The 72,089-nt window shown below is 36.8% G+C and overlaps 2 protein-coding genes and 1 pseudogene across 4 annotated transcripts; 2 read left to right on the top strand and 1 right to left on the bottom strand.

The window, feature by feature from the left end:
• Nucleotides 1-36,175: 36,175 nt before the first annotated feature.
• LOC107770416 (putative 5-epi-aristolochene synthase 4) lies at nt 36,176-51,069 on the top strand. Of its 2 annotated transcripts, XM_075224917.1 has the most exons (5): nt 36,176-36,374; nt 41,087-41,151; nt 50,279-50,417; nt 50,568-50,819; nt 50,916-51,069. In XM_075224917.1, the coding sequence occupies exons 1-4, from the start codon at nt 36,246-36,248 to the stop codon at nt 50,817-50,819; spliced, it is 585 nt and encodes a 194-aa protein (XP_075081018.1). In that variant the 5' UTR covers nt 36,176-36,245; the 3' UTR covers nt 50,916-51,069. The 2 variants fall into 2 exon arrangements, with proteins under 2 accessions (XP_075081018.1, XP_075081017.1); XM_075224916.1 differs by having other exon boundaries at nt 50,568-51,069.
• Nucleotides 51,070-54,837: 3,768 nt separating this feature from the next.
• LOC107770409 (5-epiaristolochene 1,3-dihydroxylase-like) lies at nt 54,838-56,482 on the bottom strand (annotated as a pseudogene).
• An 8,685-nt stretch (nt 56,483-65,167) lies between these two features.
• On the top strand, nt 65,168-67,793 carry LOC107783716 (5-epi-aristolochene synthase-like). 2 transcript variants are annotated; one of them, XM_016604733.2, is made up of 7 exons: nt 65,169-65,399; nt 65,504-65,762; nt 65,860-66,235; nt 66,312-66,530; nt 66,661-66,799; nt 66,953-67,198; nt 67,305-67,793. In XM_016604733.2, exons 1-7 carry the CDS (start codon nt 65,289-65,291, stop codon nt 67,599-67,601), a joined length of 1,647 nt encoding a protein of 548 aa, XP_016460219.2. In that variant the 5' UTR covers nt 65,169-65,288; the 3' UTR covers nt 67,602-67,793. The 2 variants fall into 2 exon arrangements, with proteins under 2 accessions (XP_075081016.1, XP_016460219.2); XM_075224915.1 differs by lacking the exon at nt 66,953-67,198 and having other exon boundaries at nt 65,168-65,399.
• Nucleotides 67,794-72,089: the final 4,296 nt, after the last annotated feature.

The raw sequence follows: 72,089 nt of genomic DNA, 5'->3' as shown, positions 1-72,089 counted from the left end.
TGTTTGTTAGATTCAAATTGAAATTTAATTAATTGTTTCTTCAATTTGTTTCATGTGTTTATGTATTGTTAGAAATTGTTAATATTGTTAAGTTCAAGCTTAAGTTCATAATTGTTTCTTCGTCGATCTTGTTATTTGTTTAAAGAATTTAGTTGTGTTAGAGAAATATGTTGGTTTAATCGTTTAAATCCATCATGCTTGTGTTAAAATAGATTCATTCATGTTCATACTTTGTTTGGATGATCTTGAATCCGAATTTTGTATAGTTTGATTTCTTGTTTACCATTTATGATTATTGCTTCAATTGTTCTCATAATCTTGTTTAAAGTTTAATATAAGAATTGTTTGTTGTAATGTTGTTAGAGTTGATGTTAAGTTCAATATGATTGAATTTAGAAATCTTCATGCTTTGTTTGTTGTTGTTGTTGAATCCGAAAATAGGATTGTTTGTTGCTAAAATATTGTTCAATCAAATTTTAGTTGTTCTTTGTTGTTCAATTCGTGTTCATGTGATTTGTTATTGAAATGTTGTTAAAATCGTGTTCATGTGATATTGTTGTTATGATGTTCATCCATGTTCATATTGTTGTTTGAACATTGTTAGAAATTGATCATATTGTCTATATTTTGGTTAAGTTTGATTAATTGATGTGTTATAGCTGATGGGTAGTTTGGTAAATTCGTAGTACGTTCAGGGGTAGTTTGGTAATTTCAGTAAGGTCAGAGGGGGTAGTTTAGGAATTGTACATTTTGAAATTGTTTATTTGAAGCATGGGGGACAAAATGAAATGGGGTGGGTTGTGATATGATTATTTAATATAAAGGGGGGACAAGATTTAATTTAAAGGGGAATCTTGCATTATTTTAAATAAAGCATGGGGGACAAAATATAATGGGGTGGTGTGATATGTTTATTTAATGTAATGGGGATGAGTGGAAAGATAATGGGTTGGGTAGAGAAAAAGTATGGATTTTAATTAATTAAAAGGTTTATGGGATGAGTTATATATGTGAAGTCTTGAACACAAGACAAAGGGAGAGAAACAAGAAATAGAAAGAGATACGAGAGAAAAAATCACGCGTACGTATATTCGTGTTATAAATTATATTTTTTAAAACATGCGGAGTTGTGTCACGCGCACGTGTACACAATAATATAGATAATATTTTTATTAAAATAATTATTTTCGAAATTATGCTTTAAATAAAATCAAGAACATTCGCCCTTTTGATATAATTAAGTAGTGAACCTCACATCTCGGGTTTTTATGAAATTAATAATGATATTCTCCGAGAAATCCCTTTTATTAAATATTCGATCGAAGTTGCGCGAACGCATAATCCGAATTGCCTTTAGAAATATAATTAGGTTACGCGAACGTATCCCTAATCACAAAAATATTCTTGATGGTAGTATAAATTTGTTTACAAATTGTTTATTATATCCACGTATTTTTATGTGAACAGAAGCTCCCATCACCGCTGCTCGTCACGACCAAGCTCGCACGCTGCCATCGGGAGCAGTCCATTCCGCCATGGACGTCGTCGACAGTTGCTGCTGCTCGCTGCTTCGGACTGCTGCTGCTTCTTGGCGTCGTGTTGCTGCTCGCCGCTTCGTACTGTTGTTGACGACACAAGGCAGTCCGGTTAAAGTCCGGCAAAGGTCGAGGGTTTTTCGTCAAGTGAAGATCGGTTTTGTTTCAGTTGATTAATATAGTAGTATGTTTGTCGTGATGAATATAAGATAATTGTTACCTCTTAAAGTTCGTATAAGTGTTGTAATAATATCACCTATTTCGGAATTTTCATTAAGTGAAGTCATGATTGAATTATCAAGGTAGGGAACATGACATAAAATGGGCCATTAATTACATCCCGTAATATTGTTAGCTAAATGTAAAGTAGAATGGAAGTATCAAGAAATTACATTATTAGTATATCTTGTAAAAAATCTGATTTTGGTTTAGATTGATATAAGTTGTATGTTCATATATGGCATGATGATGAGTATATATATAATCATATATGGAAGGTGATTTGATATAGCTCGTTACGATGTTAGAGTGTTATGAATGTTTTAGACGGACAATTGTGTTGCATGTAAGGCAATTTTATTCAATCGATTTGTATAATAATTCCCTTTCTTATCAACTTGATGCCTATCTACCATCATAAACAAATTAATCAAACGATTATAACTTTGGATTAAAAACAATTAATGTAGAAGGTGATTAGGTTTATATATTATAACATTTCTTTAGCATTCGCTTCAAATAGAACAATGAAAATTCTTCAAAAATATCACTTCCTTACATCCATTCTTTCCCAATTTTTATACGTAATTTGCATGTTGTCTATTTGGGTAGGTAAATATTGTATTCACTAAATGGTAGTATTAATCACACATTTATTTTTACTCCACAAATTCGAATGGTTTGAGGAATATAATTCATACGCGAAAAACATAAATTGCGACCAACGTCCAATAAATTGTAAATTCTTTTTAAGGAATTTAGAGACTAAAAGAATATTTATTTCTCATGATGTTCACATAAAAATACGTGGATATAATAAACAATTTGTAAACAAATTTATACTACCATCAAGAATATTTTTGTGATTAGGGATACGTTCGCGTAACCTAATTATATTTCTAAAGGCAATTCGGATTATGCGTTCGCGCAACTTCGATCGAATATTTAATAAAAGGGATTTCTCGGAGAATATCATTATTAATTTCATAAAAACCCGAGATGTGAGGTTCACTACTTAATTATACCAAAAGGGCGAATGTTCTTGATTTTATTTAAAGCATAATTTCGAAAATAATTATTTTAATAAAAATATTATCTATATTATTGTGTACACGTGCGCGTGACACAACTCCGCATGTTTTAAAAAATATAATTTATAACACGAATATACGTACGCGTGATTCGATTCAAAGAAGGGACTTTAAATCTAAATAGAAGCGGTAACAATAAAATCATGCAATAAAAAATGTATTTAGCAAATCAAAATCCCCAGCAGAGTCGCCAGAGCTGTCACACCTCCTTTTTCCAGGAGTTTTTTCCAATTAAAGGACAGTCGAAACGGGATTTATTTCTTTATTTCAGAGTCGCCACTTGGGAGATTTAGGGTGTCCCAAGTCACCTATTTTAATCCCGAATCGAGGAAAAGAATATGACTCTGTCTATTTAACAGTCTGTGCACCAGAAATCCGGATAAGGAATTCTGTTAACCCGGGAGAAGGTGTTAGGCATTCCCGAGTTCCGTGGTTCTAGCACGGTCGCTCAACTGTTATATTCGGCTTGATTATTTTGATTTGTTAAATACATTTTTATTGCATGATTTTATTGTTACCGCTTCTATTTAGATTTAAAGACCCTTCTTTGAATCGAATCACGCGTACGTATATTCGTGTTATAAATTATATTTTTTAAACATGCGGAGTTGTGTCACGCGCACGTGTACACAATGATATTGATAATATAATTATTATTATTTTCGAATTTTTTTTATTATAAAAATAGACTTAAGTTCGAAATTGTGCTTAAATAAAATTAAGAACGTCTTTCGCTCTTGTATGATTAAATAGTGAACTGCACATCTCGGGTTATATGAAATTAATATTGATGATCTCCGAAGAACCCCTTTTTATTAAAAATTTGCTCGAAGTTGTGCGAACGCATAATCCGAATCGCCTTTAGAAGTATAATCAAGTCACGCGAACGCATCCTCAATTATGCAAATATTCTTGACAGTAATATAAATTCTCTACAAATGTTTATTGCATCCATATATTTTTAAATGTAAGAGTCATGAGAAATCACTATTTGAGATGCCTCTAAATTCCTTGAAAAGAATTCACAATTCATTAAGTGTTGACCGCAAATTATATTTTTTACGTGTGAATTATATTCCTCAAAAACCATGAGTTTAAAGAGTAAAATAAAAATAAAATAAAAATAAACAACGTGTGATTAATACTACCATTTTTATGGTAAATACAATATTTATCTACCCAAAAAGCGAATTGCGTATAAAACTTAGGAAAACAATTGATTTAATAAATGAAGTAATATTTTTTGAAGAATTTTCATTGTTATATTTGGAGCAAACGCTATTTACACATTTTTTGACTTAAAAAGTTACAATCTATAAATCTCATCCTTCTTTTACACCACTTGTTTTTAGTCCGAGGTTATAATTGTTTGGTTAATTTTGCTTACGAAGATTGGGTTTGAGATAAATAAACCAATTCTTATATTCTGCCTATGCGAATATTTGCAAACACTAACTCTATATTTTGTAAAAAAATCATTGACATTATTTCATATATTAAAAGAAATGAGTTGATCGCGTTCCTAAAATAACTAAGCCATTTGTTATTAAGAAAGAGAACTAATCTACCAATTGATTTAATACTATATTAACCAACTAAAACAAAACTGAAACTTAAACTAATAAAATTTAAATGAGTAGAAAACATCCTTATAATCAAACTTCATTTACTTGCCATGTTGAAGCTTTTCATGACATGAATTTTCAGATATGTACCTGATATTGGAAGCAAAAGAAAATGATGATGAGAATCAGCAGCAATAATAACAGTACAATAGCAACAACTGCCCAGCAACAGTAACAACCCAGTAACAGACCGGTGGAGTAGTAATCCCAAAAACAAAAGCTTTAAGCTTTAAATGAAACAACAATCATTAATACTAATTTCAAACAAAGAAAGAAAGCAGTAGATTTTTTAGCTTTTATTTTTATTTTGAAAGCTTAAATATTTTTTCGGAATTTTTCTCTCTTCTATTTTCTGTCCGTTTTTTCTCTCTATCTGTGTTTCTATTTTTTTTCTCTCGTATCTCTTTCTATTTCTTGTTTCTCTCCCTTTGTCTTGTGTTCAAGACTTCACATATATAACTCATCCCATAAACCTTTTAATTAATTAAAATCCATACTTTTTCTCTACCCAACCCATTATCTTTCCACTCATCCCCATTACATTAAATAAACATATCACACCACCCCATTATATTTTGTCCCCCATGCTTTATTTAAAATAATGCAAGATTCCCCTTTAAATTAAATCTTGTCCCCCCTTTATATTAAATAATCATATCACAACCCACCCCATTTCATTTTATCCCCCATGCTTCAAATAAACAATTTCAAAATGTACAATTCCTAAACTACCCCCTCTGACCTTACTGAAATTACCAAACTACCCCTGAACGTACTACGAATTTACCAAACTACCCATCAGCTATAACACATCAATTAATCAAACTTAACCAAAATATAGACAATATGATCAATTTCTAACAATGTTCAAACAACAATATGAACATGGATGAACATCATAACAACAATATCACATGAACACGATTATAACAACATTTCAACAACAAATCACATGAACACGAATTGAACAACAAAGAACAACTAAAATTTGATTGAACAATATTTTAGCAACAAACAATCCTATTTTCGGATTCAACAACAACAACAAACAAAGCATGAAGATTTCTAAATTCAATCATATTGAACTTAACATCAACTCTAACAACATTACAACAAACAATTCTTATATTAAACTTTAAACAAGATTATGAGAACAATTGAAGCAATAATCATAAATGGTAAACAAGAAATCAAACTATACAAAATTCGGATTCAAGATCATCCAAACAAAGTATGAACATGAATGAATCTATTTTAACACAAGCATGATGGATTTAAACGATTAAACCAACATATTTCTCTAACACAACTAAATTCTTTAAACAAATAACAAGATCGACGAAGAAACAATTATGAACTTAAACTTGAACTTAACAATATTAACAATTTCTAACAATACATAAACACATGAAACAAATTGAAGAAACAATTAATTAAATTTCAATTTGAATCTAACAAACATCAAACTAACAAATTCTTACTTAAACAATACAACAAACATGAAATAAACATGAAAACAACTAATTAAACTTCCATTTTAAAATCTGAAAATTGATTTAACAAATAACACATGAACATGAACTAAAAATTAATTCAAACGATAAACAAAAAAAACATTTGTTGATTTTAGATTCGAAAATATCAAAACAAAATATGGACAAAATAAAACTCAAAAACTACTAACCGGATCGAAAGACGAACAACGACCAAACAAACAACGAACTTGACGATGAACTCACGACGTACAGGATCTTCACTTGACGAAAAACCCTCGACCTTTGCCGGACTTTAACCGGACTGCCTTGTGTCGTCAACAACAGTACGAAGCGGCGAGCAGCAACACGACGCCAAGAAGCAGCAGCAGTCCGAAGCAGCGAGCAGCAGCAACTGTCGACGGCGTCCATGGCGGAATGGACTGCTCCCGATGGCAGCGTGCGAGCTTGGTCGTGACGAGCAGCGGCGATGGGAGCTTCGAACAACAGCTGACTCATCGAGGCTATGTTCGTTTGGTTGTTTGGTTGAGACAGAAGCAACAACGACATAGACGTCGAGCTCAACGAGCTTGAGCTCGACGAGCTTCATCAATGGCGGATAGGGTTGGGGTCGCGAAAGAGGTTGTGTCATTTGGTGGTGTTTGGACGGTGCTTGGGTGGTGTTCGACGAAGGGGGGTGGCTTCTGGGTAGCCATGGAAGCTCACTATTTTGGAGATGGAGAAGAAGAAGACAAGGGGAGGGGGGCGGATGGCTTTCCTTAGTTTTTAGGGTTTTTTCTTCTTTTTTCTTTTGTTTTGTGTTGTAAAATGTAAGACAAAGGGGTTTGGGTCTTTTGGATTATGACTGGGTCGACCCAGTTCGAAATGGACTGGGTCGTAGGGAAGATTGGGCCATTTTTTGGGCCTATAGCTTGAAATTGAAGAAGAGGCCCAATTCCGACTTTCTTTATATTTTCGCTCTCTTTTCTTCTTTTATTTTTCTAAAACTAAATTATAAAAATACTTAAACTATTATTAAGAAATAAATTAAGTTATAAAAGTGCAAATTAACTCCAAATAACAATTAACGCACAATTAAGTAATAATTAAGCATAAAATTGTATATTTGGACATTAAATGCTAAAAATGCAAAAGATGCCTATTTTTGTAATTTTCATTTTTTTGTAAACAAATTTAATTAGTAACAATTATAGAATTAAATCCTATATGCAAAATGCGACATATTTTTGTATTTTTTTTTATTAATTTAACAAATAAACAAACACAGACAAATACAAATAATTATCTAAAATATCACAAAATCTCACAAAATTTCACACCAAGGAAAATCATTTTATTTTGAATTTTTTGGGAGTAATTCTCATATAGGGCAAAAATCACGTACTTACAGCTGCCCCTCTTTGCCCGGAGACACGAAGGGTTTTCGTGCAAAGATAAAGCGAGCGATTTTTGCCCATCCGAGTACTCCGTTGAAGCATTTTTTGAAAAAGATTTGACCGAACCTTTGCTTCAAAGGTTTCCTACATATCGTGGGCTAAACAGGAATCAGGTCAATGTAGTTCGAGAAATTTTGGTAGCTGGGACTACCGTTGGACTGCAATGTTACTGTTGTTGCATGCTATTACTACTGCTTACCGATCTCCTTGTTACACCGTGCTTAAAAAAACAAGAAGCTAGGCTAGAGTACAATTTGTTTTTGTTGCCTTGCTTCCTTGTCTGCTTGCATTTCTTCCGGTACTTTTCTTCTTTTGACACATGCACTTGAGTTTGTGCTGTGACCTCTTGTTGCAACCTTCTGCTTCCCGGTGCCGGGGAATTTTATTGTTTCCTGCTGGGGATTCCTATTGTAACCCTCTGTTTTATTGTTCTCTGACTTGATCTTGAAATGTATGCCTCTGTTATCTGGGCGGGCTCCCAACTTCAATACTTGAAAATTAAAGACTTGAAATGTATGCCTCTATTATCTGGGCGGGCTCCCAAGTTCAATGCTTGAAAATTAAAGACTGAAATGTATGCCTCTGTTCTATGGGCGGACTCCCAACTTCAACAACAACTTTGAAAATAATTCACCATTCCTCTCTTCAGGCGGGCTCCTGACTTCAACAAATACATCGCCATTCCTTTCTTTAGGTTGACGAGATTTCAACAACTTTTAAAAATGCCTTTCCTCTCTTCAGGCGGGCTCCTGACTTCAACAACTTTTAAAAATAAAATCCTATTCGAGGGCGGATGAACCCAAAATATCCTATTCGAGGGCGGATGAACCCAAATATCCTATTCGAGGGCGGATGAACCCAAAAATATCCTATTCGAGGGCGGATGAACCCAAAAGATCCTATTCGAGGGCGGATGAACCCAAAAGATCCTATTCGAGGGCGGATGAACCCAAAATATCTTGGAGGGCGGATGAACCTATAATATCCTATTCGAGGGCGGATGAACCCAAAAGATCCTATTCGAGGGCGGATGAACCCAAAAGATCCTATTCGAGGGCGGATGAACCCAAAATATCCTATTCGAGGGCGGATGAACCCATAATATCCTATTCGAGGGCGGATGAACCCAAAAGATCCTATTCGAGGGCGGATGAACCCAAAATATCCTATTCGAGGGCGGATGAACCCATAATATCCTGTTCGAGGGCGGATGATCCCATTTTCAAAATCTTGGAATTGTCTTACCTCCGACTGTTTTTCTTCGAATCGTGTCGTTTTGCTATCTCTTAAAACTTGAATTGATTTCCTCGTTGTTCCGAGAAAATTTTAGACCATGGCAGAAAATCTTCTGCCCCAGTTTTGGTGCTTTTCCTTGTTCTCCAGGTGGACGCCTGACTTCTGATATTTCAACTCTTCTTCCTTGTTCTCCAGGTGGATTCCTGATTGCTATTTCAACTGTCCTTCCTTGTTCTCCAGGTGGACGCCTGATTTCTGATAATTCAACTATTTCCCCTTGTTCTCCAGGTGGGCGCCTGATTTCTTCTTCGATTTTTCATCCTCATTCTCCAGGTGGACGCCTGACTTCTTTTTCAATTTTTTCATTTTTTTTTAATTATTATCCTAGGAGAAAATTCATCATACTAGGATTTGATATCTTATCTTAGGAGAAAGATTCATCTGACTAAGATTTTATCTTGGGAGAAAAATTTCATCGGACCAAGATTGTGACTCTAGGAGATAAATCGTCAGACTAGGTCCATTTTGTTGTGATCTTAGGAGAAAGATTCATCCGACTAAGATTTTATATTGGGAGAAAAATTTCATCAGACCAAGATTTTGACTCTAGGAGATAAATCGTCAGACTAGGTCCATTTGTTGTGATCTTAGGAGAAAGATTCATCCGACTAAGATTTTATCTTGGGAGAATAATTTCATCAGACCAAGATTTTGACTCTAGGAGATAAATCGTCAGACTAGGTCCATTTTGTTGTGATCTTAGGAGAAAGATTCATCCGACTAAGATTTTATCTTGGGAGAAAAATTTCATCAGACCAAGATTTTGACTCTAGGAGATAAATCGTCAGACTAGGTCCATTTTGTTGTGATCTTAGGAGAAAGATTCATCCGACTAAGATTTTATCTTGGGAGAACAATTTCATCAGACCAAGATTTTGACTCTAGGAGATAAATCGTCAGACTAGGTCCATTTTGTTGTGATCTTAGGAGAAAGATTCATCCGACTAAGATTTTATCTTGGGAGAAAAATTTCATCAGACCAAGATTTTGACTCTAGGAGATAAATCGTCAGACTAGGTCCATTTTGTTGTGATCTTAGGAGAAAGATTCATCCGACTAAGATTTTATCTTGGGAGAAAAATTTCATCAGACCAAGATTTTGACTCTAGGAGATAAATCGTCAGACTAGGTCCATTTTGTTGTGATCTTAGGAGAAAGATTCATCCGACTAAGATTTTATCTTGGGAGAACAATTTCATCAGACCAAGATTTTGACTCTAGGAGATAAATCGTCAGACTAGGTCCATTTTGTTGTGATCTTAGGAGAAAGATTCATCCGACTAAGATTTTATCTTGGGAGAAAAATTTCATCAGACCAAGATTTTGACTCTAGGAGATAAATCGTCAGACTAGGTCCATTTTGTTGTGATCTTAGGAGAAAGATTCATCCGACTAAGATTTTATCTTGGGAGAAAAATTTCATCAGACCAAGATTTGATATCTTATCTTGGGAGAAAAATTTCATTGGACCAAGATTGTATCGGGAAAGAAATTCATCAAATTAGGACTTTTATCCTAAGAGGAAAATGTAAAGATCAATGATTTGAGAAACTTACCTTCGTAATTCCTTCTTTTCTTTTCTCCTTCCTTCGCGCTGCTTTGTTCTTGCTTGCTGGGGATAATACCACTGCGGTAGTTTTCTTTCTTTCCCTCCTTCAAATTCAATTTTTTTTTCAGAATTTGTTTTCTCTCAACACTGCTGGGGATAAAAGTGTTATCTTCTTGGGATAACGTCGTTGAGGATAACGTTGCTGGGGAATTTTATCCCTTCAAATCGATGCTTCATTCTTCTGGAAGCTCCTAGGGATGATAATGGCTTTTGTTTTTCTGAGCACAAATGTCATCCCTTCGTTCTGTCTGCTGGGGATCAATTTCCTCCATTGGAAACTTATTATGTTGGGGGCAACCCTGGTTCAAAGACCACTTCCTTGGTGCTATTTTTATTCTTCCCCAAATGGGTACCTGATTTTCCAGAAAATTTTCTAACTGAAAAGAAACTTTTCTGCCCAAGTTTGACAATCTTTCTTGTGGCATGCATTTCCGACATCAATGCCATTTCCTTTACCCGTTTTAAACAAAATTTGTTAGTTTAAAATGCGGTGGTTGGTTGTGATACTCCTACTTGGGATGGCTTTCCCCTTTCTCCTTCCTTGCTCTGCATTCCACAAGGGACGATATTATTTGCTGAGGATAATCCTTTTCTGCTAGGGATATCCCTCTTCTTTCGTGGCATGGCTCGGAGACTTGCATTTTTCCGACCTTTTAGTCTCGCATGAATTTTCCAAGTCATGCTTATTGCTCTCCTTGTTTGTCCACGGGCCTTGGCCTTGAGGTTTTAATAACCTCTGATTTTGGCAAGGATATCCCTCTTGACACTCGTCAATCCTTTTGTCAATTCCCTTTTGCTGGGGATATCTTTCTTGACACTGGCCTTGTGCTCGTTCCTTGCTGACTATACCACTTGGATGTACTAGCCATATCTCATCTTGCATAATTGGAAAGTTGATGGCCTATTTTGAAGTCATTTCCCACTGGTTCTGACCAAACAGACTCTACTGGAGAATTTTCTATGAAAGGAGAAAGATAAAAAGGAACAGAATAAAAGACAAAGGAAAAAGATGACTCTTTAACAAAAGAAATTATAAATAAAAACCTATCAAACGCAGACACCGACTCTAATGGTCATGACATGCATATGTGGCCTATCCTCCGTCGTCAATCGTCTTTCAAGATCTTCCCTTGACTATCCTCCATCTGATTCCCAATCTTATTCGACTTGTAGTGCCCAAAAGGTTTTCACCATCAAGTCTCTTTCATTTTGGTTTTTCTCTCATCTTTCATCGCCTTATGGTGTCCGTGAAGATTTTCACCGATAAGACTCTCTCATTTATATCACTTTCCAGCTGGGGATTTGGAGTGTTGCCGGTATGACTCTCTCTGCTGGAGATTAGAGTCCTTTCTGTTGTGGAACAGAGTGTTATGTTCACCGGTAAGACTCTCATTTGTCTGACTTGGCATCTTTTGCAGACTGATCAGAAGGTCTTTCTTTGGACCGTAATGTGGGTTTTTTGGATAGGCTTAGAAAGAAAGGGTATTAAAGGCTAAAAAACAAATCAATTTGGGGTTCAAAATTACAACCTTCGAAATCATATTTGTTTATAACAAGCGCAACCCTTGCCCCAATTTCTTGCTTGGGGATTAAATTTTTTTTTTTCACCATGCATACCATGCACATTATGCACACTATGCACCCTATGACCGAGCCGTGAAGCGCCTACGTATCCTCTTTGAGGAATCAGGTCAAACGTAGTTCCCAATTCCTCTTTTTCATTTGACTTTTTTTTCACTTTTCTTTTTCGTTTTTTTTTTAATTTTTTCTTTACCTTCGAGGCTCGTATTTCCTAGTCATTGCTATTGATTCCGAACGAGGGGTATGAAAGAAAATAAATAAGGCTCAAAAGGAGTAACGAAGGATAAAGTGTTTAGGTAGCAGAACAAAATGCCTTCGTCATTCCAGTCTTCAAAACATGCCAAGTGCAAACAACACAATTGAACATAGATTTATAGTCTCTTTCGATGGTGCTGGACTTGACAATTATGTTAAATACTTGCTTTTTCATTTGTCATTTCTAATGCACTGTTGGGCGACACTCTCACTCTCATTCTCATGAACGACCCTCATGCCAATTCGGCGAATCTTGCATTTAGCGGTTTTCTTTGTGTTTTACTTGCCCTAATTCCACATGACTCGGGCTTCAAATAATCTCAAACCGTTCTTATTTCCTTTAAATGCTTTGATCACCTTCCCAGTGTTTTATGATTAACTTTTAAGATTAGGTCCAATATGTGCGCATGTCATGTCACGAGAATCGGCGCTGAACAAAATGATAAAAGGACTAAACAAAAAGATGACTGGAAACAATAAAGGACCGAATTTGCTTTTAGACTACCGGCGAGATGGTTTGAATAATAAAACAACAAAACAACCAGAATAAAATCCTAACACAGCCTCGACAAAACAAATTGATATGACAAACTGGAAAAATAAGAAGGTTTGACACATGACAATATTCGGTACAACCCTAAGAATAATCCGGACAATAGAAATGACAACAAAATAAACCACCAACAGCTTCTCTTTTGCTAACCAAGGAACGGAGCGTCCTCCCACTTTATCAAAATTGGCATCTTTAGCCACTGAGCTTTGCATCAGTATTGTCTAGACCATTTCCAACTTCGATATCATCAACCTTAGTCAACAAGTCCCAATAGGATTCGAGTGCTTCTGCTATCAGGCCTGATCCCCGCAAAGTGTGTTTCTGGGTCTTGTATTTCCGGCTTACCACAAACCAACCACCTTCTTTCTTTGCGATTCAAAACAGGTTAGAATGGACTCAGTCGGTCCTCATTATTAACAACATCTCTTTTTTCATTTTTTTTTTCGATTTTTTTTTCATTTGGTTCTTATTACTAGCAACATCTTTTTCCCTTTTTTTTTCATTTTCTTTTTCATTTTTTGTTGTGGTCGAATCTTATGGAGATTGCCTACGTATCATGACCCCGCATGAATCAGACCTTGCGTAGTTCGGACCAATAAAAGATAAACAATACTAATCATTTTTTTTCAATTTTCATATTAAAATAAATTGGGTTTCAAAGGTTTGAAGAAGACCTACAAACTCGAATATCAAACAACCCACATATTTTAATCAAAAGATTTACAAACTCCAAAAACAAATGGCCAGCTTCCTTTCTCCGTTTGACAAATGCAACCAAACGGTTATTTTTGCAAATGTGGCCCCTTCCAAATCTCACATGAATTTTGAGGCTGGGGAGGATTATTTTGACACTTTACGAACTTGTCCATTCTTTTACGAAAATAACCTTGCGACAACTGAAAGATACTCTGAGGCTATTTCGGCAAGAACGGTTTAAGACGCGGCCGAAGCTGGCTCGGCTTATTTTGACCAAAAATCTAAACGGTATTCACCTGACCGTTGACTCTTTGTTTTTTTTTCAAATTACAATAAAAACCAGGTGTTGCAACACGGCCCTTCAGCGCCTCGGGGACGAAGATTTTTAAGGCTGTGTGGGTCAACTGGACCAAATCTTAAAAAACGACCCAAAGGTGGCTGTTTATGCAAAGTCAGCCTTCCGGCGTCCCTTTCGGGAACATTCGGCTGTGTCTTGACAAAACAGTGTCACCCGACTTCTTTATGTCAAAATTAAAATTTGACATAATATATTTTTTTGGCTATTATTTTTTAGCAAAAGGGGAAGTTGGACACCGCCCGACTTATTTATGACAAAATTAAAATTTTGACACGTTTTTTTTTTTTTTTTTTTTGGTTTTTGGCTATTTTAGCAAAAAAGGGGGTTGGACCCGATGAGGGTTGCCTACGTATCTCACATCCGGTGAGAATCAAACCTGCGTAGTTCGGGCATCGTGAATAAGTAAATGAACTAATATTTTTTTTATTGGAACTGTGAAAGAATTGCTCAAAGGAAGTATATATATTTTTTTTTGATTGATTTCTTTTTGAAAGAAAAACTCATAAAAATTCCTTTTCTTTTGATTTGAACTTTGAGAATTTCAAAAGTAAAAGAAAGTTTTTTTTTTCGAATTTCCATTTGTCTTTTTTTTTATTCTAAAAAAAATATTTTTGGAATTTTACTTTTGATAAAAGAAATGCTTCTAAAAAATATTTTTTGAATTTTGAATTTTCTTTTCAATTTTGAAAGAGGAATCAAAATATTTTCGGATTTTTTTTTCTTAAAAGAAAACATTTTTATTATTTTTGTTTTATCAACAATGGAAAATAAAGATATTTATATTATTTTTTGCAAGACATATTTTTTGGAATTTTATTTTGAATTTTCTTGGCAAGACAAATACTCTTTGCAACAAATAAAGATATATATATCTTTTGGAAATAAAAAAAAACTTTTCGGATATATATATATTTGCGACAAATAATGAAAGACCTTTTTTATTTTATTTTTATTTTATTTTTTTTTTATTTTTTGCATTTTCATAAGCAAATAAAATAAAAAAAACCATTTTAAAAATAAGACTCTTTTTTGTTTTTTTCATTTTCTATTTTTCCTTTGCTTTTAATAAAACAAACTAATAAAACATTTTTTTTTCATTTTCTCAAAATTTCGGCAGAGTTTTGACAGTTATTTGGGCATTGGTTTTTTTTTCAAAAATAAACAGTCAATTCCCTAACCGCTATTTTTTTTCAATTTTAAAATATTATTCATGATATTCAAAAGTCAGTCAACACACAAATCCGGATCAAATAAATGCGCAAGTAGCAGCAAGTAAGATGCATCAGGATGGTCATTTTTTTGGTACACCTGTCCTAGACAGACCCAACCCCTGTGTTGAGTCTCCAAAGTCAAATGCACGTGATGCAAACAATCGCTCCTACTAGGGATCCGGCATGAAGCTGAGTTATTCTAAGTGAAAAAAACCTGAGGCATATTGATCTAGCCCTGGCTTACCCAAACGGACAGTTTGAGCCGAAGCGGGGGCAACGTACCGGGAGCACGAAAGTCTACCCGGCCTAGTTACTTGTCCCAACTTCGTCTTATTTGGTATGACTTTAACAGAAAGGTGGGCCACGCGCACGTGTGCACCATAAATTTAGAAGACTCAGAAAGAAGGGGGTTTCGTAGCAGTTGTATATATTCATAATTCAAATAATATTAAAGCGGTAAAAGTGTCATTTAGCACATTGGGCATATATCATGTAAAAAAATCAGATAATAAATAAAGCCAACTATAACAATTATTTTAAGCTCGAATTCTTGAACCCTGAACCAGTGGTTCTGGCTTTTTTTCCCCAGCAGAGACGCCAGAGTTGTCGCACCTCCTTTTTCCGCCCCCACGAGAGTGCAAGGGAGTTTTTCCAATTAAAGGACAGTCAAAACGGGATTTATTTGTTTTGTTTCAGAGTCGCCACCTGGGAATTTTAAGGCGTCCCAAGTCACCAATTTTTAATCCCTGAATCGAGGAGAATATGACTCTGTTTGTTATTCTGCGAACCAGAAATCCTGAATAAGGAATTCTGTTAATCCGGAAGAAGGTGTTAGGCATTTCCGAATTCCGTGGTTCTAGCACGGTCGCTTAACTGTTATTATATTTGACTTTGATTTATTAAATGCATATTTATTGCCCAATTTTATTGTTACCGCTTCTATTTAGACTGCTTGTAATTAAGGACCCTTCTTCGAATCGAATCACGCATACGTGTATCCGTTTTATATATTATATATTTTTTAAAGTGAAAAATCGTGTTACGCGTACGTATACACAATGATATTGATAATATAATTTATTTATTTTTTTCGAAATTTTTATTTATTTATAAAAATAGACTTAAGTTCGAAATTGTGCTTAAAATAAAATTAAGAACGTCTGTCGCTCTTGTATGATTAAATAGTGAACTGCACATCTCAGGTTATATGAAATTAATTTGATATTCTCCGAAGAACCCCTTTTTAATAAAAATTTGCTTGAAGTTGCGCGAACGCATAATCCGAAATGCCTTTAGAAGTATAATCAAGTCACGCGAACGCATCCCTAATTATGCAAATTAGTTTGGGTCGCATAAATGCGTACCCATGTTTAAGAATGGAATTATTATTATACCGCGCCTAAAGCAATTAGCGTTTTATTTACTTTGGGGAAGGCCGTGAAATTTGTTAAACGGCCCATCCGAAGTCTAAGTAATCAATTAAACAGTTATTGAGGGCCCCGCAATTAGTGTGTTTTATTGGGCGAGGCTCATATCATTTTATTAAAAAAATAGTCCTAAAATGCCTACATTTTCTGTTGAAATTTTTCTTTACAAAATAAAGAGAAAATGTCTTAATTTATTTACATGTTATTACCTAGTTACATTATACTAGGCATGTTCTCAATTTGTCAAATTAAAAAATAGCAATCCAATTTTAATCCTAGACCATTTACATGCTGAACTTAACCAATATTATTTAACTAAACAATATTTCTACCAAATTCTTACTAGATGGCCTATTCGTTTGATTTTTACTTGACGAAGTTACTACACCATTTATTTATTTTTGGCAATATATAGGTAGTTCAATCGTTAAGCTATCGTCGGATATTCCACTATATGTATTAAATAGCTACACGATTCTGATTTTTTTGCAAACTAAATAAATTATACATACAAATAAAATTCAGAATATAATTAAAACTAATTCAAAATTTCAACTATTTATTTTTTCGTATTCATGCTTCATATTCGGATTACAATAACCAGCTTTCAGTTGTGTACCTGATATCGGAAGCAAAAGAAAATGATGATGAGAATCAGCGACAGTAATAACAATACAGCAACAACAGTCCAGCAGCAGTAACAACCCAGTAACAGACCGGTGGAGTAGTAATCCCAAAAACAAAAGCTTTAAGCTTTAAATGAAACAACAACCATTAATACTAATTTCAAACAAAGAAAGAAAGCAGTAGATTTTTTAGCTTTTATTTTTATTTTGAAAGCTTAAATATTTTTTCGGAATTTTTCTCTCTTCTATTCTCTGTCCGTTTTTTCTCTCTATCTGTGTTTCTATTTTTTTTTCTCTCGTATCTCTTTCTATTTCTTGTTTCTCTCCCTTTGTCTTGTGTTCAAGACTTCACATATATAACTCATCCCATAAACCTTTTAATTAATTAAAATCCATACTTTTTCTCTACCCAACCCATTATCTTTCCACTCATCCCCATTACATTAAATAAACATATCACACCACCCCATTATATTTTGTCCCCCATGCTTTATTTAAAATAATGCAAGATTCCCCTTTAAATTAAATCTTGTCCCCCCTTTATATTAAATAATCATATCACAACCCACCCCATTTCATTTTGTCCCCCATGCTTCAAATAAACAATTTCAAAATGTACAATTCCTAAACTACCCCCTCCGACCTTACTGAAATTACCAAACTACCCCTGAACGTACTACGAATTTACCAAACTACCCATCAGCTATAACACATCAATTAATCAAACTTAACCAAAATATAGACAATATGATCAATTTCTAACAATCTTCAAACAACAATATGAACATGGATGAACATCATAACAACAATATCACATGAACACGATTTTAACAACATTTCAACAACAAATCACATGAACACGAATTGAACAACAAAGAACAACTAAAATTTGATTGAACAATATTTTAGCAACAAACAATCCTATTTTCGGATTCAACAACAACAACAAACAAAGCATGAAGATTTCTAAATTCAATCATATTGAACTTAACATCAACTCTAACAACATTACAACAAACAATTCTTATATTAAACTTTAAACAAGATTATGAGAACAATTGAAGCAATAATCATAAATGGTAAACAAGAAATCAAACTATACAAAATTCGGATTCAAGATCATCCAAACAAAGTATGAACATGAATGAATCTATTTTAACACAAGCATGATGGATTTAAACGATTAAACCAACATATTTCTCTAACACAACTAAATTCTTTAAACAAATAACAAGATCGACGAAGAAACAATTATGAACTTAAACTTGAACTTAACAATATTAACAATTTCTAACAATACATAAACACATGAAACAAATTGAAGAAACAATTAATTAAATTTCAATTTAAATCTAACAAACATCAAACTAACAAATTCTTACTTAAACAATACAACAAACATGAAATAAACATGAAAACAACTAATTAAACTTCCATTTTAAAATCTGAAAATTGATTTAACAAATAACACATGAACATGAACTAAAAATTAATTCAAACGATAAACAAAACAAACATTTGTTGATTTTAGATTCGAAAATATCAAAACAAAATATGGACAAAATAAAACTCAAAAACTACTAACCGGATCGAAAGACGAACAACGACCAAACAAACAACGAACTTGACGATGAACTCACGACGTACAGGATCTTCACTTGACGAAAAACCCTCGACCTTTGCCGGACTTTAACCGGACTGCCTTGTGTCGTCAACAACAGTACGAAGCGGCGAGCAGCAACACGACGCCAAGAAGCAGCAGCAGTCCGAAGCAGCGAGCAGCAGCAACTGTCGACGACGTCCATGGCGGAATGGACTGCTCCCGATGGCAGCGTGCGAGCTTGGTCGTGACGAGCAGCGGCGATGGGAGCTTCGAACAACAGCTGACTCATCGAGGCTATGTTCGTTTGGTTGTTTGGTTGAGACAGAAGCAACAACGACATAGACGTCGAGCTCAACGAGCTTGAGCTCGACGAGCTTCATCAATGGCGGATAGGGTTGGGGTCGCGAAAGAGGTTGTGTCATTTGGTGGTGTTTGGACGGTGCTTGGGTGGTGTTCGACGAAGGGGGGTGGCTGCTGGGTAGCCATGGCAGCTCACTATTTTGGAGATGGAGAAGAAGAAGACAAGGGGAGGGGGCGGATGGCTTTCCTTAGTTTTTAGGGTTTTTTCTTCTTTTTTCTTTTGTTTTGTGTTGTAAAATGTAAGACAAAGGGGTTTGGGTCTTTTGGGTTATGGACTGGGTCGACCCAGTTCGAAATGGACTGGGTCGTAGGGAAGATAGGGCCATTTTTTGGGCCTATAGCTTGAAATTGAAGAAGAGGCCCAATTCCGACTTTCTTTATATTTTCGCTCTCTTTTCTTCTTTTATTTTTCTAAAACTAAATTATAAAAATATTTAAACTATTATTAAGAACTAAATTAAGTTATAAAAGTGCAAATTAACTCCAAATAACAATTAACGCACAATTAAGTAATAATTAAGCATAAAATTGTATATTTGGACATTAAATGCTAAAAATGCAAAAGATGCCTATTTTTGTAATTTTCATTTTTTTTGTAAACAAATTTAATTAGTAACAATTATAGAATTAAATCCTATATGCAAAATGCGACATATTTTTGTATTTTTTTTATTAATTTAACAAATAAACAAACACAGACAAATACAAATAATTATCCAAAATCTCACAAAATTTCACACCAAGGAAAATCATTTTATTTTGAATTTTTTGGGAGTAATTCTCATATAGGGCAAAAATCACGTGCTTACAGTGAGGTTGGTTGCTATCACTGCGTACCGGAGACCCAAGGTAGTCCTGCAGGCGTCTGCAGGTCCTGGCGTCCCCTTATATCCCATTTCATTTTCTGTTTTATCTACTTTCAAGACAGATGTAAACTTTTTGTTCAGTCCTTTATTTGTAGTAATCTTAGACGATTCATGAGTTGTGACACCAGTTTTGGGTGGATGTTATTTCGATTTTCGTTATTGCATAAATTTAAGCTTTTAAACTGTTTTTTTCCGCATTTATTTCCGTCGTTTTATTTTGTTAAGTCTTAATATTTGAAAGATAAAGGAAAAAGGTAGGATATTCCGAAACATTGGCTTGCCTAGAGGGTACAATGTTAGGCGCTATCACAGTCCCGACGGTGGGAAATTCGGGTCGTGACAAGTTGGTATTAGAGCTCTAGGTTGCTTAGGTCTCACAATTCACGGACAAACTTGGTAGAGTCTGAGGGATCGGTACGAAGACGTATGTGCTTATCCCCAGAGGCTACAGAGTCAGGAACAATTTCACTTCTATTCATCTCTGTCGTGCGGTTTGATCTCTCGATGCTAATTTAACACTCTACTCTATTCTTTCGCATATGGCGAGAATGTGTACTGCATCATCAGTTGGTCAGCAGCCCGAGCCCCTAGTAGCAGCTCCTACGAGGGGCAGAAGCCGAGGCCGAGGCCGAGGCAGGGCTCAGCCTAGAGCTCGAGCAGTAGCACCAGCGGTGGAACCTCAGGTAGAGTTTAGAGATGAGGTTCTGGCCCAGACATTTCCAGCAGGGCCAGCTCAGGTCCCAAAGGGGTTCATCGCCACCCGGAACTCCAGGATGCTCTGGTCCGTCTAGTGGGCCTTATGGAGAGTGTTACTCAGGCATGCATACTTCTAGTAGCACCAGCTATCTTTCAGGTTGGGGGAGGAGCACAGACTCCCGCTACTCACACTCCAGAGCAGATGGCTCCCCAGTTTCAGACTCCAACGGCTCAGCCAGTTGGGGTAGTTTTGTCGGGTGTTGTAGCACAGACCGGTGATGGATTAGCTATGTCTTCAGATGCTTTGTGGAGGTTAGACAGGTTCACCAAACTTTTCACTACTACCTATGGCGGTACATCTTCAGAGGATCCCCAGGACTATTTGGACAGTTGCCATGAGGTTCTACGGAACATGGGGATAGTGGAGACCAATGGGGTCGACTTCGCTGCTTTTCGCTTATCAGGTTCCGCCAAGAAATGGTGAAGGGATTTTTGTTTGTCTCGACCAGTTGGGTCGCCTGCTTTGACTTGGGATTAGTTTTCTCAGCTATTTCTGGAGAAGTTTCTCCCTATCACTCAGAGAGAGGACTATTGGAGATAGTTTGAGCGCCTTCAGTAGGGTTCTATGACCGTTACTTAGTACGAGACCAGATTTGTCGACTTGGCCCGTCATGCTCTTCTTATACTTCCCACCGAGAGAGAGAGGGTGAGGAGGTTTATTGAGGGACTCGCTCAGCCCATCAGATTGTAGATGGCTAAGGAGATAGGGAACGAGATTTCTTTCCAAGATGCGACAAATGTAGCCCGGCGAGTAGAGGCAGTTCTATCTCAGGGGAGTGGCCAGGGGTCTGACAAGAGGCCTCATTATTTAGGTAGGTTCAGTGGTGCCTCGTCTAGTGGAAGGGATTTTTTTCGTAGGGTCCACCATCCCAGGCCATTCCACTCATCACTTCAGGCATCTTATGGAGCTTCAGGGGATCGTGGTCCTTATGTACCTCCTTCAGGACAGCCAGCTCACACCGCCAGCTCCTATCAAAGCACCTCCTCTTCAGAGTTATTATCATGGTCAGCTGGCCCACTAGGGCCAGTCTCAATTTCCTCAACTATAGTATTCAGGTGGATGTTTTGAGTGCGGTAAGTATGGTCATATCTGGAGGGCTTGTTCGAGATAAGTGGGTGTTCAGTCGTAGTAGTAGAGTTCTCGTGCCATGATTCCAGCACCGCCTGCCCAACCAGCTAGAGGTAGGGGTCAGCCCACTAGAGGTGGAGATCAGGCCATTAGAGGTGGAGGCCAGGCTGCTAGAGGTGGAGGCCGGCCAGCAGGAGGCCATCCTAGGGATATAGTTCATGGTGGTAGGGCCTGGTCCCAATGTTATGCTTTCCTAGACAGGCCTGAGGCTGAGTCCTCTGATGTTGTTATCACAGGTACTGTTTCGGTTTGTAGTAGAGATGCTTCAGTTCTGTTTGATCCAGGGTCCATACTCTTATGTGTCTTCTTATTTTCCTTCATATTTGGTTGTGTCACGTGATTCTTTGAGTGCTCCCGTATATGTGTCCACACCGGTGGGTGATTCTATTATAGTAGATCATATCTATCATTCGTGTGTGATTGTTATTGGGGGCCTTGAGACTATTGTAGACCTTCTACTACTCGATATGGTTGATTTCGATGTTATTTTGGGGATGGAATGGTTTTTGCCTTATCATGCCATATTGGATTGTCACGCCAAGATCCTGACCTTAGCTTTACCAGGGTTGCCTCGATTGGAGTGGAGAGGGACTCCTGGTCATTTTACCAGCAGTGTTATCTCTTATATAAAGGCTCGGCGTATGGTCGAGAAGAGGTGTTTGGCTTATTTGACTTATGTTCGCAATTCCAGTGTTGAGGTTCCTTCTATGGATTCTATATCAGTTGTTCAGGAGTTTCTAGAGGTATTTCCTACAGACTTGTCTGGAATGCCACCCGACAGGGATATTGACTTTTGCATTGATTTGGCTCTGAGCACTCAGCCCATTTCTATTCTGTCGTATCGTATGGCCCCGCAAGAGTTGAAATAATTGAAGGAGCACATGCATGATTTGCTTGATAAGGGCTTTATTAGACCTAGTGTCTCTCCTTGGGGTGCCGCGGTGTTGTTTGCTAAGAAGAAGGATGGGTCAATGAGGATGTGTATAGATTATCGGCAGTTGAACAAACTCACCATCAAGAATAAGTATCCATTGCCGAGAATTGATGATTTGTTTGATCAGCTTCAGGGTGCCAAGGCATTTTCGAAGATTGATTTGAGATCTGGCTACCATAAGTTGAGGATTAGGGCATCCGATGTCCCTAAGAAACCTTTTCGGACTCTATATGGGCATTATGAATTCTTAGTAATGTCATTTGGGTTGACAAATGCCCCAGCAACATTCATGGATTTGATGAACCGAGTGTTCAAGCCTTATTTGGATTCCTTTGTGATTGTCTTCATTGATGACATTTTGATCTACTCCCACAGCCGAGAGGAGTGTGAGCAGCATCTTTGAGTTGTTCTTCGGACTTTGATAGACAGTCAGTTGTATGCTAAGTTTTCGAAGTGTGAGGTTTGGTTGAGTTCAGTTGCCTTCTTAGGTCATGTTGTATCAGCAGAGGGTATTCAGGTGGATCCGAAGAAGATAGAGGCAATCAAGGACTGGCCTAGACCCACATCAGCTATTGAGATCTGGAGTTTCTTGGGTTTGGCAGGTTATTACCATCAGTTTGTGGAGGGGTTTCATTTATTGCAGCTCCGATGACCAGGTTGACCCAGAAGGGTGCCAGTTCAGGTGGTCGGACGAGTGTGAAGCGAGCTTTCAGAAGCTCAAGTCAGCTTTGACTACAGCATCGATGTTGGTGTTGCCCACAAGTTCAGGGCTATATACGGTATATTGTGACGCATCTCGTATTGAACTTGGTGCGGTGTTGATGCAGAATGGCAAGGTTATTGCATATGCTTCGCGACAGTTAAAGATTCACGAGAAGAATTATCCAGTTCATGATTTGGAGCTAGCAACCATTGTTCACGCGCTGAAGATTTGGAGGCATTATTTATATGGCGTGTCATGTGAAGTATTCACGGATCATAAGAGTTTGCAGTATTTGTTCAAGCAAAAGGAGCTCAATTTGAGGCAGAGAAGGTGGTTGGAGCTATTGAAAGACTATGATATCACTATCTTGTATCATCCCAGGAAGGCCAAAGTTGTGGCCGATGCTTTGACTAGGAAGTCAGCTAGTATGGGCAGCCTTGCGTATATTCCGGTCGGTGAGAGACCGCTTGCTTTGGATGTTCAGGCTTTAGCCAATCAGTTCGTGAGGTTGGATGTTTTTGAACCCAGTCGTGTTTTAGCTTGCACAATTGCTCGGTCTTCATTATTTCAGCGTATCAAAGATCTATAGTATGACGACCCTCATTTGCTTGTCCTTAGGGACACATTGTGGAACAATGGTGCCAAGCAGGTTACAATCGGAGATGATGGAGTTTTGAGGATGCAGGGTCGTGTTTGTATGCCTAATGTTGATGGACTTTGTGAGTTGATTCTAGAGGAGGCCCATAGTTCCCGGTATTTTATTCATCCGGCACCGCTAAAATGTATCAGTATTTGCGGCAGCATAATTGGTGGAGGATGATGAAGAAGGATATTGTTGCATATGTAGCTCGGTGTTTGAATTGTCAGTAGGTAAAGTACGAGTATCAGAGACCTAGTGGTTTGCTTCAGAAGATTGAGATCCCTGAGTGGAAGTGGGAACGTATCACTATGGACTTCGTTATTGGACTCCCACGGACTCAAAGGAAGTTCGATGCAGTGTGGGTTATTGTTTATAGGTTTACCAAGTCAGCGTATTTCATTCATATGGCAGTCTCCTATTCTTTTGAGAGGTTAGCTGAGATCTATATTTGGGAGATTGTTCGTCTTCATGGCGTGCCCGTGTCTATTATTTCTGACTGAGGTACGTAGTTTACCTCGCATTTCTGGAGGGCAGTTTAGTGTGAGTTAGGTACATGGGTCGAGTTAAGCACAACATTTCATCCTCAAATAGACAAGCAGTCCGAGCGCACTATTCAGATTTTGGAGGATATGCTCCGAGCATGTGTTATTGACTTTGGAGGTTCGTAGGATCAGTTCTTGCCATTAGCGAAGTTTGCCTACAACAACAGCTATCAGTCGAGCATCCGGATGGCTCCATATGAGGCATTATATGGTAGACGGTGTCGATCGCCAGTTGGGTGGTTTGAGCCGGGAGAGGCACGGTTGTTGGGTATAGATCTAGTACAGGATGCCTTAGACAAGGTTAAGATCATTCAGGATAGGCTTCGTACAGCTCAGTCCAGGCAAAAGAGTTATACCGACCGTAAGGTTCGTGATGTGGCATTCATGGTTGGAGAGCAAGTGTTGCTTCGAGTGTCGCCCATAAAGGACGTGATGAGATTTGGGAAGAGGGGCAAGCTAAGCCCTAGGTTCATCAGTCCTTTTGAGATTCTTGATCGAGTGGGAGAGGTGTCATACAGACTTGCATTGCCGTGGGGTTTATTTGTTGTGCATCCAGTATTTCATATGTCCATGCTTCGGAAGTATCACGACGATCCATCCCACGTGTTAGACTAGCACTGTCCAGTTGGACAGAGATTTGACCTATGAGGAGGAGCCGGTAGCTATTCTAGAATGCCAGGTTCGTTAGTTGAGAACAAAGAGTTATCCTTCGGTTCGTGTGCAGTGAAGAGGTCAGCCTATTGATGCAGCTACTTGAGAGTCCGAGTTCGATATGCGGAGCCGATATCCCCATCTTTTCACCGACTCAGGTACTTTTCTTTGTCCGTTCGAGGGCGAACGATTGTTTTAGAGGTGGAGAATGTGATGACCCAAAAGGTCATCTTTTGTTTTAGAATCCGTTTCCGTGTTCTGAGGCCTTGAAAACCTCCTTTTATCTCTCCTCAATTTGTGTGCGCAGTCCGGGCGCGATACCGGAAAGCTTTTGTATGAAAAATTTGAGAAATAATGATTTTTGGGTAAAAAAGATGATTATAGTTGACTTCGTCAACATTTTGGGTAAACGGACCCAGACCCTCTGACGGTCCCGGAGGGTCTGTAATAAAATATGGGATTTGGACGTATACCCGGAATCGAATTTCGAGGTCCCTAGCCCGAGAAATGAATTTTTGAAGAAACTTGTTTAACTGAAAATGTAATGGTTTTTGGAAACCTAAATAGATTTGATCTTGTTGGTATCGAGCCCGTATTTTGGTTCCACAACTCGATACAAGTTCGTTATAGTATTTAGACCCTATCTGTGAAATTTGGTGGAAAACGGAGGTAATTTGACGTGATTTGGACCATTGGTTGAGAAAATAAGATGTTTAAACTATATTGAAAATTTCATGAGTTTTGGAGCTAAATTCATTGTTTGAGATGTTATTTTGGCGATTTGATCGCACGAGCAAGTCCGTATGATATTTTTAGACTTGTGTGCATGTTGATTTAGAGCCCCGAGGGCTCAGGGGAGTTTTGGATAGGCCACAAAGTGTTTTGAGACTTAAAGAATTAGCTGTTGTGTTGCAGATCTACAGACTTCACAATTTGGAAGTCTGGTTTGCAAATGCAATGCTCGCATTTGCGAAGTTTCATCGCAATTGCGATCAGAGGGCAGGGAGGGGGACCTTCGCATTTGCGAAGTTCAATATCGCAATTGCGACTCCAACAGTCACCGCTTTTGCGAACAATAATTCGCATTTGCGAAGTCAGCAGCTCAGGCCAAGCTTCACATTTGCCATGCTTTGGTCGCATTTGCGAACCTGTTATCGCAAATGCGATGTCTGTGACTGTGTAAATCATAACTTAGATGAGATTTTCATCATTTTTCAATTTTCTCAAACCCTAAACATCCCTAGGCAATTTTTCAAAGACCCAAATTTCTCCAAATCATAGGTAAGTGATTTCTAACTCATCTTCTTCAATCTAATTCAACTTTTTACATGATTTCACTTCAAAATTTAGGGTTTTTCATGAGAAATTGGGTGTTTTTGGGTAGAAATTAGTATTTTCAAATTTTGGGGATTTGGACCTCAATTTGAGATCGGATTTCAAAACTAATTGTATGTTTGAATTCGTGGGTGAATGGATAATCGGGTTTTGGTCCGAACTTCGAGTTTTAACCAAGCTGGTCCGGGGTCGATTTGTGACTTTTTGGGAAAAATGGTAGAAAACCTTTAATTATGTATTGGAGTTGAATTATTTAGCCTTTATTGATGTTGTTAAACTAATTATGACTAGATACGAGTGAATTGGTGGTGGAATCAAGAGGTAAAGTGGTGATTGAATGTTGAATTACCCGTTGGCTTGAGGTAAGTGTTTGGTCTAACCTTGACTTGAGAGAGTAGGAATCCCCGACTTATTTGCTGTGTGAAATCCCCATGTGTGTGGCATATAGGTGTGGTGACGAGTATCTATGCGCCACCAAATTACCATTTTTAGCTTGTTCCCTTCCCCGTTTCCTACTAAACTATTCCATGTCGTAGTTGCTACTTGTTCATAATTGTTTACATGTCTTAACTACTACTTTTTCATAATTATTTTCATGTCTAATCGCTTCATATTAACTGTTGTTATCTTTATTGAAGTATTCAATTGTTTCCTGGTTTCGTTTTATTACTCTGTTGGTCCTTATTGGTTTATTGGTGTATTATGGTACACATTGGTTGGTCTCACTGAGTAGTATACACTGGTGAAGTTTCACAATCGTAGTGATATTCCGTTGTGTGAGTTGAGTTATAAGTATATTGAAGAATTTGAATTAATCTATGAATCACTTGTCTTTATTTTCGTGATTAGTATTGATTTATATATTGGGATCGGATTGCACGCTGCAATAGGAGGAATAAGGAAAGATGTGATTGTCAGGTGGGATCGGGTTGCACGCCGCAACAAGGAGTAATAAGGGTGGACATGTGGGTTTTTGCGCACCGCAACAGGAGGAAAAAGGGTGATTGTGTTGAGGAGTAATAAAAACGGACAAGTGGGATTGGGTTGCACGCCGCAACAAGGAAGAATAAGGGTGAATATTGATACTGTTGTTGTTTATATGATGGGATCGGGATGCGCGCCACATCAGTTATTATTATATGTTCATATCTGTTGAGGTTCGTTATTGTGATGTTGAAACACCCTTAAGGATTGGTTATAGCTGAAAACTAGTAGAATAGTTGGGCTCCGGATTTATTTAATGCCAGTTATTGCTTTATCATATTTTGTATTTCTTTTCTATTTAGAATAAACTGTTGCAGGTTGTATATGTTATATGCCCCGCCATAACCTCGTCACTACTTCGTCGAGGTTATGCTCGGCACTTACCAGTACATTGGGTCGGTTGTACTAATACTGCACTCTGCACTTTCTGTGCAGATTTTGGAGCTAGTGGTTGATCGTGAGGTTGGTTGCTATCACTGCGTACCGGAGACCCAAGGTAGTCCTGCAGGCGTCCGCAGGCCCTGACGTCCCCTTCTATCCCATTTCATTTTCTGTTTTATCTACTTTCAAGACAGATGTAAACTTTTTGTTCAGACCTTTATTTGTAGTAATCTTAGACGGTTCATGAGTTGTGATACCGGTTCTGGGTGGATGTTATTTCAATTTTCGTTATTGCATAAAATTAAGCTTTTAAACTGTTTTCTTCCGTATTTATTTCCGCCGGTTTATTTTGTTAAGTCTTAAATATTTGAAAGATAAAGGAAAAAGGTAGGATATTCCAAAACATTGACTTGCCTAATAGGTACAATGTTAGGCGTCATCATGATCCCGACGCTGAAAATTTCGAACGTCACAAGATGTATAAACGGAAAATGATAAAAAGAAAATAAAGAGAGCTTGATGTTAAGATAATATAAATTGAAGGTAAAACAAGAGAACTAGAAAAGGAACTTCAATTTTTATTCATTTTCTTAATGTATTATAAATAGGGTGCAAGTGGATTCATAACACGTGTAGCATTATTGTTACAAGGATTTAAAGACAGCCCTAGTTAGGAAGTGCACTACACAATCGCAAAAGCAATTCTCTAACAACTTTATTCAACAGGATAAAAATACAACACATACTCCCTCCATTCAGTTTTACTTATCTATTGTACTAAAAATATATTTTTCAATTTTACTTATCTATTATATTAAATTAAAAGATAGATAATTTTTTTTTCTGTTTTACCCTTATTATTAATTACTCATTCCTTCAAAAAAATTTCAAGACTTTTGAAAATGCTATTATTATTATAGGTAAAACTATAAAATGCATATTTCATTTATTATTTCGTAAAGAGCATTAAAATTCAAAGTAGACAACTAAAAATGAACGGATGGATGGAGTATATATCTACTTTCTTTGTGGAGTATATATCTACTTTCTAAATAAAGAAGAATGAAGTTCCCTTAAGATGAGCAACATTTGGCACCTCAAATTTTGATGGATTCCACAAGTAGAGTAATAATGTAAGGTTTTAAGACTAGGGTTAGTACATGCATCTTGATTGTTTCTATATGTAAAGTCAACAATACGAGCAAAATCTAAAATACGATATAAAAGCTTCATAGAGACGGGAGTGGGCCTAAGAATTCCTTCGCTAATATCCTTCCATGCCGCATCAACCATTTCTTGAAATTTAGCTAGCGTTTGGATATAGATTTGGTTGAAACTTGAAAAAATAGTTTTTGAAGTTGTGTTGAATAATAATTTTTGGAAGTTGAAGTTGTGTTTGGACATGCATTTTATTTGAGAAAAAAGTTGAAGTTTTGTGAGTGTAAAAAAGATATTTTCACCCAAAAACTGTCCTAAACCAGTTTTTGGGAACTTGAATTTTTTTTCTTTCAAAAACTGATTATATTCAATGAAGAAACACTGTTTTAAAAAAAAAATTGAATAAAAATAGCCAAAATCTATGCGAAACTGGAGCTTAATCATCATAGACGAACCTAGGATTTGAGTATGATGAGGGCACCATTTTCTTAAACATCCCAATTACTAGTGATAACGTTCGGTGCAACTCTACAAGAATATAATGAATATGATAACTTATGAGCAAAATATAGTTTTAGGGAATGCTGTATAAAGTTTTAGGTAATTGTAAACTTTACACATTTAGTTTTTGGCTCCAAGGATAAAGTTAGGCGCAACTCTATGATAACTTGACGCATTTTTTTACCGAATAAAGTTTTAGGGAATTTGTAATCAACCGGTTGGCAAGGCCCTTATTGAATATAGTATTTTCTCACTTCATCTCATATTCTAAGGCTATATTTATCAATGGGTATTCTCTCCGTGGTCGGGATTTAGTGATTTCACATCAAATTCATCGACTAGACGGGAGGAATTCTCTCTAAAACTAGAACTTGGTTGAGAAGAATTAAACCTCGTCAAAAATACGTCCATCTCAAGTTATAAGAACAAGAACTTCCTACGAAACAATGATTCATTTCAATTTAAGAGTCCATACTATATTTTGTCTTGTATCAATACTACAATTTGTCTTGTAAATAAAAAAGCTCTGATATTCAAGTTATAATACAATTTTAAGGCTTACTGCTTAGTGTAGCTACTATGAGAACAAGTATTAATTAAATTAAACAAGTTCGAAATTTTACTCTAGTCTGTAAAAAATTCCCTAATTTGAAGTTTTTGTTTAATAAAAACACTTCACTGAAAGAATATTTCAAAATATATAACATTAGCACATAATATTCAAATGCATACAAAATTAATTTGGCAATTACTTTTTGGCTCTAAGGAAAGCAAAATTTTGATACCAAATTACTTTGCTAAGTTAATATTATCAAAAAAAAAAAAAAAAAGCTTACTCAAATAAAATCAAAATTTTACTCTAAGAAACTTACTATTTCAGTTGAAGAAGAGCTTCAATTTAGTAGCCGGCGCCGATTCAAACTACCGATCGCCGGATTTAAGCTCGAGCAGAAGTAGAAATGAAATAGGTTAATTGAAAAAGGGGTTTTGTTTTTTAGCTGAATGGCTTAGGCGTGCCTGTTTGGAGAAGAGAGGTGGGGTTGGTTTTATTTTTTAGTTTGGAATAGGATAAAAGTTAAGATACAAGTATTAAAGAATTCAAGGAGAAAAAGAGGTGGGCTTGGTTTGGAAAAGAATAAAAGTTAAGACTTGTATTAAAGAATTCAAAAAGAAAAAATAAAATAAGAAAACCAGTTGACTAAAATCTATCTATAATTAAAAGCAGAAGACAAAAGCACCTCATGAAGCCAAATGTCCGAACAATAGAATGACACATGTAAAAAATTTGGACAATCCTCCAACTTTCTTGGAGTTTCAAAATTCCATTCAACTTTATTTAAAAATAGATATGAAAGACACGTTTTTTTTTTCAAAATTCAAGCAATTGAAACTACCAATAAAAATCACCAACTACTCCCACTTCTTCCACTTCCCTTCCTTTTAAAAACTAACTGAATTACATTTTTTTTTTCAAAATTCAAGCAATTGAAACTACCAATAAAAATCACCAACTACTCTCACTTCCCTCCACTCCCCTTCCTTTTAAAAAGTAACTGAATTTCTCCTCTTGCATATATTGAATTAGAAAAAACGTATAGTTGAATTGAATTGACAATCCTCTTCCATTTGTATCTCATATGTCGAAATCAGGTTAGTCTTTTACACCTCTTATGTCAATGTATAATTTAATTCGGATTAGCTTCAGTTTACAACAAGAATTAACTTTTCATAAGATTAAATTTTTTGAGGCTGTCAACTGCAGATCAGAAAATTAAATTCATATCAATGTGCTCTTTTTCTTTGTTTTTCCCCATTCGTGATTTTGTTTGTTTTCGTATATACCACATATGAGAACTTTCGTCGTAGAGGACTAAGAGGAGATAACAGGATCAATGTGTATGACCGGGGGTGCACGAACAACTTTCTTGAAGTATTCTGCTCGAGGATAGAACCTTCGAAAAACAATTTCCGTGGATATGTACATGAAGCATTAAAGTCCAGCAAGGCAGGAAACATTCAAGTAACAGAAGTTGATAACTCCGATGGGGATAGAAGAGTCAAGGTAGAAGAAGATCTTGAGAATATTCTCATTAAAACTCATAATGTATTAGGAATGATTAAACTACATTGGATTAAAATTTGTAATTTGCGCGACTCTAAATGGTGCTCTTTTTTTATTCAAAAAGTGCAGGTTCTGCATTTCAATTTTAATTAATTTACTTCTAAGTAGGTTTTGTTTGTTTTGTATTTTTGCAGTATTTTCACAACGAGAATCTGTGAGAGAATTCTTCTAATGTGATCAATGAAGGGAGTATATATTCAGTAGTAAGGTAAGTTTTATTTTGCCTATTTTTCCTTTATTAATCCAATTTGGGTATTATTCTTCTCATTCTATTGAGTTTAATAGTAGCAACTTTTTTGGATCTTCTTCTTTTTCTTCTTTGGGCTAATTCATTCAAGACCTTTGGCAGAAATCCTCTACACTGCTATTTTCACCATTGCGCTAATTGCTAAGAAACTACTTCTACTTGCGGAACAAATTAAAAGAAAATACAATCTCAAAATTTTCATCCAATTGGACCTTCATTAGGAAGAGTCTATTTCAATTCAACGGTGAAAACTTATGTCATTTCCTAATAACATTGATAAAACTGATAAATAGATGACATTCTTTCCCTCTAAATTTAGTGTAGATATATAATAAAAGGATAAGAATACAAAGGGGAAGGAGAATTTAATTTAATTGCTCATAAAAAATAATACAAAATAATAACTATGATGATTATTAGTAGATTTATAATATACAATAAATAATAAAAATAACTTCTATGCTTACTCTTTGAATTAATTCAAGCCCATCAATTTAGGAAAACAATACAATAATATTTGTATTATACATAAACACTAAATGCGAAAAAAATTAAAATTTTGATGAACATAAACTAATTTATAAAGAGGAGAATAGATATAATATGATTATATTCACAATTTAAATTTATTTGATAAAATTAAGTAAACAAATAATACTTAAAAATATTGTTGATATATCAATAAATAGAGTAGTTGACAACGATATTAAGCCATGTGGGACTTTTAGGACAAAATCTAATAAGATTTAGGATAAAGTCTAATAATATTTAGAATAAAATATAATAGAAATTAGCACAAAATTTACTAAGAATTTTTAATAGATATTTTGAATTGAGTAGTTTGAGATTATGCCAAGTGGCAAGCTAATAAAAAGCCACTTGATAATTTTAAGATAATATATGTTAGACTATGTAATAAATTAAAATTGTATTCAAAGATAAATTTTTGAATCTATATATATATACACACACATAAAAGTAAGAATATAACATCACTATTTACAATCCACATAGCTAATTGAGAGCTATAAGATTTCATAAAATAACTAAATAAGTAAGACCAATAAATCGAGTTACTGAATTAAGAATCTATCAAAAAATAAGTTGAAAATACCTTCTAATTCAGTCAAAGATAATTTTCACATTATTTTTTAATTATTAAAAGACATAACATTATTTTTCTCATATGAGACTATTTTTTTTTTATTTGCACCGGGTGTCCGAGTCTCTTCGAGCCCCGACTAATCCCGGGGGTGCACAGGCCCTCGGCAAGGAGTTTCCCGCAAGTGCACCACGGTTAATTCAGGTTTTACCCAGTCCGATGGCCCTCAGAAATTATTTGCACCCAGTGGGTTTCGAACTTGAGACCTTGAAAGGGAGCAAACCCCATGGCTCTAAATATACATCTCTTTACAAAAGAAAAACTTTATGATCTTCATTACGAGGACAAAATTAAAGGTTCTAACGATGATTATGATGATCAAATAACAAATAAAGTTATAAAAATAGAAAATCAAGCATTTTTTAGATTCATTAAATTATAATATATTCTAATCTGTGTAGAATCGTGTTATATTTTTAGATTGTGGAGCACAAACTATATAATTATTTCACCCGTTTCAATTATGCGGCACTTTTTTCCTTTTTAGTCAGTCTAAAAAAGAATGTCACCTTTCCTTACTTAGAAATAATTTTGTTAGTAGAATGTATACTTTACCCCTTAATGAATTGATTTGTAGGCATATAAATATTTATGGTTTATTTTAGACCACAAGTTTTAAAAGTCTTCCTTATTTTTTACTAACTCGAATACTGCCAGATAAATTGAAAAGAAAGGAGTATGATATTTTAGTATCATCCAAGAGTTATTCGATGATTATATGATTTATATAATTTAGTTAAATATATTTTTATTATAAGGGTACTAACATTGAGATAAGACGATAACTACAATTTTGTTAAAATGTATACAAACAAATCAGATCATAAATGTTTGATATGATTAATATTCTTTAATAAAGTCCGCGCGATGTGCGGGTAGTAATACTAGTAATTTTTAAAAGGAAGCGTAGGAGGCACGTTTCAAACCTGGATCCTTCAAGTAACTGAAGTGCTTGAGCAAGCTACAAAACCAATACGTTTGCCTTGGTTTTGTTTACTGAGGTGGCCAGATAAATTATTCATAAATTATTCAAGGGGTTCTCAGTCTATATATAAATATATATTTGCAGTATTTTTTCCGAGTTTAATGGTTTGCAGTATAAGTATGCTGGAGTTAGTCATTGCCTCTTTTGTTGATACACAATAATATCTCATGTAGCACTCAATCTACAATTTTATATACCTATACATGAAAATTTTATCTCTTTTATCGTGACTAAATTAATAAGATTTCATTTTATAAATTCAGTATTAAATTTTATTATCTTAATATAATCTAGCCGCCTTTGTGGTTATAAAAAGAAATGTATATAAAGTGGTTTGTTCATAGTAATCGTCACAAATAATAGGGAGAAATTTAAAAATAGCCAGATTTACAACTAGTCGTTCAAAAATAGCCCAGTTTCAAAAGTAATCGAAATTTAGCCATTTTTCATGTAAAGATAAATCTTAGCGGAAACACCGTTCAAAACAAGGAAAATACGTCAGTATATGATGCTGAAGTTCCAGTATAAGTATACTTGAAATCCAGCATATTATACTGGAGTTCCAGGATAAGTATGCTGGAACTCCAGCATAATATGATGGAGTTCCAGCATAAGTACACTAGAACTCCAGCATAATATACTGGAGTTCCAGCAAGTATAATTGTCCAGTATAATATACTGGAGTTTGGAGCACCGGTGCTCCAGTCTCCAGTATATTATACTGGAGTCAGCAAAGTATACCGGTCCAGCATAATATGCTGGAGTTCATACACAGGTGCACCGAACTCCAGTATATTATGCTGGACCGGTCTCTGTTACAACAAAATAATGGCTATTTTTTATTGACTTGGTAAACGCTGGCTATTTTTGAATGACCAGTCCGAAAACTGGTTATACCGTGCTATTTTTACCAAAGAATATGGTTCACTGATAATTTGGCCCCAACTAATAAAGTATTAAAATGCTTAAATTCATCTATCTTCTCTTCCATAGAAAAAAACTGAGAAAATTCTCTAATAACAGAAGGAGAAAAGCTTGTGGGACAGTTAAACAAAAGGAAAAACTTGCAGGAAAATACACGATATTGAAATTTTGAGATACAGATAATAAGTCAGAAAATAAGATATTTTGCTGTAATTTTCCTTACCATTTTTATACCTAAGTAGGTCGAATTGAGAACTTTGACCTTATGCTTCTATTCACCACCTTGGTTTGTGGGATAAAAGATAATAATCTCGTGACAAAAATGTGGGATTATTTAAATTTCATATTTGAAATTTTCGGTTCCGATATAAGCAATATCAATTACACTAGTTATATGACATTTAATGTGCGATAATAATCTCGAAATAACTAATCCCAAGAAAAAACGATATCACAATGGTGTTCTCCAATATCTCTTCATCCAAAGTCCTTTAAGAAAGTGTTAAAATTATAAATAAAAGTTTCTCCAAGTTTAATATATTATGAACTAAACTTATGTTTTATATTATACCCGTATATTCCATTATTAGCCAATTACACCTACCAAAAAGGTCTATCCACCATCGATTCACTACAAAAGAATATTAATTCCAACAAAATGGAAGTGTTACCAACCCATTATCGAAGTGTGACAATAAGCCAGACTGTTTGACCAAACTTCTAAAATTAATTTATTTTGAGAAATATTTTTTTTCAAACGTACTTTTTTTAGAAGTACTTTTGGTGAGAAACAGTGTGTATTTGGCTAATTAATTTGAAAAGTACTTTTGAGCAGCTGTATTAGTGTTTGACCATGCTTTAAAAAGTATTTCTAAGTATATTTTTTTTCTCAAAAATGCTTTATTTTATTCAAAAGCAATTTTTTCCTAAATCTTGGTCAAATACATCAACTTTGAAAAAAAAAATACTTTTTTCTTTACTTTCTAGTTTGAAAAAGTTTGGCCAAACTGGCTATTAATTGTTGTTTTAAACTTACATTACTGAGACGCCAAGGAAGAAATCAAAAGGCTGCTGAGTACTACTGCTGGGTACTATCTGGTATTTGGTCAAGTAAGACAACTGAAGAAATAATTATAAATACTTATGCCTTCTCTTCCATTTGAGTCATCGTCTCTCACTCATCACTCTTTCATATATCCTAGAGTTTATTTCTTCTGAAGCACCGAAAATTCTCTTATAAATTAATTAGCAATGGCTTCGGCTGCAGTTGGCAATAACCTTGTGAAGATTGAGGAAGAAGAAGAGATTGTTCGCCCCGTCGCCGACTTCTCTCCTAGTCTTTGGGGCCATCAGTTCCTTTCTTTCTCCATTGATAATCAGGTACTTACTAATTATCTTTTCTTCTTACATACAGAGCCATTGTCGTCTTTGTGCTTATTGGATAATGTATTTTGAACGTTTATTTTTCTGTTCTTTAAAATACATTATATATAGGTTGCAGAAAAGTATGCTAAAGAGATTGAAGCATTGAATGAACAAACGAGGAATATGCTGTTAGCAACTGGAATGAAATTGGCTGATACATTGAATTTGATTGACATTATAGAACATCTTGGCATCTCCTACCACTTTGAAAAAGAAATTGATGAGATTTTGGATCAAATTTATAACCAAAACTCAAACTGCGACGATTTGTGCACTTTTCCACTTCAATTTCGATTGCTCAGGCAACATGGTTTCAACATCTCTCCTGGTATAAGTTCATCATGAAGCACACCTTTAAAATTGTTGTTAAAATTATTATCCATTTATTGCAAGAACTTTAATTAATCTTGAGCTTTCTTTCTTGAAATACCTGAAATTTTCTGTCACGACCCAAGTTTTCTCTCCATGAACTATCATGATGGCACCTAGTCTCTACGACTAGGTAAGCCTAATAAAACCTCGAAAATAAAATAAAAATGCGAAACTAACAATTTACAGGAAAATATTGTAAAGGAGTTTAAAATGTCGCTCGGCATATACAATAACACTCTCTCAAACTGAAAAAACACTCCCAAAACCCGAAATCTCATGAAATTACAAGCTACAGAAGTACATAGTGTATCTAATCTCCAGAAAGTCTAACAACAAAGAAAAATATAGGAAGTCTATAACTAAAGAAGGAACAGAGAGGGACTTCTAGGTATGCGGACCCGACAGATATACCTCAAAGTCTCTGGATCACCCTCACTGGAAGTATGGCTGAGAGATAGAACCTGGATCTGCACACGAAAAACATGTGCAGGAAAGGGCATGAGTACACTACAACGGTACCCACTAAGTGTCAAGCCTAACCTCGGTCGAGTAGTGATGATGAATGTTAGGGCGCTACTAGTTTTTATATATATATATATAGGTAAAAACAATATGAAATGTGACAGTATAATTAAAATACTCATAGTCGATAAAGAATAAAATCACATAAAGAATATAACTCATTACACAGAGATAGTAACAGGGGATCTCCTAGGATATCGTCCCGTCCCAAACGTAAGTGTGCAGAGGATATCCCGGGATATTGTCCCATAGTCCAAATTGTAAATATGTAGGGAATCTCCTGGAATACCGATCCGTAGTCCCAAAGTAAATATCCAGTACAGGGAGATCTCCCGGGATATTGTCCTGTAGTCCCAATTATAAATGTGCAGGGGGATCTCCCGGAAGACCGATCCGTAGTCCCAAAGTAAACATGCAGAGGGATCTCCCGGAATACAGCCCGTAGTCCAAAAGTAAACACACAATAGTCTCAAGAAACAATTCTATTCAAGTTCGTATCAGGAAAACAAGAATTCTCTACTCTAAACATGCTACACAAAAATCCAAGTAAGCAGTTAAAGCAGGTAAGACAGTTAAGTCACATAAGCATGCTTTCTTAAGCTAAACAAAAGGCTTCATATACTAGTGTTGCTCATTTAAAAGAAAAACATAGATATTTATTTAATGAAAACGGGATTTTTTCAACAATTAGCACATGTATGCACTCGTCACCTCACGTACACAACATTCATATAACAACAGTACCAAATCCTAAGGGGAGTTCCCCCACACAAGGTTAGGCAGACCACTTACCTCGAACCAGCTCAAAAATCAATCCTTTTTCTATCACGCTCTTGCCACGAGTATCCAACTCCGAGTGGCCCAAATCTAATCAAATCAATTACATAACGTAAATAAAACTACAAATAACTAATTTAGCTAATGAAATCGGAGCTAAGGCAAGAAAATAGAAAAACACCCAAAAATCCTCCCCGAGCCCACGTCTCAGAATTGGGTAAAAGTTATCAATTTAGAACACCCATTCATTTACGAGACCACTTGTCCAAAAATCACTTAATTCCGACAACTAAAATTCGATCAAAACCCAAAATCTTGGTTGGAGAACTTTTCCCCCAAATCTCATTCTTCCACTCAAATTCTTAGATTAAATGAGGAAAATAACAATAGATTAGTGTATAAGAACCAAATTAGAGTTAGAATTCATTACACAATCTTTCTCCTTCAAAATCTATAACGACTCAGCCGGTCGTTTCATGAGTTACCGCTCTGTTTTACCCATTTCTGCTTCTTATTGCTTTGTTCAGTTGTATTATATGTTATTGGGTTTATTGGTTCGGGTTCAGAGAGATTTTGGTAAGGTTTGAGACACTTAGTCTCTTTTGAGTAAGCTTAAGTTGGAAAAGTCAATCGAATGTAGACGTATGTGTTAAAGGACTCGGATGTGAGTTCCAATGGTTCGGATAGCTTTGGGAGGTGATTTGGGACTTAGGAGAGTGATCGGAATGTGTTTTGGGGGTTCAGAGTAGATTTAGGCTTGAATTGGTGAAATTGGAATTTTTGGCGTTTTCCGGTTGATAGGTGAGATTTTGATATGGGGGTCGGAATGGAATTCCAGAAGTTGGAATAGGTCCTTTGTGTCATTTGTGACGTGTGTGAAAAATTTCAAGTTATTCGAACGAGGTTTAATAGACGTTTTGATTGAAAGCGGAATTTTGAAGTGTTTGGAATTCTTATGCTTGAATCCGATGTGATTTTGGTGTTTTGATGTTGTTGTGAGCGTTCCGAAGGTTGGAATAAGTTTGAATAATGTTATGAGGTATGTTGGCATGTTTGGTTGAGGTCCTGAGGGCCTCAGGTGAGTTTTGGGTAGTTAAACGGATCAAATTGCATTTTAAAAAGTTGCAGATTTTAGCTTCAGTTCTGTTGCAGGTTTTTCTTCATCGCGATCGCGTGAGGAGGTTCGCGATCGCGTAGAGCTGTCTCAGGGGGCATCCAAGTTATTCTTTGCGTTCGCGTAGATAGGGCTGCGATTGCATGAGTGTAGGTTTCTGTGTATCGCGATTGCGTGAGCTCATTCACGATCGCGTAGGTGTAAGACTCTGAGCATCGCATTCGCGTGGGTATATACGCGATCGCGTAGAGTGAAATTTTGGACCAGCGGAGTTTGTGCTTCACGATCGCGATGGGTTATCCGTGATCGTGATTGAGTAAATTAAAAAGCTGGGCAGTGTTTTAATAGCCCAATCCGCGACCCTTCTCCATTTTTCCACCATTCTTGAACGGGATTGAAGCTTTTGAGAGAGATTTTTGAGGAAACCAAAGGGGAATCATTTGGAGGTAATATTCTTGACTTCATAACTCGTTTATATGTGATTAAAGGTCTAATTAGTGGTGAGAATTTGGAGCTTGAGATTTAGAGACCTTAAAATAAAAATTTGAGGGGTCATTTGGACTCCGATTTTGTGCTCCGTGATCGTGATAGGTTTTCCACAATCGCGATTGAGTAAATTAGGCTGGGCAGTGTTTTAATAGCCCAATCCGCGACCCTTCTCCATTTTTTCACCATTCTTGAACGGGATTGAAGCTTTTGAGAGAGATTTTTGAGAAAACCAAAGGGGAATCATTTGGAGGTAATATTCTTGACTTCATAACTCATTTATATGTGATTAAAGGTCTAATTAGTGGTGAGAATTTGGAGAGATCAGTGCAATAATGGGTAATTAGGGCTTGAGATTTAGAGACCTTAAAATGGAAATTTGAGGGGTCATTTGGACTCCGATTTTGATATTCTTGATATGTATGAACTCGTGGGGGGGGGGGTAAGGATTCCGTTGTTGTGATTTTTATCGAATTTCGAGACTTGAGACCGGGGTCGGGTTGGACCAATTTCAGAATTTTTGGTATAATTTGATTATATTTGCTTGGGCTTCGATCCCTTAGCATATTCTAATGTTATGATTCTGATTTTGGGTAGATTCGGCGCGAGTTGAGGCCGAGGCGAGAGGCAAAGGTGTTGCGAAGTAGTAGTTCATCCGGTTTGAGGTAAGTAACCATTGTAAATGTGAGAACTATTTGGACTGAGTTCCCTGAATCCTAATATTATGCCCGAGTGGCTGTGAGGTTAATAACTAAGAAGGGTTGAGGACCTAATGGTGAGGATTATAAATATTATGGATTGGGTTGCACGCTGCAGCAATATTATATGTATATATTATGGATCGGGCTGCACGCCGCAGCGATATATATATTGGATCGGGATGCGTGTCGCAGCGATATGACGCTTGGGCTGTAGGAGCCCCTCCAGATTCTGTACACCTCCAGTGAGCATAGTCGACTATAAACTGTGGATCGGGCTGCACGCTGCAGCGGTTATTATGATTATTACTATTTTGAGATAATATTGAGCATGAGTGCTGAGTGTGAGTACTGTGTGACGAGAGATGAGTCACGAGTGACTGGGAGGCTTTCCCGAAAGGCTATAATTATGAGTGATACCTTGCCCGAGGGGCCCATTTATTACATTTTTGCTGATTTCACTCTTCTTTTATAATAAGCCTATCTTGAAAACTGCCAAATAAATGATTTCAAGTATTTCAATTGAAACTGAAGCTTTATGAAGAAACTGGTTTTGAAACTGTGGAGTTTGACTTGATATTCTGTTATTTACTCTTTTATATGAATTTTTAACTGCTCGTCACTGCTTTCAGACCTTATTTACTTTAGTTACTTACTGAGTTGGCGTACTCACGTTACTCCATGCACCTTGTGTGTAGATCCAGGTACCCGAGCGACAGAGTGAGGGTTCCCAGCATTTTCAGAGCTTATCGGAGATTGCAAGGTAGTTGCACGGCGTCCGCAGCCCTGCTTTCCTCCTTCCTATCTTGTTCTTTTCTACATTTTAGACTTGTCATGTATTAGACAGTCGAATTTTGTTTATTAAGAGGCTCTAGACTCGTGACACTAGATAGTTGGGCTGTGTTGGCCTATTTTCTTTAATGTTTCCGCACATTTCAGTTGTTTTATACATTTCATATGAGAATTTTTATATTTAATCAGTGCTAGAAAATGGTTTCGTAAAAGAAATTTATTGTGGTTAATGGTTTGGGTTGGCTAACCTAGTAATATGATAGGCGCCATCACGACCGGGCATTTGGGGCCGTGACAAAATCTCCCCATAAATCGCCCTCCATCGAGCTCCAATTCGATTTCAGAAGTTATGAATTTCAAACCCTCGATTTCTCTCTTTCTGCCCATCGATTTTCGCTTATGCTAGGGGTCCACTGCACCTGTGGTCCCGCTTCTGCGGCTCCTACCCCGCACCTGTGAAATTTCATTAAACGACCAGATTCTGCACCTGCACCCTTTTACTCGCAGATGCGGTTCCGCTTCTGCGATCCTTGAGCTGCATCTGTGACCTCTAATCCCCAAGCCTCAGGGAGTAACGTGAGTACGCCAATCTCAAGATTCTGTTGTTTACTCACGCTTCTACGGCGCCGCATCCTCCAATCCAAGCCTAATGAACTTGAAATCTCAAGAATTCTACAACCGACGCCAAAACCAACCAAAACATGTCCGATTGACCTCAATTTTCGTACACAAGTCACATTCAACACTACAGAACTATTCCAATTTTCGGAATCGGATTCCGACCCCGATATCAAAATCTCACTATCGATCCGGAAATTTAAAAAAATTAACTTTCGGCATTTCAAGCCTAAATAAGCTATGCACCTCCAAAACACAATCCGAACACGCCACTAAGCCCAAAATCATCCAACAGAGCTAACAGAATCGACGGAATTTCATTCTGAGGCTGTCTTTATACCGTTCCAACTACGATCCAAATTCTAAATCTTAAGCTCTCATTTAGGGACTAAATGTCCCAAAACACTCTGAAACTCAAAACGAATCTTCCTGGCAACTCACAATAGCATAAATAAATACGGGAAAATTAGTTAATAGGGGAATAGAGCGTTAATTCTCAAAACGACCAGTCGGATCGTTACATCCTCCCCCTCTTAAAACATTCATTCATCCTCGAACGAGTATAGAGACATACCTGAAGTGGTGAAAAGATGAGGGTAACGGCTGCACATATCCTGCTTGGTCTCCCAAGTCGCCTCCTAGATCGGCTGGCCCCACCACTGAACCTTCACTGATATAATGTTCTTTGACCTCAGCTTTTGAACCTGCATGTCCAATATCACCACTGGCTCCTCAACATAAGATATATCCATGTCCAACTAGACTGAACTAAAATCCAACACGTGCGACGGATCACCGTAATATCTCCGTAGCATCGAAACATGAAATACCAGATGAACTCCTGCCAAACTGGGAGGTAAGGCCAGCTAATAAGCAACCTCTCTGACATACTACAACACCTCAAAGGCTCAACTTGCCCTTCTTTACAAATCACATAACGCCCTTCATAGGCGAAACCCGAAGAAAAACACGCTCTCCAACCATAAATAAAACATCGCGAACCTTTTGGTCCGCATAACTCTTCTGTCTGGACTGGGCTATGCGGAGTCTATCCTGAATCACCTTAATCTTCTCCAAAGAGTCCTAAACCAAGTCTGTGCCCAATAATCTAGCCTCGCCCGTCTCGAACCAACCCACCGAAGATCTACACCGCCTACCATACAAAGCCTCATACGGTGCCATCTGAATGCTGGACAGATAACTGTTGTTGTAGGCAAACTCCGCCAGTGGCAAGAATTGATCCCAAGAACCTCCAAACTCCATCACACACGTGCAGAGCATATCTTCAAGAATCTGAATAGTGAGCTCGGACTGTCCATCCGTCTGGGGATGAAATGAAGTGCTCAACTCTACCCGAGTACCCAACTCATGTTGTACGACCCTCCAGAACCGTGATGTGAACTGAGTACCTCTATCTGAAATGATAGAAAATGGAATACCATGCAGACGAACAATCTCCCGGATATAAATCTCAGTCAACCGCTCTGAAAAATAGGTAGTACACACAGGAATGAAGTGTGAGGACTTGGTCAGCCGATCCACAATCACCCAAATGGCATCGAACTTTCTCAAAGTCTGTGGGAGTCCAACTACGAAGTCCATGGTGATCCGCTCCCACTTTCACTCCGGAATCTCTATTTGTTGAAGCAAGCCTCCCGGTCTCTGGTGCTCATATTTACCTGCTAACAATTGAGGCACTGAGCTATGAACCTAACTATTTCTTTCTTCATCCACCTCCGCCAATAGTGCTGTCTAAATCCTGGTACAACTTGCGGCACCCGAATGGATGGAATACCGCGAACTCTGGGCCTCCTCTAGAATCAACTCCCGAAGACTATCAACAATTGGTACACATACCCGACCCTGCATACTCAATAACCTGTCACCACCAATGGTCACATCTCTAGCATCACCATGCAACACTTTGTCCTTGAGGACAAGAAAATGAGGGTCCACCTGAAGGGAGCACCCTTCTGGGTCATCCTGGTCATAGGTGATGCAATTGATGGAAATCCCTCAACAAATCGACTGTAGTAACCTGTCATGCCAAGGAAACTACAGATCTCTGTAGTTGAGGATAGTCTGGGATAACCCTGCACTGCTTCTACTTTCTTCAGATCCACCTTGATCCCTTCACTCGATACCACGTGACCCAAAAATGCCATGGAATCCAACCAGAACTCACATTTCGAGAACTTTGCATATAATTTCTTTTCTCTCAAAGTATGAAGCATTGTCCTCAGGTGCTGCTCATGATCCTCCCAACTCCGGGAGTATACCAGGATGTCATCAACAAAGATAATGACGAACGAGTCAAGATATGGCTGGAACACACTGTGCATCAAATGCATAAATGCTGATGGGGCATTGGTCAGCCCAAATGACATAACAAGGAATTCGTAATGACCATACCGAGTCCTGAAAGCAGTCTTCGGGATATCTGACTCCCGAATCTTCAACTGGTGCTAACCTGAACGCAATTCAATCTTAGAAAACACTCGAGCACCCTGCAACTGATTAAAAGATCATCAATACGAGGCAAGGGATACTGGTTCTTCACTGTAACTTTGTTCAACTGGCAATAATCAATGCACATACGCATATAACCATACTTTTTCTTCACAAACAAGACAAGAACACCCCAAGGTGATACACTGGGCCGAATAAAATCCTTATCAAGTAATTCCTGCAACTGCTCCTTCAACTCCTTCAACTTAGGAGGAGCCATACGATAAGGAGGAATAGAAATGGGCTAAGTGTCTGGTAACAAATCAATGCCGAAATCAATATCTCTGTCGGGTGGCATACCTGGAAGGTCAGCTATAAACACATTAGGGAAATCCCGTACTACTAGGACTGAATCAACTGTAGGGATATCGATACTGACATCTCTCACATAAGCTAGATACATGTCACACCACTTCTCAAACATTCGCTGAGCCTTAAGGAATGAAATAACTCTACTGGGAGTGTGATCTAAAGTAACCCTCCACTCTACTCGCGGTACACCTGGCATAGCCAGCGTCACGATTTTGGTGTGATAATAAAGAATAGCATAATGGGGCGACAACCAGTCCATGCCCAAGATAACATCAAAATCTACCTTGCTGAGCAATAATAAATCGATTTTGCTCTCAAAACCACTAAGAGCAATCAAACACAACCAATAAATATGGTCCACAATAAGAGAATCTCCCACAGGAGTAGAAACATAAATAGGGGAACTCAAAGAGTCCCGAGATAGGCCCAAATGCTGGGAAAAATAAGAGGACACATAAGAATAAGTGGAGCCTGGATCGAATAGAACTGATGTATCTCTGTGACAAACCAGTATAATACCTGTGATGACAGAATCGGAGGCAACAACCTCGGTACGGGCAGGAAGGGCATAGTATCTGGCCTGGCCTCCCCCTCTAGGGCGACCTCTACCTCCCCGACCTCCACCTCTAGCTGGCTGAGCAGGTGGGGTAGCAACTGGAGCTGTAACCATAGCCTGAGAACTCTGTGGGGCACGCTATGGCTGAGAAGTCTGTAGAGGTGCACCCCTCCCAAGTTTGGGGCAATCCCTCACCATGTGGCATGTGTTACCACATTCAAAACAAGCTCTAGGAGGACGTAGCGACTGTGAATGGCTCGGGCCAAGACTGACCACTAAAAGCACCCAATGCAGGAGGTGCACTAGATACTGGAGGTGCATAATAAGGCTCCTGAGGTCTAGGATGAGCTAGAATATCACTGGCTGCTGGAAGAGCTGAATGAATGGGGCGATGCATATAACCCTTACCATGATGAACTGCAGCTGGAGCACGAGCACTAGAATAATGGCCCGACTCTCGAGACCTCTTGGCCTCCCTCTTCTCTCTATCCCGAGCAAGCATGCCCTCTACTCTCCTATCAATTCTCACTACCTGCTGATAAGAAATATCCATCTCCAACTTCCGGGCCATGCTAGACGTGATGCTGGAAATGATCCCCTCAATAAACCGGCAAACTCTCTTACAAACTATAGAAATCAAGGTTGGTGCATGCCTAGCCAAGTCAGTGAAACGGATAACATACTCTGAAACAGTCATAGTACCCTGGCGCAAATGCTCAAACTCAGCACGCCATGTGTCTCTGAGGCTCCGAGGAACATACTCCCTCAAAAACATATCTAAAAACTTGGTCCATGTAAGGGAAGCTGCCGCTAGACTGTCCAACTCAAAAGTACGCCACCACTGATAGGCTTCTCCTTAAAGTTGGAAGGCAATGAAAGAAACCCCACTCGATCCTGATATACCCATAGTGTAGAGGAAACGGTAGCACTCTTCCAGAAATCCCAAAGCATCCTCTGATGCTAGACCACTGAATGTAGGAGGCTTGTACTTCTTGAACCTCTCAAGCCTCTACTGCTCATCCTCCGAAGCTACTGCCCTATCCTCGGGCTGAACTGGGGCTACAAAAGGTACCGATATAACCTCTGGGATCTGATCAACCTGGACCCGCTACTCAGGAGGGTGCGGGCGGCAGGAGTCTATGCTCCTACCCCAGCCTGGGATGTGGCTGCAGCAAGGGGAATCAACCCTGCCTGAGTTAGAGTGGTGTACATGCTCATGAACTGTGCAAGGGTCTCCTGGAGAGCTGGAGTAGTAGTAGCAGTAGGCGTATCAGGTGCCTGGCTCTGGCTGGAGCTGCTGGTGGCTCCTCTGCGGTAGCTCACGCAGGTGCTCCGGCTACACCACATGTGCGTCCTCGGCCTCTACCTCGACACCGACCTCTGGCGGCTCTAGTAGGGGGCGTAGGTGTCTAGTCATCTCTGGTAGCACGTGTCCTCACCATCTGTGAGAGAATAGAAGACAGAGGTTTAGAGTTTTGATATCAAAATCTCGCAGGACAAGAAGATCAAATGAAGTGGAATTTTACTAACAGTTACATAGCTTCTCGTAGATAAGTACAGACATCTCTGTACCGATCTACGAGACTAAAATAAATCGGCTTGTGATTAATGATTCCTATGAACTTAGAGCTCTGATACCAACTTGTCACGACCCAAGTTCTCCCTCTGTGAACTGTCGTGACGGCACCTAGTCTCTACGACTAGATAAGCCTAATAAAACCTCGAAAATGAAATAAAAATGCAAAACTAACAATTTATAGGAAAATATTGTAAAGGAGTTTAAAATGTCGCTCGACATATACAATAACACTCTCTCAAATTGAACACAAAACACTCCCAAAACCCGAAATCTCATGAAATCACAAGCTACAAAAGTACATAGTGTATCTAATCTCCAGAAAGTCTAACAACGAAGAAAAATATAGAAAGTCTATAACTAAAGGAGGAACAGAAAGGGACTTCTAGGTCTGCGGACGCGGCAGATATACCTCGAAGTCTCTGGATCGCCTCGCCTCATTGGAAGTATGACCGAGAGGTAGAACCTGGATCTGCACACGAAAAACATGTGCAGGAAAGGGCATGAGTACACCACAACGGTACCCAGTAAGTGCCAAACCTAAGCTTGGTCGAGTAGTGACGAGGAAGGTCAGGGCCCTACTGATTTTATATTTATATATACAAAACTAGGTAAAAACAGTATGAAATATGACAGTATAATTAAAATATTCACAGTCAATAAAGAATAAAATCACATAAAGAATATAACTCAGTACACAGAGATAGTAATAGGGAATCTCCCAGGATATCATCCCGTAGTCCCAAATGTAAGTGTGCAGAGGATCTGCCGAGATATCATCCCGTAGTCCAAATCGTAAATATGTAGGGGAATCTCCCAGAATACCAATCCGTAGTCCCAAACTAAATATCCAATACAGGGGGATCTCCCGGAATATCGTCCCATAATCCCAATTATAAATGTGTAGGGGGATCTCCCAGAATACTGATTTATAGTCCCAAAGCAAACATGCAGGGGGGTCTCCTGGAATACCGATCCGTAATCCCAAAGTAAACACACAATAGTCTCAAGAAAGAATCTTACAATTCTATTCAAGTTCGTATAGGAAAATAGGAAATATCTACTCTAAACATGTTACACAAAAATCCAAGTAAGAAGTTAAAGCAGATAAGACGGTTAAGTCACATAAGCATGCTTTCCTAAGCTAAACAGGAGGCTTCATATACTAATGTTGCTCAGTTAAAAGAAAAACATAGATATTTACTTAATGAAAATAGAGTTTTTTTAACAATTAGCACATGTACACACTCGTCACCTCACGTACACAGCATTCATATAATAACAATACCAAATCCTAAGGGGAGTTCCCCCGCACAAGGTTAGGCAAGCCACTAACCTCGAACCAACTCAAAAATCAATCAGATATCACGCTCTTGCCACGAGTGTCCAACTCCAAGTGGCCCAAATCTAATCAAATCAATTACATAACGTAAATAAAACTACAAACAACTAATTTAGCTAATGAAATCGGAGCTAAGGCAAGAAAATAGAAAAACACCCAAAAATCCTCCCCTGGCCCACATCTCGGAATCGGGTAAAAGTTACCAATTTAGAACACCCATTCACTCATGAGACCACTCATCCAAAAATCACTCAATTCTGACAACTAAAACCCGATCAGAACCCAAAAACTTGGTTGGGGAAATTTTCCCCCAAATACCCATTCTTCCACTCAAATTCTTAGATTAAATGAGGAAAATAAAAATAGATTAGTGTATAAGAACCAAATTAGAATTAGAATTTATTACCCAATATTTCTCCTTCAAAATCTCCCCAGAAATTACCCTCCACCAAGCTCCAATTCGATTTTAGAAGTTATAAATTTCAAACCCTCGTTTTCTCTCTTTTTGCCCAGTGATTTCCGCTTCTGCGAGGGGTCCACTGCACCTGCGGTCCTTTTACTCGTAGATGCGGTTCCGCTTCTGCGGTCCTTGAGCCGCATTTGCGACCTCTGATCCCCAAGCCTCAGACCGTATCTGGGTCACCAACACTCTTCTGCGGTGCCGCACCTGCGGTCCAAACTCTGCATGTGCGAAACCATCAGGTTCAGCAAGTTCAGAAATTACCTAAGTCCAAATTCCAATCCGTTAAGTATCCGAAACTCACCCGAGGCCCCCGAGACCTCAACCAAACATACCAACCAATCCTAAAACATCATACAGACTCAATCGAACCCTCAAATCATATCAAACAATGCTAAAACCACGAATCATCCTCCAATCCAAGCTTAATGAACTTGAAATCTCAAGAATTCTACAACCGATGTCGAAACCAACCAAACCATGTCCGATTAACCTCAAATTTTGTACACAAGTCACATTCAACACTAAGAAACTATTCCAACTTTCAGAATCGGATTCCGACCCCGATATCAAAATCTCACTATCGATCCGGAAACTTCAAAAATTCAACTTTCGGCATTTCAAGCCTAAATAAGCTAATGACCTCCAAAACACAATCTGAATATGCCCCTAAGCCCAAAATCACCCAACGGAGCTAACGGAATTGACAGAATTCCATTCCGAGTCCGTCTTTACACCATTCCAACTACGGTCCAAATTCTAAAGCTTCAGCTCTCATTTAGGGACTAAATGTCCCAAAAGATTCCGACACTCAAAACGAATCTTCGCAACAACTTACAATAGCAGAAACAAATATGGGAAAAGCAATTAATAGGGGAACAAGGTATTAATTCTCAAAACGACCGGTCGGGTCATTACATTTTCAGCAAATTCCAAGATGAAAATGGCAAATTCAAATAGTCTCTCGCTAGTGATGTCTTAGGGTTATTGAATTTGTATGAAGCTTCATATGCAAGGACTCATGCTGATGATATCTTAGAATATGGACTTGCTTTCTCCACTATCCATCTTGAATCTGCAGCTCCACATTTGAAATCTCCACTAAGGGAGCAAGTGACACATGCCCTTGAGCAATATTTGCACAAGGGCGTACCTAGAGTCGAGACCCGACTCTTCATCTCATCAATCTATGAGAAGGAACAATCAAAAAATGATGTGTTACTTCAATTTGCCAAATTGGATTTCAACTTGCTCCAATTGTTGCACAAACAAGAACTTGCTAAAGTATCAAGGTGGGATATATAAAAACGATGGACCCTTTTTGATTGATCATATCTCAAGAACTAATGTAAATTTGTTATGATGCATATGGTGGAAAGATTTGTATTTCGTAACAACGCTTCCATATGCTATAAATCGAGTAGTTGAATGCTACTTTTGGGCATTAGGAGTTTATTTTGAGCCTCAATACTCTCAAGCTCGTGTCATGCTCGTTAAGATAATATCAGTGATTTCGATTGTGGATGACACCTTTGATGCTTACGGTACAATTAAAGAACTTGAGGCACACACAGATGCCATACAAAGGTATGCACGTCATCAATTCACTTATTCAGATATACCTCGATAGTGAATGTCGTCGTGAAAAGATTAAGACGAACTTTTACTCATTATAGTTGTGTTCTTTCAAAATGCATGAGTTCACCTTAATTTTGTCATCCTGCAGATGGGATATTAACAAAATTGATTGGCTTTCTGATTGCATGAAAATCAGTTATAAAGCTATTCTAGATCTTTACAAGGATTATGAAAAGGAATTGTCTAGTGCTGGAAGATCATATATTGTCCGCCATGCAATAGAAAGAGTATGTTTGAGCAACTTAACTATCGAAATATATTTTTCCTTAATCCATTTCTCTCTTTATGTTACCTTCTGTACGTTTTTTAGTGATCAGAAACTTGACATACTTGAATCAGAATTTTAACACTTGAACATCTATGTTTTATATTCACAGATGAAAGAAGTAGTAAGAAATTATAATGTCGAGTCAACATGGTTTATTGAAGGATATATGCCACCTGTTTCTGAATATCTAAGCAATGCACTGGCAACTACAACATATTACTACCTTGCGACAACATCATATTTGGGTATAAAGTCTGCTACAGAGCATGATTTTGAGTGGTTGTCAAAGAACCCTAAAATTCTTGAAGCTAGTGAGATAATATGCCGAGTTATTGATGACACAGCCACATACGAGATATGAGTTATATCTCACAAACTTTTATAATTATATGTGATTTGGAAAAATAAAGTATTGCGGCAATATAAAAGCTAACGCCTAATCTATCTACCTTTCCAGGTTGAGAAAAGTAGGGGCAAACTGCAACAGGATTTGAGTACTGCATAAGAGATTATGGCATATCAACAAAAGAGGCAATGACTAAATTTCAAGAAATGGCCGAGGCAGCATGGAAGGATCTTAATGAAGGACTTCTTAGGCCCACTCCTGTCGCTACGGAGTTTTTATCTCATATTCTCAATCTTGCCCTTATTGTTGAGGTTACTTATATACACAATCTAGATGGATACACTCATCCGGAGAAAGTCTTGAAACCTCACATCAATGCCCTACTTGTGGACTCCATCGAAATATGAGCTGCCAATTCTTGCTCATCTTCCCAAAATTCGTTCTTCTTTGATTTGTTGAGAAAGTAGATTTATTTACTACGTTTTATTTGTATCATGTTGTATAAAGTTGTTAGGGAGCTACATTTGTGGTTGTGCAGTGCACTTCCTATCTAGGACCTTTTTAAGATCCTTGTAAGAAACAACGTTACTTGCATATCAGATGTCCCGCAATTACAGATTTATGGAGTAATCTTGTTATATATCAATAAGTTTAAGTTTTGAAGTTTGTTATGGGAATTTTTCTTTTTCTGTAATTAGAGTCTCTTGTGACCTATTTGTAACACACGACGAAGAAGAAGATATAATATGATCTCTTTTAAGTTTCCTTTCTAATTCTCTTGTTTTTATTCTCTATTTATATTATTTTAGAACACGTTATGAGCACTTTTATTCTCACTCTGAAACAATCCCTTCTTGAAATCATTGAGCTAGATGATATGAACGAGGGTCTCTCTAATATATCCTGTTGCATCTGCATGTATTATTATCGCTCTCCCTTAACCTCTCCTTCTCTGTTTGGCTCTTAGCCATATCAGAGCTAATATCCTGCAATTTTTAACAGTTCACTATGTGTTGACATGTTAGAAATCACGATTTAATCTTATTATTAGGAGCATGTTGTACTGCTGTATTAGACAAGAGTATACTGAGAGAGCTGTAACGTATACATTTGAAATGGACAACAGAGTATTTTTATCAATTGCAGTAGCCAATTTAGCAGTGTGAGATCTTGAATGTTGCTTGGTCCAAAATAAGTGTAGATAGTGCTATCAATGATTCTTTAGAGAGTTATATTTATCAGCATATTGGCCACTAGTAATGAGTCCATCCGCAAATATAGTGCATATATGATATTTCGTACCCGTTATGGATGCACCATTTTCCTTCGCCGCTACATCTGACTCAATATATTTTTCAGTACGACTTTTCTGGTCTTTTTAACTAACTAAAGTTAGCCGATCGAGAGCTTTTTTTATCATGTATGATGTAACTCCTATATTGAAAAGAAACTTGTGGGCCAAGGCTTAAATTAATAGAAACTTTCAGAAATCACTATGTTTTAGTGGTTATTAGCTAGTTGTAGCTACCATTTACTATATTACTTCCTATAGCTATGTTTTGAGATTTTTTAGAGTGTATTCGATGTATTTAAGCTACTGTATTCATAAATATAGTAGCATTTCTAGGCGTGAATCAGGGGATTACAGTTAGATAGATTTTTATATTCGAGTGTATTCGACTGTATTCATAGCGTGAAATATGGGATTACAGCTGGACAAATTATTGTACTCGACGGTATTCACGGCGTGAAATAGAGGATTACACTGTTTTTAAACGAAAAGTGAATCAATTAACATAATAGACTCCTAATATAACTCAACAAACTCAATTATAACACACAAATTTTGTATTTCCAGTTATAAAAAAGATTCTCAACCAAAAAAATACCCCAATAACATAACAATCTTCAGAGAAATTATATAATACATCTGAATACATAAATTATATTAATTAAAAATAAATTTATGAATACATTCGTGGAATATGGCGAGACAGTGAATACAATGAAACACATAGAATACAGCGAGATATATTAAAATACAATGAAAAAAAAGACAATGAATACAATGAAATACATAGAATACAGTGAGATACATTGAAATACAATGATAAAAAAGACAATGAATACAATGAAATACAACGAGATACATTGAATATATTAACAGAAATTCAAGTTGTTCAGCCTCCAACTCTGTCGTCTTTGTTCAATACAAAAATAATATTAGCTACGGAATTTTCAACCATTAAAAAACATATGAATATAATAGCACCCAATTGTTTACATATCACACTAAGTCCCAGCAAAAAACTAATCTCACATCTTGACCATAAAGAATATGGTGTTGGCTTCAACAATGCTTTTTCATTCCTTCAGCTCTTAAGAACCAGTAATGCAGTCATGCCTAATATGCAGTGCAATCCCAAAAAAACCATCCTATGGAGATATACAAATGAATACATTTTATGCATCTGCTTTTTAGGGCGTGTAATAGAAAGTCGATGCAAATAGAGAGAGATATGGGAAAGGGGATATTAGAAATTGAGGGGATATGAGAGAGAAAAATAATACAAAGCTTATTTTATGGCTTAAGGGTAGGAGGTGACCATAAATAGATATTTGGCTATAAAAAGTCAAAAGGTAACTATAGAATATAATTTTTTAAAAGGGTATTTATTTAAAATAAATAAGATATCAATCTTTGCTATAGGAAGTAACTACTCCTTAAATTAACAACATACCTTGTGCATGATGGGTCTCCAAGGAAATGGGAATAGCGAATTACACCATTAGGTGTAGGTGCTTTACAGAGGTGAAATCTTCTAGTTCTTCTTATTGACCTGAAACCAAACTGGATTGCCATAGATTCAGCAATGTTGTGGTTTAAGTAGTGTAGTCACTACTAGAAAATTGCGAAAAATTGTTCAAAAATACCGACCGAAATCGATCAAAAAACTAAAAAAACTGATCGATTTCAGACCAACTTTAATCCGTCGAAATTAGGCTAGTCGGTAATAAATAGCGACCGTAGTCGATCGCAATTTCCGACAGATTTCGATCGGTCAATTAAATTTCACAAACAACCAAAAAAAGAAAAAATCTATCGAAAAAACCGATCGAAGTGGGTTTGTATTATGGCATGATACTATTCTACTACTAGATCATTGGTATACTTTGGTTTTAGACTTTTTTTTTATTTTATTTGTACACTTTAATTGCATTTTCGCGTGAAAATATACCGACCGAAGTCGGTGGGTTTTTTAAAATGACCGACCGAAATTGGTCAGTTTTTGAATATTAACTTTAATTTATTTTACATAAAAAACCGACCAAAGTTGGTCGGTTTCTTAAAAAATAAATTTCACGGGTCGCCAAAATAGTTTCTCACATTTTTGCGCAAAAACAAAAGCGATCAAAGTTGGTCGGTCTCGTAAAAAAAAATTAAAAAATAAAATATTTTGTGTCTAGTACATGGATGGAAAAAAAAGCAGCAATAATAACTCTCCATTTTCATCCCTGGCGCTATGCCACCAATACCAGATTTGCTATTATAATGCTTCAAGAAACTCCGACGTATAAGTATTCATTTTGATATCTCCTAAAAGAGGCCTCTCCCACATGACATATTTACTTTAATTACCAAAAAAAGGAAGGTAAAAACTGAATAATACTGTATATACAGTCTTCTGTCCTGCATCCATATATAAGATTCAAACTGCCTGAATTTTCAGTTGCACTACTCAAGCGATTCTTGACTCGTACAGAATAATACGAAAAGTAATACAATTAAGCTTCTTATTTAAACTTTTCAAAAAGATTGTCCAAAACACCACATAATAACATCTTCTTCCTAAGAAGTTCTGATCATCACGGTACAGGTCACCCGTCCTCCTTGTACATTGAATGTGACACATATCAGTATTTAATAGTATATAAAAACTACATTTATTAGAAATAGGTAGAAACTGAAACATCAGAAAGATTGTACAATAGTGAGGTTGACAATGAAATTAAAAAACCCGATGCCATTAAATTACTCACGAGAAGGTTGATAAGGAGTAGCTCTTAGGTAAAGGTCACCCTTTCTAGCAATAGTTATTCCAGCTAATTCCGTCAAGTCCAAGTCACTTGGCTTCATTCCGTTTGAGAGTTTCCAGTCGAAGTGATATAACTGTTGAGCCAATGGCAAGTAAAGATTAGCCAAACCGAATGACATTCCAGGACAAATTCTCCGTCCACCACCAAAGGGAAGAAATTTAAAATTATTACCAAAAAATCCACAGCGCATTGCTCAAATTTCTCTGGCTTAAAACTTTCTGCGTCATCCCAATATTTTGGATCTCTTCCCAATGCCCAAACATTAACCATAACTTTGGTCTTCGCTGGAAAAGAGTAGCCGTTTATATCTGTATCTTCCCCGCATTCCCTTGGAACCAAAAGTGGAGATGGTGGATTAAGTCTCAAAGTTTCTTTAATAACTAACTTTAAGTATTTCAGCTCCTCCACATCATTTTCATCAAATGTTACTTTGTTTTTAAAGGCTTCTCTCACTTCTGCCTGAGCTTTGGTGAATACACTAGGATTCTTCATCATTTCAGCCATAACCCATACAGTTGTTGTTGATGAAGTTTTTGTTCCAGCAGCAAACATGTCCTGCAGATTAATAATGATCAAATTACAACATTAAATTATTTTTCTAACAAGAAATTCTTTTTCATGGTAAAAATTAAAAATATTTTAGCTATGGCAATGGATATGGGAGAGTAAGAAAAGCATAGGATTGTAGTATTTAATAGTACTTACAACAATAGCAACTTTGATTTTGTCGTTTGTGATGGGAAATTGAAGACTTGTATCATTCATAAGTCTTAGTAGGACATCAATTAAATCTTCACCTCCTAATGCTCCGTTAGTTTTTCCAGTTGCAAGATTTTTCTTGTGCTCGTTGATGACATTCTCAACAATAGCATCTACCTTAAGGTGGGCATTCAGCAGTTTACGCTTCATTCCACTGAGAACATGAAGAAACTTGTATGAAGGGAAGATATCGGCCACATCAAAGCCTTCTGCTAACCCAATTACTTCTCTGATCTTTTTGGCAAATATGTCTTGACCCTTGCCCAAATGCTGATCTACACGTCATAGAGCTCGCGAACCAAATGATCCTTTGCGTAAAATTAACTAGCTCACCTGAAGAAGAATCTGACCGGATAGAGTCAATGAGACGAACGACTTCATCACGTCAATGACCGAACATTCTTTGCATTGAGCAGTTCCATGACACAAATTTTACGCATTTGTCTCCAGTGATCCCCATAAGGGCTAAATGGGATGTCAGACTGGTTATAACATATAATGTCCATGGCTAAAATTTTAGGCCTAGATGCAAAAACGATGTCATGAGTTTTTAGTACTTCTTTTGCCATCTCCCTAGAAGTGACCACAACTGCAGAAATTTCACCAAATTGAAGGTGCATAAGTGGTCCATATTTTTTGGCTAAATCTCTAAGGATATGGTGTGGTTCTCCACCAAGCATATGAAGCATACTTCCTAGTATTGGTATTTTCCATGGACCTGGTGGCAATTTTTTGGTTTGGCTATTGGAGTTCTTCCATTTCCTTAACAAAAAGAGGAAAGATAGAAATAGGAAAATGGAAACCAAGCTGAAGAATTCCATTTTGCGAGATAAATGGAGGATTATTTGGTTCGATGATATAATTCATAGGTCAGTTGTGTGTGGTCTTTTATAGGCTTTTGTTTTTGCCAGAAAAGGGATATGTAAAGACAAATATAATGGAGTATGTTATAAATATGTTATATTATGGATGTTCATTTAGTACTCCGTTGTAAATAATCTTCCCGAAGAAGCTTATCCATATGGGACTCCACCGTAAATATGTTTATCCATTTAGTACTCTATTGGAAGTAAGCTTCCTGAAGAAGGTTATTACTTCGGTACCCGGTTATGGATAAACATTACCCTAGGTAGAAGATTATCCATACCGGGTATAATAAGCCTATCCGTTCAGTACTCCGTTATGGATAAACATTGCTCTCAGTAGAAGATTATCCATATATGGTATAGTAGCAGCTTACACAGCAGCTTGTAATAGCAGCTTACATAGCAGCTTGTAGTAGCAGCTTACACAGCAGCTTGCGTAGCAGCTTACACAGCAGCTTCCTTTCTTCTATAAATAGAAGAGATTTTAGTTCATTATGTACATCAGTTTGAATTCGAATAATATATCAGTTTCTCTCTATACTTGTCATTACTTTACAGTCTTTATTTTATAACACGTTATCAGCACGAAACTCTGACATCTCGAGCAAATACTTTGAAAGTATTAGAGGTAAGAACTTTCTTTTCCTAAATAATGTCAAATCTTTCTAAACTTGAATTTGTAGCCCTAGATATATCAGGCAAAAGCTACATGTCTTGGGTGCTTGATGCTGAAATTCATCTTGATGCGATGGGTCTGGTAGACACCATCAAGGATAAAAATCAAGCATCAAACCAAGACCATGCCAAAACAATGATATTCCTACGCCATCACCTTGATGAGGGCCTGAAAATGGAATATCTCACTATTAAAGATCCAGTCATACTGTGGAATAATTTGAAAGATAGATATGACCACCTGAAGATGGCCGTTCTTCCACAGGCACGTTATGATTGGACTCATCTAAGGCTACAAGATTTTAAATCTATCAGTGAGTATAATTCTGCTATGTTCAGAATTATTTCCCAATTGAAATTATGTGGTGATAATATTACTGATCATGATATGTTGGAGAAAACTTTCACCATTTTTCATGCCTCGAATATGCTCCTGCAGCAGCAATATCGAGAGATGGGATTTAAAAAATATTCTGAATTTATCTCACATCTTCTTATAGCAGAGCAACATAATGGGCTATTAATGAAAAATCATGAAAGCCGGCCTATTGGTTCTTGTCCATTCTCTGAAGTGAATGAGACGAACTTTCACCAAGCTAAACGTGGAAGAGGTCGTGGCCCCAGTCATGGTCATGGCCGTGGTCGGGGAAGAAACCCCAATCATGGTAATAATAATGCACCAAAGAAGCCTCCTCACCACCAACAGTGGAAAATGAAGGAACAAAAGCATGAAGCGGTGCAAGCGTCAAATGCAGAAAATGCATGTTATAGATGTGGAGGAAAAGGGCACTAGTCACGTACCTGTCGTACGCCAAAACACCTAGTTGAGCTTTATCAAGCCTCCCTGAAAAAGACAGAGAAAAATGCTGAAGCAAATTTTATTTCTGAAGATAATTTAGACTTCATGCATTTGGATGTAGCTGATTACTTTGCACTCCCAGAAGGAGAAACAAGTCATGTAATCGGTAGTGAATCTGTAGAAATGTAAATATTTTAATTTTTGTTGTTTGTAATAGATAGTATGGTTATGTAATTGTTGTACATAAATAAAAGTTATGCTTTGATAATGATGTTTACTATAATATATTTTATTTATGTTATTTTGAAGAATATGGATAACCCTCAAATTATGTTTGGATCAAAGACAAATCATAAAGATATTTGTGTTATTGATAGTGGAACAACTCATGCCATATTCAACGATCAGAAATACTTTTCTTATTTGCATAAGGAAAAAGCAAATGTTTCAACAATTTCTGGTAATATAAGTTTGATTGAAGGCTCCGGAAGAGCCATAATATTTCTGTCTAAGGTAACAAAACTTATTATAGACAATACATTGTTCTCCTCCAAGTCCCGACGAAACTTGTTGAGTTTTATAGATATCCGCCGAAATGGGTATCATGTTGAGACAATAGATGAAATGAACAGGGAATATCTTTGTATTATAAAGAATATTTCTGGCCAGAAATGCATTGTAGAAAAGTTACCAACTTTATCTTCTAGCTTATACTATTCAAAAATTAGTACAATTGAAGCACACTCTATCGTAAACCAGAATTTTACGGATTCAAATACTTTTGTGCTTTGGCATGGCTGTTTGGGCCATCCCGGATCAATAATGATGAGACGAATTACTGAAAATTCGAGTGGGCATCCATTAAAGAACTTGAAGATTCTTACAAATAACGAATTTTCTTATGATGTTATCAAGGAAAAATGATCACTAGACCATCACCAATGAAGGTTGGTATTGAATCCGCTACCTTTTTAGAGCGTATACATAGGGATATATGTGGACCTATTCACCCACCAAGTGGGTTGTTTAGATATTTTATGGTCCTAATAGATGCATCTTCAAGATGATCTCATATGTGCCTACTATCATCTCGCAACCTGGCGTTTGCAGAGCTATTAGCCCAAATAATTCGATTAAGGGCACAATTCCGAGATTATCCTATAAAGCCTATTCGCCTTGATAATGCTGGAGAATTCTCATCTCAAGCTTTTGATGATTATTGTCTATCCGTTGGGATAAAAGTTGAACATCATGTAGCTTATATTCATACTCAAAATGGCCCTGCAGAGTCATTTATTAAACGCCTGCAATTGATAGCAAGACCACTACTTATGAAAATAAAATTGCCCACTACTACTTGGGGCCATGCTATCTTGCACGCAGCATCGCTTATCCGTCTCAGACCGATACATTATAATAAATATTCTCCGTCACAATTAGTTTTTGGTCATGAACCAAATATTGCTCATCTACGAATTTTCGGATGTGCTGTATATGTGCCAGTAGAACCACCACAACGTAGTAAGATGGGACCACAAAGAATGATAGGAATATATGTTGGGTTTGAATCACCCTCTATTATTCGCTATCTTGAACCATTAACAGGAGATTTATTTACTGCTCGATTTGTAAATTGTCGGTATGATGAAACAAATTTTCCACAATTAGGGGAAGAGAAAAAGGAAATCAAAAGAGAAATTGTGTGGAAAATTTTATCATTATCTCACTTTGATCCCCGTACCCCTATATGTAATCAGGAGGTCCAGAAGATCATCCATTTACATATAGGGGTACGGGGATCAAAGTGAGATAATGATGAAATTTTCCACACAATTTCTCTTTTGATTTCCTTTTTCTCTCGATCATCCATTTACAGAATATAGCAAATCAAATGTCAGACGCATTTACTGATTTGAAAAGGATAACTAAGTCACATATCCCAGCAGAGAATGTGCCTATCCGAATTGATGTCCCAGTAGGACCATCTACTAGCATGAGAGATAGTGAACCTAAAGCACGCCTGAAGCGTGGTAGGCCTTTGGGTTCTAAGGATCGAAATCCTCGAAAAAGAAAATCGACAAATGATCAAAACGATACTATGAAGGGATCTCCTAAAGAGACCCAAAATCTGATTAGTTCTGAGATTCCTGAAGAAATTATTGAACCCGAAGCTCATGTGAGTGAGGAACTTTTAATAAGTTTGATCGGTGATGGGATTAATTTAAATCGATCTGAAATAGTGGTGGATAATATTTTTGCATATAATGTTGCACTTAATATTATGCAATATAGTGAGGATCTTGAACCTCGATCTGTCGAAGAATGTCGACAAAGATCTGATTGACCAAAATGGCAAGAGGCAATTCAATCGGAATTGAAGTCACTTGCTAAAAGAGAGGTCTTTGGACCAGTAGTCCAAACACCTGCTGGTATAAAACCAGTTGGTCATAAATGGGGTTTTTTGCGAAAAAGGAATGATAAAAATGAAGTTGAAAGATACAAAGCTCGCCTTGTTGCACAAGGATTCTCACAACGACCTGGAATCGATTTTGATGAAACATATTCACCTGTTATGGATGCCATAACATTTCGATATCTCATCAGTTTAGCACTACATGAAAAGCTTGAAATACATCTAATGGATGTAGTTACAGCTTATCTGTACGGTTCACTTGATAATGAAATTTATATGAAAATACCTGAAGGATTTAAAATGCCTGAAGCAAAATCTCAGGAAATGTATTCAATTAGATTACAAAGATCTTTGTACGGTTTAAAGCAATCTGGGCGCATGTGGTATAATCGCCTTAGTGAATATTTGCTGAAAGAAGGTTACATAAATGATGTTATTTGTCCATGTATTTTTATAAAGAAAATGGCATCAGAATTTGTTATACTTGTTGTTTATGTTGATGACATAAATCTTGTTGGAACTCCAGAAGAGCTCCAAAAGGCAATTGAATATCTTAAGAAAGAATTTGAGATGAAAGATCTTGGAAAGACAAAACTTTGTCTTGGTCTGCAAATTGAACATTTAGCAGACGGAATCTTTATCCATCAATCTGCCTATACAGAAAGGGTCTTAAAACGCTTTTACATGGACAAAGCGCACCCATTGAGTACACCCATGGTTGTTCGATCACTTGAAGTGAATAAGGATTTGTTCCGACCTCCAGAAGAGGATGAGGAACTCCTTGGTCCCGAAGTACCCTATCTCAGTGCAATTGGTGCACTAATGTATCTTGCTAATGCTACAAGGCCCGACATAGCATTTTCTGTTAATTTACTAGCAAGATATAGTTCTTCTCCTACACGGAGACATTGGAACGGGATTAAGCATATATTGCGATATTTAAAGAGAACTCTTGATATGGGTTTGTTTTAGGCTAACAAAGATAGTGCAGACCTTGTTGGGTATGCAGATGCAGGTTATTTATCTGATCTCCATAAAGCTCGATCTCAAACCGGCTACGTATTTACATATGGAGGTACTATCATATCATGGCGCTCCACAAAGCAATCTATTGTTGCTACTTCTTCAAATCACGCTGAGATAATAGCTATTCATGAAGCAAGTAGGGAATGTGTATGGTTGAGATCAATAATTTATTTTATTCGAGAAAAATGTGATTTGGAATGTGAGAAAAGACCCACAATATTATACGAAGACAATGTTGCATGCATAGCCCAATTGAAGGGAGGATTTATAAAAGAAGATAGAACGAACCACATTTCACCAAAATTATTCTACACTCACGATCTTCAGAAAAGTGGTGACATTGATGTGCAACAAATCCGTTCAAGTGATAATCCAGCAGATTTATTCACTAAATCGTTGCCAACTTCAACTTTTGAGAAGATGGTATACAAGATTGGAATGCGGAGACTCAAATATTTGAAACAAGGTTTTCATCAGGGGAGTAAAATACGCGATGCACTCTTTTTCCCTTACTAAGGTTTTTTCCCATGGGGTTTTCCTTATAAGGTTTTTAATGAGGCACCTAGCAATGCGTATTACTAAATATGTGTACTCTTTTTCCTTCACTAGGATTTTTTCCCACGTAGTTTTTCCTAGTGAGGTTTTAATGAGACACATTATCTATTAATGAACATCCAAGGGGGAGTGTTATAAATATATTATATTATGGATGTTCATTTAGTACTCCGTTGTAAATAATCTTCATGAAGAAGCTTATCCATATGGGACTCCACCGTAAATATGTTTATCCATTTAGTACTCTATTGGAAATAAGCTTCCTGAAGAAGCTTATTACTTCGGTACCCGGTTATGGATAAACATTATCCTAGGTAGAAGATTATCCATACCGGGTATAATAAGCTTATCCATTCAGTACTCCGTTATGGATAAACATTGCTCTCAGTAGAAGATTATCCATATATGGTATAGTAGCAGCTTACACAGCAGCTTGTAATAGCATCTTACACAGCAGCTTGTAGTAGCAGCTTGCGTAGCCGCTTACACAACAGCTTCCTTTCTTCTATAAATAGAAGAGATTTCAGTTCATTATGTACATCAGTTTGAATTCGAATAATATATTAGTTTCTCTCTATACTTGTCTTTACTTTACAGTCTTTATTTTATAACAGAGTAGTATTTTTCTGCCACTATTGTTTGTCAATATCTGGTCAAAGCAGACTATTTTTACCAATTATTTTTCTAAGTCAAAACAATTCAGCTGACTCAAAGAACCATAATGATGTAAACAAATTAGTTTTGTGTACCATGAAGCCAAAATATGAATATTTTTGTCACTATGCCCGGAAAAATCTCTGGTAATCTCCGGAGTAATAGTTGCAAAATAGATTAAAAAAATAATTATCTATCCATAATATTCATTAAATGGGTTGGAGAATAAATTTTTTAAGAATGGGTCAAATATGGATAAAATTCATATTATCCACTTAAAAAATACGTAACCAATGGATAACCAATGTGTTTAACTTTTATAATTGCAAAAGATTCAAATTCGGGGTTTTTCAAAATTTGGGGGACTAGTAATCCTCTTAAAAGTGATCATATTTCAGGAAGTCATGGATAATATGGATATCTATATAATTTGTCGGTTAACCCATTTTCTATCTGTACTCTTAAATATGGGTTGGATTGGATTTTTATCCACTTTTGCATTATCTGTCTTTGACCAGTCCATATCCGACCTGACCCGCCTGTTTGTCACTCCTACTCCGAGACATGGCCAAGAAAGTGATCCAACTCCCCTCCTTTTTTTAGCCTCTCCATTTCTCCAAGTTTCTACTTGAATTGGAGATACTTGTCATGGTTAAAAGTCAATAGATGGAATTTAATTGGCTAAAATAAAGCTCTAACCATGATTAAAGTATTTAAATCCTTCTTTATCCATTCCTCATATTTTTTGCAATCCCAATATTGTAGCTATACGTTATCTTAGATTCCTTTCTCTTTCTTGTAGAGGGTTTTTTTTTTCTTTCTTCCGTTAGTTAATTTTTTTGCTACTTCCACAAAATCTTCTTACATTCTTATTTAAAAAAATGAGAAATATTAGAAGTAAATTCCACCCTTTGATAATAAAAGTTAAAAAAAGTTACAAAATTATCTCAGCTATCATCTCATGGAATTAATAAAGTTATACAGCTATTATCTCATAGAATTGGGAAAGTTCTGAAATCATCTTTGTGGTGACAAAGTTATGCTACTATGCGACCTTCGTTCTTTCATAATATTGGCGATCAAACGTGAGAGTACTTGTTTAAATCATGAAATGAAGTATCTTGCAAGTAAAATAATTCATACGAGAAGTATTACTTATAAAACTAAGGACAAAAAATCGTCAAAGAAAAAATATCACTACTTCTAGGAGATAGACTTTCATGAGATAATAGCTGAGACAATTCTGAAGAATACCATGGTAAGAATTTCCTCTACCAATCCGTATCATGTATAAGAGAAATAAGCTTTTATACAATACCACAAGGACTTTTGTGCCGTTCTTTAACTATTATTTTTAAAGGCTGGAATTTACTTCTAATATTTCTCATTTTTAATGTGAATGTTAGAAGATTTTGTGTAGGAGTAGGAAAAAATTGACTCGCAGAAAGAAAACTACAACAATAAAGAGAGAAAGAATCTTAGATAATGTGTAGCTAGAAGGGATTAAATTCGTAAATCATGGTTAGGGCTTTATTTTGGTGATCAATTAAATCTCATCCATTAATTTTTAATCACGACAAGTGTCTCCAATCCAAGTATGAACTTAGAGAAGGGAGAGATTAGGAAATGGAGGGGGGTTGGATCTAAGGGTGTTCGTCGGTCGGTACGGTACGATAATTAGCTATTTCGATTCGGTATTTTCGGTATTCGGTTTCTTAAAATGCTATACCAATACCATACCTAATTAAATTCTGTATGATTCAGTTTTCCTCCTTTCGGTTTCGGTTCGGTAACTTCGGTTTATTCGATTTGAATATTAACTAGTGCATAGAATCAATATTCTTAATTAAAGTACTCAAAAGTACAAAACAAAAAATGTTTGTTGATAAAAGTTTTGTCCAAAATCAGCAAATATCAACCCAGAGAGAGAAAACTGTACATAAAAGAATAAGTTTGAACATTAAAAATGTCTTGTTACTTGCTTAGAGTTAATTGATGAACTAAGAGTATAAAGAAAAGTAAAATTTTAGTTTTTTTATATTAATGTTATAATTAATAATATGTGTATTGTGCAATATAATATCTATTTCAATACGGTATCGGTATTTCGGTATTTCATTTTAAAATACCAAATACCAATTATTTTTAAAAATTAAACAAAATACCATACCTAATACCAAAATATCGAATAGCAAATACCAAATATCAAAATTTTCGATTTCGATACAGTAATTCGATATTTACCAAAATTATGAACAGCTCTAGTTGGATCCCTAAGAAAGAGTCTTAACTAAGGCGGCTAGACATTTATAATAAAGAGTAGTTTGTATGATGTCCCACAACACAATTTTTTTTATGGAAGAAATACTGCTCCTATTATAGTGGATCAATTGAGACGCCAAGAAAGAAATGAAAAGACGCCAAGGAAGAAATATTGTATCAGTAGACTAAATGATATATAGTCAAGCAAGGCAACTGAAATGAAGAAATAAAAAAACACTATAAATACTTATGCCTTCTCTTCCATTTGGGTCATCTCACTCATCAGTCTACTTTCTTTCTTCCTCAATCGGAGAATTAAGAACCAAAAAATTCTCCTATCATTTGTGGCAGGTACTAAGAGTATAAATTCTATAGCAATGGCCTCAGCAGCAGTTGGAAACTATGAAGAAGAGATTGTTCGCCCTGTGGCCGACTTCTCCCCCAGTCTATGGGGTGATCAGTTCCTTTCATTCTCCATTGAAAATCAGGTAATTTATCAGTATTTTTTATTTATAGTTTCTTCTTTATGTTTTTTAAACAACATTGGTTTTGCTAATTTCAGTTTTCTTTTGTGAAAACACATTATAAATAGGCTGCAGAAAAGTACGCTAAAGAGATTGAAGCGTTGAAGGAACAAACGAGGAGTATGCTATTAGCAACTGGAAGGAAGTTGGCTGATACGTTGAATTTGATTGACATTATTGAACGCCTTGGCATATCATACCACTTTGAGAAAGAAATTGATGAGATTTTGGAGCAAATTTACAACCAAACCTCAAACTGCGATGATTTGAGCACTTCTGCACTTCAATTTCGATTGCTTAGGCAACATGGTTTCAACATCTCTCCTGGTAAGTTCATCAAAAAGCACACCTTAATGTTGTTAAAATTATTATCAATTTATAGGAAATATACGTTAATCTTGAGTTTTCTTTCTTGAAATACCAGAAATTTTCAGCAAATTCCAAGATGAAAATGGCAAATTCAAAGAGTGTCTTTCTAACGATGTCTTAGGATTATTGAACTTGTATGAAGCTTCACATGTGAGGACTCATGCTGACGATATCTTAGAAAACGCACTTGCTTTCTCCACTATCCATCTTGAATTTGTAGCTCCTCATTTGAAATCTCCACTAAGGGAGCAAGTGACACATGCCCTTGAGCAATGTTTACACAAGGGCGTACCTAGAGTTGAGACCCGATTCTTCATCTCATCAATCTATGAGAAGGAACAATCAAAAAATGATGTGTTACTTCGATTTGCCAAATTGGATTTCAATTTGCTCCAGATGTTGCACAAACAAGAACTTGCTGAAGTATCAAGGTGCGATAAATTAAAACGATGAATCCTTTTTGATTGACCATATATCAAGTATTGATGTTGATTTGTTATGCTGCAGGTGGTGGAAAGATTTGGATTTCGTAACAACACTTCCATATGCTAGAGATCGAGTAGTTGAATGCTACTTTTGGGCATTAGGAGTTTATTTTGAGCCTCAATACTCTCAAGCTCGCGTCATGCTTGTTAAGACCATATCAATGATTTCGATTGTGGATGACACCTTTGATGCTTATGGTACAGTTAAAGAACTTGAGGCATACACAGATGCCATACAAAGGTATTAACTTCATCAATTCACTTATTCAGATATTCCTTAATAGTAAATGTCATCGTGGAAAGATTAAGATGAACTTCTACTCATTGCTCTTTCAAAATGCATGAGTTTACCTTAATTTTTCATCCTGCAGATGGGATATCAACGAAATTGATCGCCTTCCTGATTACATGAAAATCAGTTATAAAGCTATTCTAGATCTTTACAAGGATTATGAAAAGGAATTATCTAGTGCTGGAAGATCTCATATTGTCTGCCATGCAATAGAAAGAGTATGTTTGAACAACTTAACTATTGAAATATTTTTTTTTCCTAATTTCATTTCTCGCTTTGTTTTACCTTCTGTATGTCTTTTGGTGATCTTAAACATGATACATTCAATCAAAATTATCTAACACTTAAACATATATATTTTGTATTTACAGATGAAAGAAGTAGTAAGAAATTATAATGTCGAGTCAACATGGTTTATTGAAGGATATAAGCCACCTGTTTCCGAATACCTAAGCAATGCACTAGCAACTACTACATATTACTACCTCGCGACAACATCGTATTTGGGCATGAAGTCTGTTACGGAGCAGGATTTCGAGTGGTTGTCAAAGAATCCTAAAATTCTTGAAGCTAGTGTGATAATATGTCGAGTCATTGATGACACAGCCACATATGAAGTATGAGTTGTATCTCACAAACTTATATAATTATATGTAATTTGGACAAATAAAGTATTGGGACAATATAAAAGCTAACTCCTAATCTATATATCTACCTTTCCAGGTTGAGAAAACTAGGGGACAAATTGCAACAGGAATTGAGTGCTGCATGAGAGATTATGGCATATCAACAGAAGAGGCAATGACTAAATTTCAAGAAATGGCTGAAGTAGCTTGGAAGGATCTTAATGAAGGACTTCTTAGTCCCACTCCTGTCTCTACGGAGTTTTTATCTCGTATTCTCAATCTTGCGCGTATTGTTGAGGTTACATATATACACAATCTAGATGGATACACTCATCCGGAGAAAGTCTTAAAACCTCACATTATTGCCTTGCTTGTGGATTCTATTGAAGTTTAGACCGCATTTGTTGCTGGTCGTGGAGCTACAGGACTTCATTCTCCTTTGTTGAAAGAACTAAATCTATTTATTTAATTTTATCATGCTGTATAAAGTTGCTAAGAAACTGCCTTTTGTAATGGAGCGATGCACTTTCCATCGGGTTCCTTAATATCCTTGTAAGAAATAATACTTCCGGTACATTTTGTTTTTTATTTCATTTTTTTTATTGCACATATTAACTTGAATATATTCTACCCATTGTCCCCGGAAAAGAATTCAATATTGAAATATTAATTTGACGAGCACAACTGCCAAACAAGATGTAAAGCCCTGCAAGTTTTGAATATTATTTTGGTCTAATTTAAATCTTAATGACATAATTAAGGTACGTACCCTGAGAGTATAAGCACCTATTTGGACTAAATGAAGTGTTTAAAGAGTCAAATTTTGCCAAAAATGAAGCTGGAAAAGATCAAGGTAATCATACGGGATGATATGTGTGATTTTAAGAGCTTCTCTTGGAAATCTAAGCTAAGAATTTGTTATGGAGAGATCAGCCACCTGAATTGAGCCACCAGAGAAGGATAATACAAGCTTGCAATTGCATATTATAATGATAGCTACATAATGATATTATATTGTTATGTTTGTGTAGAAAGAGACAATACATTATTTAATCTCTAAACCGGAGATAAATAATATTTCAGCCGATGGGCTTTAAAAATGTGTGATATATATATAGGGGCAGAGGAAGGAGATTCCAACTCAAATATTTCTACAGTTTAATAAGGGAGAAAGGAGGAGGTCACAAATCTATAAAATCAAGAACATGAAAGTACAAGGGGGTGAATTGCTTATTAAATTTTTTTTATAAGTAGTTGACTAGTTTACCAATTAGTCAACTAGAAATAAGAACAGGATAATAGTAAATGCAGAAATAAAATGCAAGAAATGATGACACCAGAACTTTTATACTGGTTCAGATTCAATGTGAATCCTAGTCCAGTCCCTTTGGGTTGCAAGGGTGTTCTCTTTCAGTGATCGATATTTCTTTAGTACAGAATGGATGATGTAGCTTTACACCAATAGCTTAATCTCTATGTCTCTTTTATTTTCTTGATACAATGCCTCACCAGTATTCTTTTTTTCTTTTCTCACTAATTACACAGGTGTCGAGCCTAACCTCGACGAGGTAGTGACGAGACTATGACAGGACACCCACGTAAATAAACATGTGCAGATAAAAATATACGTACAACATAACAACAAATAAGGCTAAACATGTACTATTGGGAGGGGACATGCGAAGGGTGCAAAAAATATGGTAACTACAACAGGGAATGATAACAAGGAACAGTCAATAAGACTTCAACCGGTAAAACAAATAAACATAATGAATAAAACTGCACGACATCACCCTTCATGCTTTTATCTCTGCCTCACTATAAAACAATAACAACGGCACGACATTATCCTTTGTGGTTTTACTCTCAATTTTATCATGAAACAATAGATATGACACAACATCACCCTTCGTGCATTAACTCTCAAATACGGCTAGGCATCACTCTTCGTGCATTAACACTCAAATACCGCACGGTATTACCCTTCGTGCATTAACATTCTCCCTTACTATATAACAACGAACATATAACAATAGGGAGATAGAATAAACAAGGACAAACCTTACGTTAATAATGGTTCCGCAGTACCAACCTCAACTTCATAAACAATACTCAATTATCACAGATAGAGCATAAATGCGGAAAGAGCGATCAATTCAGTAATTAAATAGTCTAAGCATGGATATCATGATCAAAGAATATAATAAGTTACAAGAAACAAGTCCCACCCACATGTTTTAACCCAACAACAACGCATAAGTACTTGTCACCCCACATATACGTTGTACCCAACATTTAAACTAGTAGCAAATAGTCAAACAAGTCTTAATCCCTCAAGTCAAGGTTAACCACGATACTTACCTCGCTCCAAAGATCAACTCAAAGATCAACCACAACTTTGTCTTTCAAACAAGCCTCTGAACCAACAAAATCTAGCAAATTATCAACCAAATAGTTCAATGTGATGTCCCGGCCAGTCGTCTCATGAGTTACCGCTCTATTTTCCCCATTTCTGCTTCTTATTGCTTTGTCTATCGCTTCTATATGTGATCGGGTTGGTTGGCTCGGGTTCAGAAAGGATTTGGCAAGGTTTGAAACACTTAGTCTCTTTTAAGGAAGCTTAAGTTGGAAAAGTCAACCGGATGTTGACTTATGTGTTAAAGGGCTCGGATGTGAGTTCTGATGGTTCGGATAGATTCAAGAGGTGATTTGGGACTTAGTAGTATGATCAGAATGTGTTTTGGAGGTCCGGAGTAGATTTAGGCTTGAATGGCGAAATTAGATTTTTGGCGTTTTCCGGTTGATGTGTGAGATTTTGATATAGGGGTCGGAATGGAATTCCGGGAGTTAAAGTAGTTCTGTTGGGTCATTTGAAATTTGTGTGCAAAATTTTAGGTAATTCGAACGTGGTTTGATTGGGGTTTTTTATCAAAAGTGTAATTTAGAAGATTTTGAAATTCTTAGGCTTGAATCCGATGTGAATTTGGTGTTTGATGTTGTTTTGAGCGTTCCGAAGATTGGAAAATTTTTGAATGATGTTATAGGATATGTTGGCATATTTGGTTGAGGTCTCGGGGGCCTCGGGCGAGTTTCAGATGGTCAGTCGGATCATTTCTAGATGTTGAGAGTTGCAGAAAATTGATGTTCAGTATTGCAGAGAAATTGCCTTCGCGTTCGCGAAGGGTTAGTTGAGGAGGCTGAGATTTTAGCCTTCGCGTTCACGAGGAAGGCTCCGCATTTGTGAAGGACTGGGAGATTATGCATCACTTTCGCGAGAAGGGGAGCGCGTTCGCGTAGAGGAAGTTGGGCAGCTGGGTTTCAGGGTGTTTTGTTCATCACATTCGCGAGAGAGGGAGCACGTTCGCGAAGGGTTAGGCTGAGTAACCATCGCGTTCGCGAGGGTCAGGTTGCGTTCGCGTAAGAGGATTTTTGGTCAAAAATAATTTGTGCTTCGCGAACGCGAGGCGTTGACTGCGTTCGCGAAGAAGGAATTGAGGTCTTGGGCAGAATGTTTAAATAGTCATCTTGTCCGCGATTTTGGGGTTATCTTCCACCATTTTTGAGCGATTTTGGAGCTTTTTGAAGAGGGCTTCAAGGGTAAACACTTGGAGGTAAGATTTATGGACCTAATACTCGATTCTAATGTGAATTCTACCTAATTAATCATGGAAATTAAGCCTAAAATTGAAAAACTAGGGCTTGTAATTGGAGACTTAGAATTTGGGATTTGATGGGTCGTTTATGGTTGGATTTTGATGATTTTGGTATGAATGAACTTGGGGAGTGATAAGGAGTCTATTGGTGTAATTTTTATCGGAATCCGAGACGTGGGCCCGAGAGTCGGGTTTGGCCAATTTCGGAATTTGTGTTGTAATTTGATTTCTTTCGAGTGGGCTTTGTTCCTTTAGCATATTTTGATGGTTTTGCACTGACTTTGGTTAGATTTGGAGCATCTGGAGGTCGATTCGAGAGGCAAAGGCATCACGAGCTAGAGATTTGGACCGGGTAGAGGTGAGTAATGATTGTAAATGTTGTCCTGAGGGTATGAAACCCTGGATTGCACATCGTTGTGCTATATTGAGGTGACGCACACGCTAGATGACGAGCGTAGGGTCGTTCACCGTTGAGGATTGTGACTTAATCCATCTCGAATGGCTATTTTACTGCATATTTCACTGAAAACTATTTGTTCTCATCATGTTTTGGGCTGAAAGCCATATTTGGGCCCTGTGCCAACTATTTGAACTCTTAGGGGATTTTTACTGATATTTTCTCACTGTTTTGACTTTATACTTATACTCAATCATGCTATATTCTACTGTTTTTCATAACTCAGTCATGTCTACTCTGCTTAACACTTAAAATGATATTTTAAATGATATTATGGGTTGAGCATCATGTTTTACGGTTGCCTGAGTGGCTTGTGAGAATTTTGACTGAGTAAGTCCGAGGGCCTATGTTATGAGGAAACACCTGATTATGATTATGAGGCTGAGGGCCTGAGATTTGTATGCCACGAGGTGGCTTATTGATATGAGGCCGAGAGCCAAGTGATGATGCCACGAGATGACTTGATATTGCGCTTGGGTCGTAAGGGGCCCCTCTAGGAGTCTGCATACCCCTAGTGAGCGCGGGTATCCATTGTGATATGAGATATAGCCTGAAGGGCTAGTATTGTTTCATGTGTTGCTCGAGGGGCTGATTCTGTTGTTATTGTGCCCGAGGGGCGGTTCCTTATATGTTTACCTTTTCTAGTTCCCTGTATTTTACTTGCTTAACTATTTAAAAGGGGATTTTAAGAAGCTTAAACTAAACTAAAGTGACTTTGTATATTTTCACTGTTTCATTACTTTTTACTGGCTTTTACTGCTTCCCTATAGCA

This window comes from Nicotiana tabacum, chromosome 11 (assembly GCF_000715075.1).
Source record: "Nicotiana tabacum cultivar K326 chromosome 11, ASM71507v2, whole genome shotgun sequence".
Classification (NCBI taxonomy): Eukaryota; Viridiplantae; Streptophyta; class Magnoliopsida; order Solanales; family Solanaceae; genus Nicotiana; species Nicotiana tabacum.
Note: the sequence above shows the minus strand (reverse complement) of the source record. Positions and strands in the feature narration are given on the sequence as shown.

What these genes read in the sequence shown, in the direction of transcription:
- LOC107770416 (XM_075224917.1), top strand. Translation starts at nt 36,246, where the DNA reads ATGGCTTCGGCTGCAGTTGGCAATAACCTTGTGAAGATTGAGGAAGAA. An exon ending in CTTTCTCCATTGATAATCAG is followed by an intron (nt 36,375 to 41,086) that starts GTACTTACTAAT and finishes CCTTGTGTGTAG; the next exon opens with ATCCAGGTACCCGAGCGACA. An exon ending in AGCTTATCGGAGATTGCAAG is followed by an intron (nt 41,152 to 50,278) that starts GTAGTTGCACGG and finishes GTCATCCTGCAG; the next exon opens with ATGGGATATTAACAAAATTG.
- LOC107783716 (XM_016604733.2), top strand. Translation starts at nt 65,289, where the DNA reads ATGGCCTCAGCAGCAGTTGGAAACTATGAAGAAGAGATTGTTCGCCCT. An exon ending in TGGTTTCAACATCTCTCCTG is followed by an intron (nt 65,763 to 65,859) that starts GTAAGTTCATCA and finishes TTGAAATACCAG; the next exon opens with AAATTTTCAGCAAATTCCAA. An exon ending in TACACAGATGCCATACAAAG is followed by an intron (nt 66,531 to 66,660) that starts GTATTAACTTCA and finishes TTCATCCTGCAG; the next exon opens with ATGGGATATCAACGAAATTG.